A 72089-nucleotide genomic window follows, 5' to 3' on the forward strand; every position below is an offset into this window, starting at 1 on the left:
AACAAAAGGGTTTACCGAGTTACTATATGGGTTACCGAGGTATGCTATAATCAAGGTAATCATATTCTAAGCACATAGAATCTGCTATAACATTCCAGATGTAAAGTTGTAGATATTTGTAATGATTTTATTGTAATATTTTGAAGTTGTAAGAGAAACCTTTAACAGGGTAAAAGACTCTAATCAAGTCTATAAATTGTAAAGCCTCTAACCAGGTGCAGCATTTAGATTAAGTGTTGTAAAATCCTTTAGCAAGGTAGATCTAACAAATCTTGTTACTCCTAACAAGGTAAGCTATCAAAAATAGCTAAACATGTAGCTCTAACCAAGCACTCTTTATTATTGCAGTAGTGAAGTTGTGGGTGCCATCCCCACCGCAGTTTTTCTCTCTAACCAAGAATTTCTACATAACCAAAATATATATGTTATGGAGTGAATCATGTATGATTGTTATCTATTTGTTTTAGCTTTATATTATGTTACTGCACTATTCGGTTTATGCATAACAATAAAGTTGTTATTGAAGAAAAGTTTTGAAGTACTGATTCACCCCTCCCCTCTCAGTACATTAGCTTTCCATATTGGGCCTAACAACTATATTTGTTTTAAATAAGCAAGCAATGATAACAATATGCATGACATTGGAATGCAACCTGCTAATCGTGAAACACCGCCTGCACATGAAGGTCTGGATGTGCATCCCAGTAGTGGAGGTATTCATTTGTTGTTCAAATTTATTTATGTAATTATTAATACAATTAAACATCTTAATTTGTAATTAGAGTAGTAATTAATGTAACCTTTTTTGTTAATATTTTAGAGCATGTAGTCGGTGGTGACCAAGTGGAGCATGATATGAGTACACAACTTTAGGAACATGATGTTCCCCAATCAGGTAAAGAGGACCAGTGTTATTCCTTTAAACAAATTTCATTACAATTGGTGTTCAACATTAATGTAACCTTTAGTATTTCAACTCCAAAGGATCTAGAGGGTGTTTAGCATGTTGAGGTTGAGGGTAGACAAAATGATGTGGCCCCATTAGGTAAAGAGCACAACAATTATGTTGTCTAAATTAATGAAATACTTATAACAATAATAAAAAATATTTTGAATTTAACTCATTTCTTTGTTATTGCAGAGGACCCCCCTTCACTTCAGTGTCCTCGTCCTCAGTATAGGACTAGGCATACATCGAGATCATGAGCAGAGGGCAGAACAACTAAAGAGGGAGGAAATGATGAAGAAAATGATATTCCACTTAGTCTTTTCATAGCTTCAAAGAAAAAACAAAAAAAGAAATGATTTTAATCTACCTTATTTGATAATGACTGATTTTTATGTGTTAATGAATGTAATTATGTGCTAATGAATGGTTATGAATGATATGTGTTAATTAATATTGATGAATGTTGCATGTTAATTAATGTTAATCAATGTTATGTGTTAATGAACTCTATGTGATATTAATGAATGAATGTTATATTTTATTAATGGTAGAAAGAATGAATGAATGTTAGATGTTAACGGGGAATTTAGAGTGATGTTAGGGGGGGGAGGGGCCAAATGAGCTTCCACCTTCACGTGGTCGGCCCTGTTAAGTAGAGAATATTAAACTATTCTCAAAACCAAGTTAAGGTCAATAAGATAACACACTTTTCAATATTTCATTATGTTGCACAGTTAATCTTATTGAATAATGTATATTGAATCTTAATTGCAGGGTCCAACAGAGCCAACACAAACAACAACACCACAAGTTGTTGGGTATAATGAGTTCCCATATTGTCTTGTATGTACACTAACAGTATGAGTTGCTTCTAGTGTTGATATCCATGGCAGGACTGCAAAAGTTATGAATATGCCTCATCCTTGTAAGTTTTTTATTACTTGACATTTTCTTTAGCATTTTGTTACTTCATGAATGAGATGTTTTTATATGTCTATTCTATGAATACCTCTCTCTTGTATGCTTCATGATCGATGTGTCTTCAGCATATCCACTCCATGAGAACCTTTCTCATATATGCTTGTACCTTATGTGTATTTATGTATTACTTCATGGTTTACATGTATGATTCATGACTTGCATGTATTCATATGTATGGTTTGTGCTTTACATAGATCCTTCATGCCTTATGAGCATTACTTCATGCCTTGCAATCTTCTCAAAATATTACAAAATCATTCAACAAGAAAAAGAGTAGTAGAGGGTACATACCAAAATTCCCTCTTTATTTCCTCACTTTATTCCCTATTTTCTTCCTCCTTTCTTTATCACCTCCCTTTTTCTTTATTTTTCCTTGATATAACTAACCTTTTCTCCTTAATGTTCTTCATGAATCCAAAGACTCCTTTACACTCCCCACTTTACATCCATGGAAACTACCTCCATAACTTCACTTAGTGTGAAGTAAATATTCTCTTCTACCATGGCCTTCATATATCCTTTCAAATATTACCATCCATATATATATATATCGACCTCATTCTAAGACTTTGAATATGTTCTGCCCAGCTCTGCTTCACATTTCTCTTATGTGACAACAAAATGTGAGGATTTAAGAGAAGCTTCAAATCATAATAGCCCTTAGCATTGGTTTAGAAAGAGTCTCATATTATGCCTCCTATATTGGATAGCTCTAATCCTCATCACACTATTCAACTTTGTCCTCCTCACTGGATTGTTTGCACTCGTGATGATAGAATTGTAAAGATTATATTTCAACAATTTTTATTTTTTTCTCGCTTCTAATTCAATGAGAATCGGTTAAGATATCCTTTCAGTGAAATATTTTTTTCCACCTTTGGTCAACGAAAAGAAATGTATTGTCATGTATAAAAGAGAGGATGTATGGTGGGCATGTAGTCCCACAAAGATACATTTAATACAATATATATTAAGATGTACAATCTAAAAACTTCCATAATATATATTAAACTACCATATGAAATTGAAGAGTAGCAAGTCAATATTTCTTATCCCTAGCCTATTGTGCCTTGTTACACAATATGAATAGAACCTTAGCATCATTGATCATACTCACCACTTTTTATTTTAAAATTTAAAATCAACATCCGCCTCATTTCTAATGTTGGTAAGGTTCACTATTTTTAAAAGAGTATTAGATAAAAGATTTGATGGAACAAAATTGACAGAGGAAAAGAATAACAACATTATATTTTAGATGTTAAATGTTTTTAATATATATTTTCTATATGATATTTAATATTTTGGGAGTAGTTAAGGATAAGGAGATCATTCTTCTATTTGATAGTCTATCGCCATCCTTATGTTATATTGTACTTTTTTTCTAGGAAAGCTTTTGATCTTTTGCAATTAGTGTGGGTTTTTTAAGGTGACTCTTTATATGTCCTAAAATTGTATGAGCCTAATAGCTTCTACTCTTGTTGATAGTTTGGTGGTTCTGAACAATGGCTCCTTTGAAGAAGCGCGATCCTTGTAATTTTGGCCTTCCTTGTAATTTTGGTCTTCCATGATGTGAAAAGAGGTTATGTTATGAATAATAGTCCAGATGATTTAGTTATTTCTTATTATGTTGAGTATGAGTAAATTTGGGCTTCCTTGGCTATGGTCACTATTTTCTACTAACTATTGTGATTTAGTGTGATTTGAGCATGGACTTCAATTAATCAAGAGGGAGGAAACAATCTTCAAGTGTTAGGGGGGTACGCGGCCTTGACCAAGGGATGAAAGTATCAGGAAAGTACAAGTGATTCATGTGTAGATCAATGTATCATTCACCTATTAATTCCTAGCAACATTATCAAATAAACAAGAAAAGAGGTATATTGAGTGCATATATACATTTTATGTTAGAGTAATCTATTAGTAGCTAATAATTATTTATCTAATTATTAGTCTATTATACTCTATGCTTAAGCTAAACTTAGGAATCTTATAATTCTTTAGGGTTTTCTCCTTTAGGGTTTCTAGTGTCCTTTTATAAGGATTCTCTCTTTGTATTTTTCATAACAACTGTAATTATTGAATTGCATTCTTGTTGCACAATCAATATGACTCCTCTTTTCTGGATCTTTGAATTCTGGCCTCCATAGCTTTTTTGCTTCTCTCCTTTTGTGATAGGTTTGCATGCAAGTGATCTTTGGGAGCTGTAGAGTTGATTTTTCCTCAACTCCAATATGGTATCAAATCTCTAGATCTGCATGCCCATGTTCTCTTCATGAGAGTTTTTGGGCCTTGTTCTTCAGCTCTGTGTTTTCGAGGGTTTGTGTAGTTGTTTTTTCCATTTCTGGGGGTAGCTGATTTTTTGGTACATTTTGGTGCCAAAAGGACCTCATAGTTGGATTCAGAAGGCTAATTCCATGAATTTTGATATATATTTTGCCTATTTTTGGTGACAGAGGCATTTGGGGCATGTTTTTTTATTGGCACATTTTTCGAGGCACAAAAATCTATACGACTATACTTGCAAATGCATCAGAAAATTTTTGGCAAAAAAATAATAATAAATTTTTTTTTTCTTTTTAACTCTTTTTATGCCCTAAAAGAGGGGTTTTTTTTTGTCATACGAAGGCATTTTTCGACAAACCTTATATCATCGGAAAGCTCTTTTAGAGCTCTATCCAGATCTGGAGGTTTGAACTTTTGATTTTTCATTTTTGATGGCATTTTTTGTTGTCAAATCTAGAGGTTCCTTTTTGCACTCTGGAAGACATAACCTGAGCATGCGAACTCCATTATTGGAGTTGAGGAAAAATCAACTCTACATCTCCCAAAGATCACCTACATGCAAACCTGTCACAGAAGGAGAGAAGCAAAAATGCTATGGAGGCCAGAATTCAGAGATCCGGAAAAGAGGAGTCATGTTGATTGTGCAATAAGAATGCAATTCAATAATTACAGTTGTTATGAAAATACAAAGAGAGAATCCTTATAAGAGGATACTCGAAACCCTAAAGGTGAAAACCCTAAATAATTATAAGATTCCTAAGTTTAGCTTAAGCATAGAGTGTAATAGACTAATAATTAAATAAATAATTATTAGCTAATAAAAGATAACTCTAACACCCCCCCTTAAGATGAACTTAGGAATCTTATAACTCTTTAGAGTTTCAAGTATCCTCTTATAAGGATTCTCTATTTGTATTTTCATAGCAATTGTAATTATTGAATTGCATTCTTATTGCACAATCAATATGACTCCTCTTTTTTGGATCTATGAATTCTAGCCTCCATATCTTTTTTGCTTCTCTCCTTCTATGATAGGTTTGCATGTAGGTGATCTTCGGGAGTTGTAGAGTTGATTTTACGCTGCCATGATATAAGTAAGATATCAAACATGTAACATAGATTGATTTGCAATTTAATTCATAAATATTAGATCTTCCTTGTGGATTTTTGAATGCATAATGTCTCATTGATTTCAATATCTTTATTGCAAGTACTCTTTTCAGCATGAAACTCCACTCATTGAGGTCTCTTACTAAATGCAATTCAGTTATCCTATCAATGATGATACGTTTTGCATGCATTTTATGGGGAAATCTTATTAATAGTGATGGTTGGGTTGTTCATTGTTTTGTGAGAATATATACAACTAGATTGGGACATTAGAGTTATAATGATATTACATTATCTAGAAATTCAATAAATAGAGTAGTTTAAAGTTAGAAAACCATAAACATCTAACTCATGTGGCAAAGTTATGTAATAATCTCTTCTTACTATAAAAGACTTGGCATCAAAACTAGATAGGCTTTATAGCCTATAAGTCCTCACTAGATAATTATTAATTAGTGAGTATATTATTAGGACAACACGATATATGACAAATTAATAGAATGATCATGTAGTGATCTATCAAGTATAACACGATATATGACCTTGATTGTGCACTCAACTAATTGTTTCAATATTATAATTTATAAATGATTATATAGTATAAGTTATATTATTCTAACTCATATTTTTAGGGATATATAAGATATGACAAAATAAGAATACTATATATATATATATATAATGAGGCAGAGTAAATATTTAAAGATGATGAAGATGTACAGTTGGTCAAATTTAATGATGGGGCATAGAGCTATGACTCTTCTCAAGTCAAGACTTCATGGTTGTGTAAACATTACACCTTATCAGGTACAAGGGTGGAGCACACCAATGTGCCATTACATTTCAATTGCTCATGGTCTTAGATAGGCCATAAATTTATTACAGTCCAACGCCTACAGAGGTGATGGTCTTGTCAAAATAAGTAAAGACTAAATCCTTGCTACGCATAGGTTGTTATGTTGACACGTCATGGAGTAGATAAGGTTGAAATGAGGTTAATGTAAGAGCAATGGACAACTAAGAGAGAAGGAAATAAATAGGCATTTAAGGAAATCAATTTCCTTGATTCCACTGAGTGAATAGAAGGCATTTATGAGGCATGGAGTCCCACGATTGGGATAGGGGGAGTTTTCAGGCTAAGGACTAAGGAGACTGACAATGAGCATGTAGGGGATGGGCGCCCTATAACTTAGTATGGTTTGCTTAATTTGAGGGGATACGAACAGAGAAGCATAGGGGAAGGAGATTAATGGCTGATAGTGAATTGCAGGAGACGACTTTCCTCCAAGGGCATCGACTTAACAGATCACATTGCCCTACCTATGCTTCCACGTTTTGCATACATGTCTATCAAGACATAGGAATAGTACTGGCAAGGGTTGTTGAATCTGGTTTTATACTTGCCAATCACATTTTCTTGAAAGATTCTAAAGCCTTTTTAACAAACCCATCCTATCCTTATCTTGCAATCATAACGTTTCATGAGGTGACAACAGCTATAAGTTTTAGGGGTGGGTACGTTGAGAGTTTCGTCTAGTGTTGGTGTAGCATTCAGGTCCATATTCAAAGATTTCAAACAAAAGAGGACTTTGTCGTCATCAGGTGACCCCTTCAAATTTATGAGGTAGGCTTTGTCTGGAAAACCTTATTCTCTATCAATATCACAAGCTACTCATGTATAATTAAAAAATAAAATAAAAAACTAAGGTTTTAAGAAAATCAATTTATTAGTACCTGTAGTCACACAAATCTGTCCATTTTAATTAAATGAATATTTCGTATTTATTTGATTAAAAATTCACTAGCCATCAGTTAATTAAATTAATATTTAATTAATTCAGCCCCAAACATTCTTCTATTAATTAAATAAATTATTCAATTTATTTTAATTAATTCATTAAATCAAATTCCATTCAAATTAAATATATAAAATCTATTTATTTTTAAATTCCCTTTTCCTCTTTTAAATAAATTAAATAAAACATTTATTTAAATCATTATCCCCACCCCACTTGCATTTTCCTACAAATGCAACTCGCACACATTTATTGAAATAAATGAATTTTTATTTTTAATAAAATCCTATTTTCCCTCACCCACCAAATCCACTTGCAAAATCTAATCCCCTTCTAGATTCTTCTAACCCCTTCCTAATTAGCCTAATCCATCCTCTAAACTTTGTCACATCCCTAAGCAAAGGGAAGTCACTTCTCAAAACCTCAAAGTCTTTGATAACCATTAAAGGCTTCAAGCCTTCAACCACTTAATCCCCAAAGTCTCCAATAACCATTAATGGTTAACTCAAACCCTCCCACATGGTTAAAACATTTGTTTTGACTCAACCTCTACCCAACCCAAGGGTCTCATCAGGCTTTAATGCTTTGACCATGATTATCTCTTAATCATTTGCACAAAGGTTTATCCTTGGATTAACTCTTAATCCAATGGGTAATCTTAATTTAGACTTGACCCTTAGCCTTTAGATAACCATGAAGTCTTCTCAGGCATTCAATGCCTCCAACCCCTTTCTTTCAACCCAACCCTATGTTGACACTTGTCACCATTTCATTGGTACAAATTGTGCACATGGATCCCCAACTTTCAAGCTTGACCCTTGATTAAACCCTTCAATCCTGGCCATCCATTGCTCCATTTTTCCTATAAATAGAGCCCATTCCTTCATAATCCAGATCCTGAAAACTTGCATGCATCTAAGCTATAGACATTTTAGAGAGCATTCTTAGCATAATCATCTAATATCTTGTTATTTTGGTTAAATTATATCAGTTTAGCATCAATAGCATAGCATTAGCTTTTTATTTCACATTCAAAGCTCAATATTATAATCTCAATCCTCCATAAGCATCCATAGTGCAAAAAGCTGCTGAGAGCTACACTATTTTGGAACTTGGAGAGGAGAGGAACAAGGGAGAAGGAGCTAAAGCCATGCTAAGAGGTAGTTGGAGATGCCTCATAATCTTTGTTTCGTTTATTAGATACATTAGCATGCTTTTAGTGTCTCTCTTGGTATGCCCTTTGTAGATTAGTTTTTGATTGACTAACACTAACGGTTTTTGTGTCTTTGGTGTTGTTTATCATTTGCTAACCTTGTGCCATTTTGCAGGGCATCATTTGGTGAACCCGACGTGAATCGAACACGCAACCTTTTAGTATCAATAGCTTAATATTAGCTTCTTTATTTACATTTAGAGCAATATTTCAATCTCAAACCTCCATAAGCATCCATAGTGCAAAAAGCTGTTGAGAGCTACACTATTTTGGAACTTGGAGAGGAGAGGAACAAGGGAGAAGGAGCTAAGAGCATGCTAAGAGGCATTTGGAGATGCCTCATTATCTTTATTTCATTAGTTAGATATATTAGCATGATTTTAGTGTCTCTCTTGATATGCCTGTTTAGATTAGTTTTTGATTGAATAACACTAACGGTTTTTGTGTCTTTGGTGTTGTTTATCATTTGCTAACCTTGTGCCATTTTGCAGGGCATCAGTACCTATTCTGGTTATTAGTGGAAAGTGTGTTTATTACAACATTGGATCATATGGGTCTTGGCCCATAATTTATCAACAAAACGAGACTAAAATATTGTGTATTACTAGTTGGACATGACTGGAAGAATGTTTAAAATGGTCATGGTCAGAAAACAAATTATGTAGTGTGGAGTTAGACTAAATGTGTGGGTGAAACTAATTAATTCCCTAGTTGTCTGAAAAATATATAATGGACTCTAAGAATTAAGAAGCATATCACACTGCCATATATCTTGACATTGGTTAGTGCTGCTCAACGAGTATTTCTGGCAACCATTAAATATCAACTTGATCATAGACATCGTTGCTTAAGCACCCTCCCTGTGTTGTTAGTTAAGATGTTATAACAACTAGTGGCACTATTGCTATAGAACCTTCCATACTTCTGGTTAAAATTCTATTATCTACTGAGAATTGAAACCACATTTAATATGATCTCAAACAATGTTGATTTTGTATTTTGAGCAAGAAAGCTAAGTACACAATAGTTCACATTCGATTGGACTAATATTTAAAGTCATAGCAATTAATTCTTTTTAAATCCTGACACATTATCATTCTTTGTCTTTATTATAATAAGCTTTTATTCCAAGTTTGAGATCCTTAATAATTCTCATTCTTCTCGAGGTTCCTAAGTAGCAAATTCGTAATGTCATATGTTGATTTATTATGATGGTTTTAGGACCATTACTTCTTACTAGATTATTGAAATGATGTCAAATTTAGGTATATTATATTGATCTTGTTTTGATTATCAACATTATTATATGATGCCATGATGCAAATTGAGTGGGGTATTCATTAGGGGGTAACTAGTATTGGTTAATGATCATGTTTTATAGATATGAGCATAATCATGTACTTTATATCACTTGAAAATTGTATGATTTAAGATTCATTCTTATCATGAGAGTTGTAAGAATCAAAATTGTGTTTATAACTCTTGGGAGATCACATAAGTGTGGTAGAGATAATCCATTGATGAAGCATATAGACTGGTTTTACTTTTATCACTATTTTACAATCAACATTGGTTTATGGGTTATAGATGGACCTTTTGTTTTAGCTAGGTAATCGTCTCTGTTTCACCTAAGTGGGTGGCAGCCGACAAGAAAACTGTTTGGGGGTAAAGGGACCCTAGAAAGGGTTGCATACCCACTCCTTTATATACCATCATGTTAGATGGGTTTTAAAAAGTTTCAAGAACTACAAAGTCTCTGCACCTTCACATAGGCAAGGTCATCTGTGATGAGCCCCCGAGACACTAGGTCTGGCCCTTAGGTTTTTCAAGTCTAAGTTTGGTTTAGTCTCGCCACTCCTTCAAAATCTTATGTATTCTCTATTTATCTATTCCCTCTTGATTCAGTTGTGCTAGATTTTTGAAATGAATTTCTCCATCCTTTCTATTGAATCGCTTTATCAATGTCTCATTGAAATCTTCTAAGGTAGTGATTGAATCTTTCCCTTGGGCCATCATGCCATGATATCGCCATTTGTGAGTCATCCCCTCAAGATGCAAGTTGGCAAACTTGATGGCCTCTTCTTCAAACTTAAGATTCAAAAGGAAACATGCATCCAATTTTTGCAACCAAGCTCCTGCTGAAGATCTATCGGATACAGTAAAGGTGGGAATGGTGATCTTTCCAAAGCAGTGTTGAATGTCCTTTTGGGGCTGCTCATCACATCTTCTCCTCCTATGCCCATTCCTTGTCTTCATCTCATACTATTTTGTAAAGGAAGTGTCTCTTCATATGCCAACACTTAGGGCATTGTATTTATCATGAAGTCTTGTCATTTCATCTCCCTGATTGGGTTGCTCTTCTTCTATTGGTGTTGTCCCTTCCTTTTCCAGAAAAATGGCTTTAAAGGCACTTGTATTTGGGTTAGCTAATTCCCTATTAGCACCAGAGTTGCTCCCTTTGATCCCATTTTTAATAGGTTTACCAATACTCAGTGGTTCATACAGTCCTCTTAGGAGCTGGACCATCTCAACCATGGTGCCCCTCATATTAGCTTGAAACCAGTGCCCCTCATATGCGTATTTTTTTTTTTTTAAAAAAAATATCCATTGGAATTCTGATGGCAACTAAACTTTGCATCGACGGCCAAACCGTCGGACCAACAACATCCTCATCGGTGCAAAGTTTCTGGCAGTCATCGAAATTGTGACACCAACTGAAGAAACATCCGACGAGGATGTTGTATGTTCGACGACACTTTCTTGTCGGACGGTCGTCGATCCATATTCGTGGGGAGAGTCAGAATTCTGACGTCCATTTGACGATATTTTTGACCAGAGGAGTGATCATGGCCGTCGTCAGAAGAGTTCACGATGTCGTCGGAATTCCGACATTAAATGGCATCGTTGGAAAGTCCGAGGATGAGTTTTCGACAGCTTCATTTGTCGACAATCTGACGAAAAGTAGTTGAAATTTCGACGATAGGCCGTCAGAAATTAGCCCCGAATGTACTAGTGACTTGACACACATCATGAGGCTAATGTCATGGAAGGAACACTCACGTGACAAAGGTAGATGGTAAAAACAGGCAAACATCAAACCCCCCCCATGGCACTTTATAATGGAGTGCAAGTACAATAAGGCACAAGATGTGCAAGATCTCAAGCATGCAAAGCATAGTGGCACTTTATCTCAATGCGTTTGCAAAAAGGAAAATGTTTACAAAATGATGTATGAAATGCTCAAAGAAGACAAAAGGCTAGAAATACTTGAAGAACAACCAAAAAAGAGTCATCCCATGCAAACCTGAAGTTTCCACGAGCTCATATGTCCAAGTAATTCACTAGAGTGTGAAAACACAAAAAAATTGAATAAAACGTACCTAAAGTCTAGAAAAATTTAATGGATGGCTATGAGGATCTCTGAAACACTGTCCCAACACCGCTAGAATCGTGAAAAATGGAGAAACTGGTGAAAATATACGAGCTCGAGACTGAAAACAACACCTCTGACTTCAAATGGATATAGAATGTACTAATAGCAAAATCAAGTGATAAATCCCACAAATCTATAAAGTAGATGAAACCAGCTTTCTGATGATATCTCGTTTGCCAAAAAATGATATCGTATGCCCAAGTTATGGCTAAAACAAAAAAAAACCCTCTTTTAGGGCATAAAGAGGGTCACAGGGGCCATGCAAGTTGTCTATACTGCTGACATCAGCATGACATCATGCTGATGTTAGTAGAATATTCCAAAAATGATCCCCTTTGGCCCAAAAAATTCCCCCCTGCTTGAAAACTCATCGGAAAAAAATATGTTGTCGGAATAATTTGGCGGCGACTAGCAAAATGGATTACGGATCAGAAAAGTGGGTGGGGCTACAATAAACTGTTGGCGGTGACAAGTAGCCAGGTGGGAAGTGACAACAGAGGAGGAGGCAGCGGAGGCTCCAAGGTGGCGGTGGCAGAGACTCCAAGACAACGATGGAGACTCCAAGGCGGCAGTGGCGAGGCAAGGTCCATGACCTGCTGCAGGCCGTATGGACCTATAGAGGCTGCCGACCCCCCTTTGACTTTTTAAAAAAAAAAACTTTTTGTTTTAAAAAAGGTTTTTAACAGATTGTTTTCGGTTAACCCTTTTTTTGAAAAGAAAAAAAAATAAACCGAAAAATGAATTGATTTTTTTTTTAAATACAATTTTTTTTTTGAACTGCGTGCAGGTGGCCATATAGGCAAGGAGGGAAAACAAGGCCTAGATGCCTTTGTTACCAAAAATAGTTGAATTATATATCAAAATTCATGGAATCAACCACCTGAAGCCAACCGTATGTTAGTTTTTGCCCAAATTGCTCTGAAAAACAAGTGCCCCTCTAGATCACAAAAGAAAACTGATTTTTCAAACCCTCATAGATTTGGCCTCGTGAATCGAAAATTGACAAACAAAAGATCAATCTTGACTATTTCCCACATGTCGGATTCAATGGTGAGGTCCAAATCAACCCAAATTGTACAAAAGACAAGTTGTAGGTAGAATCTCCCAATCTGAAGAACAGGAAAGCCTCAGGTTTGAAACTCTAATACCATGAAAAAGTTGTAGAATACAACCTCACAGAACCCAGTGAATGCCTGTATGCAAATAATCTATCAAAACAATGGAAGATTCACAAAACATAGAGATTGCTTTGAAAACCTAGAGCAAAAGAATTCAATAATGATAATCAGATTAATGGATTACAAAAGGGATCAATCCTTATAAAAGGAGATCAAAACCTAAAAACATAAACCCTAAAAGCAATTAATAATTAATAATAAATTAATTATTAATATTTTAAGTTTAGCTTCCTAAATTTAGCTTAAGTGAAATAGAGAAAATGTGACTTAATTATTAAATCAATATGATTTAATTAATTAAGTAAACTAATACCTTTACTCTAACAAAAACAATTACACACTAAATTATAAATATAATATTTATATTATATAAATATACAATATATTTTAACATATAATAATAAAAATAATCAATAGATAATATTATTAAAAAATTATATGTATATATAAAATTATCAAAAAAAATAAAAATTAAATAATATATTTATTATATATTACAATATACAAAATTATTATATTATACAATTTGATTTTATAATATTACATTAAAATAGTTACAAAATAATATTTTATAATATAATTAATATCATAGACAAAAATATATTATACTTATCAATTTATATTTTTTATTAATAAAATATAATATATAATAATAAATATAAAATATATAATTAAATAACATAAATAAAATAAAAAACATATATTTAACTCATTTTAAATAAATAAATCCTAATAAACAATAAATTTTAAATAATTTACATATAACATAATTTGTTATAATATACTTAAACTATATAAATTATTATGGTGAGTTAATCATAATATGATGGTTGATATAACTTCTTTATTAGTAGAATAGTAGAAGGGTGAACGATTCAAATATTATGGTGAGGCAAAATCAACTCAATGATAAGCATTGTGGCATGGAGAGTGGCTCGATTAGCGTGGTATCTTTTTTCGTAAATGCAAGTATGTGTTGGCAACAAGGCAACAAACTGAGAGGGGGGTGAATTAGTTTGCTCACAAACTTGACACAACTCAAACTTAAATTCAGATTTGATTGTTAACAATTGAAGCACAAATTAACTCCACATCAATAACACATAACACCAAGATTTTTGACATGGAAAACTCGGTTAAGGGGAAAACCATAGTGGGAACCTACCCACAATGAGATAATACCCCGTTAGGAGTAAACGAAAATATTACAATGGGGAATGCACATGCATTCAAGCACACTGCCTAGATCTCACTGCTCAAATAACAAAACAAGAAGGGCTACAACCCTAGGGAAGACTTACTTTCTTACAAAAACATTCGGATTACATCCAGAGGATCATGAACTGATGAAATAACATCTTCTCATGCCTGGTTACAGTTTCGGTTAAGCACATATACTCAAACTCTACTCTTTCACACTTCTTCACACTTCTTCACACTTCTTCGCACTTCTCCTCTGCTACTGAAAGATCAAATCAATGTTCGTACATGCAGATACAAATCTCACATGAATATTATATATATTTATACAAATCATCAACCTATATCTCAAGGTTAGCTCAACCTTTAACACAAATAAAAAGAATATAACCTCACATGCTACAACAACACATGTGAACCAAAACAATGTCGGCTAAGACATAGTCTGAACCTAAAACAACACTGCATGCAAGAAACATCTCCAAGAATTACACCTCAAATATTTGCAACACACTACAATCACCATGAATGTCGCATAACATGAAGAATACCACCGGATCAAAAAAATGATCAATAACGTGCACAACGATCAATGCAAACCATCAACATGATCTAGAAACATCCACAAGCAACGTGAATCACCACAACAACTGCAACATCACCACATACTAGAATCTTCACCATCAATATATCGAACCTCAAGAACACCAACTAAACTAACTGTCAAACTGAAAGATTCACTTATGGACTTTCAAGTCATGAACCATCTGAATTAAGGACACATATGAATGTCCCAAACACTCTACCAAATCCACAAACCAAGATAATGCAATTCCAGAGCAATACAGAGCAAAAAGTAGAACACTAAACAACACAAATAGTTGAACAACCAACCGTAATACCAGACCTCATAACTTGATCAAATCATCATGCAGACCAATGAAACTTTAGCTGAATCAACAAGAGATAAGTATCTCTAAACCCAATAAATTGCAACACACTGGTCAAACCAACTCATGTAATCTGACTACAACACTGGAATACACAGAAGAATATGTTGACATCAATGACAACACATCATTCCAACAAACTTCTCAACAATATCCAACAATCTCCCCCTTTGGCATTGATGGCAACATATGAATGTGAAAAACAATCAATGCAAAGAAAGAAATCAACAACCAACAATCTCCTCATAACTCACAATAATCTCCCCCTGAGATCAGCACAAGATATAGAAGGTTTTTCACATGCTTCACTCCCCCTTTGACATCAATGCAAAAGGTACATACAAATCATTATTCTCTCACCCTTTACCAAATAATCTCTCCCCCTTAGGAAAAACTCACAAATATGAACATCTAAACCACACATTGACTACTCCCCCTGAGTAGTAGCCTCACTCATCAATCTAGATCACAAAATATCTCTGTGAAGTCCACCAGAATAATGCAACTCCATCCATCTTAGTTCTCATCAAGAGGGGAAATATCCCCTAGCTTCTCTCTGAGATACTCAAATATATCTTTAGGCAAAAGCTTTGTGAAGATAGCTGCAATTTGTTCCTTTGTAGATACATACTCCAATCTGACTTCCTTCCCATTCACCTTCTCTCTCAAGAAATGAAACTTGATAGATATATGCCTAGTCTTTGAATGTAACACCAAATTCTTATAAATGTTGATAGCACTTGAATTATCATAGTATATAATAGTAGGCTCATTGAAAATAACTCTGATATCCTTCAACATCTGCTTCATTCAAATTACTTGAGTATAGTTGATAGCAGCAACAATGTATTCAGCTTCTGGAGTAGACAAAGAGATAACATTCTACTTCTTATTCATCCATGAACCTAATCTCTTACCCAAGAAAAATGCACCACCACTAGTACTCTTTTCGTCATCAACATTATCTACCCAATTAGCATTAGTAAAAGCACTCAAAGTAAAATCATCATCTCTAGGATACCACAATCCAAAATCAATTGTCCCTTCTTCACAGCAACAATATGAGATTCCTTAGGATCAACTTAAAATATAGCAACAAGACAAACACCATTCATAATATTTGGTCTAGTCCGAGTCAAATACAACAATCCACCAATCATAGATTTGTATCTAGTCTGATTTGCTTTTGGAGAGTCATCATTTTTTGTCAACTTACATCCGGTCATCATAGGTGTACCAATAGGCTTTGAATCATCTAAACAAAACTTCTTCAACAATTCTTTCACATACTTAGATTGAGATATAAAAAATACCTTTATTCAATAGTAATTTGCAATCCCAAAAAGAATTTAATCTCACCTATCATAGACATCTCAAACTCATTCTACATATCATCAACAAACTTCTTGCACAAACTATCATTTCCACCAAAAATAATATCATCAACAAAAACTTCAACAATTAAGATGTTATTATTATCAATCTTGAAGTATAGATTATTGTCAATAGTACCTCTATTGAATTCAAGTTTCATCAAATACTTATCCAATCTGGCATACCAAGCTCTTGGGGTTTGCTTCAATCCATACATGTTTTCTTCAACTTTCAAACCATATCTTTTGATCTCTCAACTGAAAACCATCTGGTTGCTCAATATAGACTTCTTCTTCTAGCTCACCATTAAGAAAAGCTGACTTGACATCCATCTAATACACTTTGAAATCATTGTAAGCAACATAAGCAAGAAATAGTCTAACAACTTCAATTCTAGCTACCGGAGCAAATGTCTCCTCAAAATCAATACCTTTCATATGAGAATAACCCTTACAAACAAGTCTATCTTTATTCCTAACAACTTCACCTTTTTCATCCAACTTATTTCGAAACACCCTTTTAGTTCCAATTAAATTCTTATCCTTAGGTCTGGGAACAAGAATCCATGTATTATTATTTTCAATTTGATTCAACTCTTCTTCCATGGCTTTAACCCAATTTTCATCCTTACAAACTTCATCAACATCTTTGGGTTCAATCTTAGAAATCAAGCAATACTCTTCAACAATCCTTCTCCTAGTCATCACACCTCTATTCTTATCACCTATGATCTGATTCTTTGAATGATTTAAACTTACATACCTAGGAGTCTTAGGATTTTCATGATTCTCAAACTCTTGAACTCTTTCTTCTGCACTAACATTTGCACCTTCTTCATTCTCAAGCTTTTTCGGAACAATCTGAACTTGATTTTGGGTCTGCACTTTCTTTCCTTTATCTGTACTGACATCTTGATCATATGAATCGTATTTGCAAGATCTAATTTATCTCTCATTTCCTTCAACTTTCACATTAGCACTCTCAACTATCTTTTTCAATCTCTTATTATAACATTGATAGGCCTTTCTCTTAGTAGAATAACCAAGTAAGATTCCTTCATCACATCTAGTATCAAATTTCCCTAGATCTTCATCTCTTATGATATAGCATTTACTACCAAAAATTCTGAAATATTTAACTGTAGGAACATGACCAAACCATAACTCATAAGGAGTCTTACCGGTATCACCTTTGATATGCACCCAGTTAAAGGTATATACTACAATACTCACATCTTCTCTCCAATAGATATGTGAAATATTTCCTTCAATCATCATGGTTCTAGCAGCTTCCTGAATTGTCATGTTCCTCCTTTCCACAACACCATTTTGCTGAGGGGTCTGTGGAGTAGATAACTGTCTATTCACCCCATGCTCTTCACAAAAAGAGTTGAACTTGTCGGAAGTAAATTCCCAACCTTTGTCAGATCTCAGACACTTCAACTTTTAACTAGTCTCAGTCTCAACCATAGCTTTGAAAATATTGAACTTCTCCAATGCTTCAAACTTTTCCCTTAAGAAAGTAACCCACATCATTCTTGAATAGTCATCAATCAGTAACATAAAGTACCTATCACCCTACAAGATTCTCACTCTAGAGGGACCACACAAATCAGTATACACAAGATCTAATATTCCATTAGAAGTATACTATTTGCTTTTAAAAGAAACTCTTGTATGCTTCCCTAATTGACATTCCTTACATACCAGATTAGAAGGATTGAAAATCTTAGGTAGATCTCTCATGTCTTGAGTAGAACTTATCTTAACCATGCAGTGAAATTTACATGACACATCCTTCTATGCCATAACCAACTTTCATCAATATAAGCAATCAAACAACTTTTACCATCAGCATTCAAGTGAAAAATATTACCTTTAGTCTTTGTACTTGATGCAATCTCTATTCCAGAGCTACTTAAGATCTTACATTTTCCATTCTTGAATTGCAAATCATAACCCTTATCAACCATCTGTCCAACACTCAAAATATTATGCTTTAGACCTTCAACATGTAAAACATCATTAGTTTTATGCTTACCATCAAGAGAAATAGAACCTCTACCATGGATTATACCAGCTTTGTCATCTCCAAATATTACTATGCCACTATTATACTTTTCCATACTCACAAAATTACTCTTATCACATGTCATGTGATGAGAGCAACCATTTTCAATAACCCATTCATCTTTCTATTCAAGTTTAGCAGCCAAGGCTTTCTCTTCAATAATGCAGCTAGCAGAATCAGTAGTCACTGGATCATCTTCCTTGATAGCAATGAACACCCACTCATCTCCTAAATTTCCCTTATTAGACTCATCATCTATCACACCTTCATCAACAACAAAGTAACACTTCTTCTGATATTTAGGCTTATAGGGCTTAAATGGCTTCTTAGAAACTCTTTCCGGACACCTTGAGGCAAAATGTCCTATCTTATTGCATGAAACAAATTTAAGAGGCAACTTCCCTTCATACTTATCGACACCTTTAGGCAATCTTCTAGTAATCAAGGCTTCAAGCTCTCTCATCTCCTTCTCATATCCGGATTACCCTTGTAGAACTCTCTTGGACCATATTTCTACTTCCCAGATACAATAGCTTTGAATGCACATTTTGACTTAGGAGGGGCTTCAACAAAATCACTCAACTCAAAAGCATCAAGCTTACCAATCATCATGTCTCTAGTCACATCTGTCATAGTCTGGATCTCCTCAAGCAGGAGGCAAGGATATCAACACTTTAGCTCCAATCTCAGATTCTTCCAACACTCCATCGACACATCTGATGTTCAACACAAGCTCATTCACTTTCTGCATAAAGGAGGTAATGTTCTCATCTTCTCCCATCTTCAACATCTCATACTTTCCCTTCAAGCTTTGCAACTTAGCAACTTTCACATGGTTGTCACCTTCATACAAAGTTTCCAACTTCTTCCAAATCTCATGAGCAGACTGCAAATCCATCACATTAGTCATTTCAGAATCAGACAAGGAACTCAACAATGCTTTCTTAGCTCTAATATTGAATTTAGCTTCCTTTATCTCATCTAGAGTACTAGGACCATTAGCAGAAACATTATACACATTTCTTAGTTATCTTCCAATAGTCTTCACTGATGCATCTCAAATGACATTCCATTCGGTTCTTCTAGAGAGTGTAATTTGTTCCATCAAATCTCAAACTATCCTTCTTAAAAGCAAAGGTTGTCATCATAGATCTCCTCAAGCGATAAAGCTTCTTCCAAAGGATCTAGCTCTAATACCAATTGTTGGCAACAAGGCAACAAACTGAGAGGGGGGTTGAATCAGTTTGCTCACAAACTTAACACAACTCAAACTGAAATTCAGATCTGATTATTAACAATGAAAGCACAAATTAACTCCACATCAATAACACACATAACACCAAGATTTTTGACGTGGAAAACTCGGTTAAGAGAAAAACCACGGTGGGAACCTACCCACAATGAGATAATACCCTGTTAGGAGTAAATGAAATATTACAATGGGGAAAGCACATGGGTGAACTCACAATATTGGTTCCCACTTTTTGACCAACTTTGACACTTGGATGAATATTTTTAAAAAAACCTTCACTTTCCGACACCTATAACTTTTAAATCATTAAGAATTTGAAGATGATATAAAGTAGAGATTTTTAACATCTTGTTTGTAGATTCTAAATATATTTTTTTCCAATTTGTTTGAATAAAATTTTATTGATTTTTCCATCTCCCTCAAAAAGTAGTTTTTAGAGCAAACAATATTTTTTAACAGTGACGTGTATCCCGAAACGCATAATTTTTTTTTTCTATAAATGATAAAAACTTAATTCTTTTGAATTTTGGTTTGTAACATCAATACCCAGGGCATGCAGTTGGTTTGATAGTGATATGTTGAATATTTTTCATTTTATTAAATTTTGAAGTTTGACTAATTATAATTTAGATATAGGCGTATGTTTGAACACATAACTTGTTCTATATATATCAAAATTCAATTTTCTTTTTTTTTGTTAGAAAGAAAACATCAATACCTAGTGCATAGATATTTTTCAGAATTTTTTTGAATTAGTTTACTATTTTTCCAATGCATTGAACAAAGAAGTTCATGTTCCGTGAAAAACCTACATTCATAAGAAATAAAATAAAAATATATTAATGAAATTAAATATATTAAAAGTTATACTATTTGGAAAGCTTACAATAAGGACTAAATACTTAAAAAAAAAACTTTTAAATGAATTAATTTGACCTCCCAAAAGCTAATGTAAAACTGGTTTTTTTATCAGCATTTGATAGATGCAAAGGAGACTTCATTGCAAGTATGATTTAGAAGTAGAGAGGTTCTATCCAAGAAATTTTGATCTAAGATCCTTTGATTTAATTCTCTTCAATTAATTACTTAAAATGGGACCTCTTAAAGCTTAAATCATTATATTTTCTAAAAAATGTATGATTTCAACAAAAATCAGGACGTACTAAAAAGTGGGAACCAACTTTGTGAGCTCACCCACATGCATTCAAGCACACTAGCTAGAGCTCATTGCTCAAATCACAAAACAAGAAGGGCTACAAACCTGGGGAAGACTTACTGTCTTACAAAAACATTTGGATTACATCTGGAGGATCATGAACTGATGAAATAGCATCTTCTTATGCCTGGTTACAGTTCCGGTTAAGCACATATACTCAAACTCTTCTCTTTCACACTTCGTCACACTTCTTTGCACTTCTCCTCTGCCACTAAAAGATCAAAATCAATCTTCGCACACGTAGATACAACTCTCACATGAATATTACATATATTTATACAAATCATCAACCTATATTTCAAGGTTGGATCAACCCTTAACACAAATAAAAAGAATATAACCTCACACGCTACAACAACACATGCAAACCAAAACAATGTCTACTAAGACATAGTCTAGACCTAAAGCAATACCGCATGCAAGAAACATCTCCAAGAATTACGCCTCAAACATCTGCAACATGCTACAATCACCATGAATGTCACATAACACGAAGAATAGCACCAGATCAAGAAAATGATCAATAACACGCACAACAATCAATGCAAACCATCAACACAGATAGAACATGATCTAGAAACATCCACAAGCAACGTGAATCACCACAACAACAACTGCAACATTATCACATACTAGAATCTTCACCATCAATATACTGAACCTCAAGAACACCAACTAAACTAATTGTCAAACTGAAAGATTCACTTGTGGACTTTCAAATAACGAACCATCTGAATTGAGGGCACATATGAACATCCCAAACACTCTGCCAAATCCTCAAACCAAGATAATGCAATTCCAGAGCAATACAGAGCAAAAAGCAGAACACTGAACAACACAAATAGTTGAACAACCAACCGTAATTACTACCCACTTACAATATTAACCCACACATGTATCAATCTACTAAATTTAACAACTTGAATCTCACTAATTTAAAAGATAAAAAAAAAATGAACCCTAAAAATACCTTGCAAGTTCCATTTCAATGCCATTCTACTTGGCATAAGGCAAGTGACAATGCCACATATTTTGTTTTTTTGGTCATGTAAATGATTAAAACATTGGTAGGCCATTGCCACACAAATGCAAATTAACATGTTGATTGGTTTGAGTGAGTGTGTAGGAGTAGCCATTCATGTGGGGCCTCCACCTACTTGCATGCTTAAGTAGTAATGACTATGGGGTGCTTTAACTATCACAAATTTTATAACTTATAAAAACTTTATCAAGAATTGTAAAAATAACATAATGTAGAATAAGAACAACCCAATATGTCAAATTAGAAACAATGAGATAGACATCACAATCGACAACATGTACATAATAGTGTGTTTAAGTAGAAAAAAAATATAAACAAGTACTAGCAAAATTTTCCAAATCTAGTGATTGATTGTCCTCTTTCCAAAACATCATAAAGGAAAACACAATACAAAACAATTAACATTTTTAAAATACAACTCCATTATTTCTGCGTAAAATATGAAAAAAATCTTTAAAATGGAAACAAATAATTATTAGTAACAAACATTAAGTTTCCACAATCCATATGTTAGAAATCAGACATTAAGTTTCCACAATACAACTCCACTATTTCTTTGTAAAATATGAAAAAAAAAACTTGAAAATCGAAACAAATAATTATAGTGTTGTTCTAATATAAAATTAATAAGTTTAATTTTTTTTTCAAAGAGAATAAATAAATTATTATTTTTTTAGACTACTTTTACATGTAATATACATTGGATCCTTAACTTGAGAATATACTCGCTTGGCTTCGCCTTGGGTCACATCAAAAGCTAGGGATTAAGGTCACATGGGGAGCAAGGGCCTAAGGGGTATTTTAAATTTCATGGTGATTTGAGGGATTTGTTTTTATTTTTGGATTTGAGTGTTGTCCTTTTCGTGGGATCTAGTTAATGGTTGTTTGTGGTTAAAGTGTAATAAAAAATGAAGAAGTATTTTTTTAAAAATAATTTGTGTCATGTTCCAATAGGGAAAAATGTTGCCCATAGGGGTGTTTTTCTAGGGAACATGCCCTTGTTGGGATTGCTAATGGGGAATATGAAGATCAATGTTTTTTTTAATCATCTTGTGATTTTTCAATGCTGACTTGTGTGAAAGTAAATTTTAGGAGTTAATTCAAATTAGATAAATAATTTGCAAGTAATCTATCCAATGCCAACTGAGCATTGAGGATAAGTAGTTTGCATGTATCCAGACAACATTTATTTCAAAGTATCTAGCCAACATTGAACTTTACACACAACCATGTTCTATATATTTTTGAGCTCATTAAAGGTGGAAAGACTTTTTCGAAATGATAAAAAAAAAAATATTGCCCTCTAAACTCATTTCAAATGGAATATGAAGGAAGCATTAAAATATATATTAATAAATACCATCAAATAAAAGAATTACATTAACTAGATGAAATTTTACATTTTCATATCACCATATTCTATTTTCAACTTACCAACAATCTACTCAAAGTTCACATGTAACCATGTTGAGGCCCCAAGCTCCCATATCTATTAGGGCCCTCATAAGCGATGTTTTGGTACAAATTGATGAGAATAAACCAGTTTTAAACTAAAGAGGAATATATCTTAAGGTATTCCTCACATGGGGCACGTCCTATGTAGTGGTTTACCCAACTTATAATGTACATAGTCAACAAGCAAAAGCTAAGCAAATCTACCACCATGTGACTCCTATATTTTTAAAGCATTTATTTAAATCAAGTCCACACCACATGACAGTCAATCTTCTTTGTTTCCACATGGGGTCTATGGCTTAGGATTCTAAGCCATACATATTAAGTGATGTAACTAAACTCATTTCATAAGAGTATAATTGTTAAGATTAGATTACATTGGTTGGCGAGCTTGGGATTCTATGTTCTCCCATGATCAACCTCTAAGCATGTGACTTTAATGTATTGTCACTGCAGATTAATAGCGCATCCTAAATAATGGAGGAGAATCACTTCTATTGGTTTCAAAATGAATATGCACTTATTACCATATTGACTTCCCTAGGCTCTTTGGAACTGTAACTTACCATCCCCACTGTTGTCCATGTGAGTAGTTAATGGAGTAGTCTAATTATCTCCTATCCATGAATAGAAGATGATATATGTGTTAAGTGACGAATGTAGGAATGATTATACGATGTACCATAGCATTCAAGTGTTACGTAACTGATGGTATGAACAAGCTACAAATGATCTTCATTGATGAAAAACCAAAACTTTAGTTATGCAACATCTAACGATAGATGTCATTGTGCATCCTGATAATTAGATAGTAACAATCATAAATGCCATGATATATCGTGATGACTAAATAGTAACAAGCCCTTGGTATTATAACATACTTGTATGCATGGGTGATAAGACATAATAAACCACTATTAGGACATTGATTTTGACCAGAAAGAGATGAATTATAACGCAAAACAACATACCCATCTTTGTTTAAGAGAGAGCCCACCATTGAATCTGGATACAACCCAGACCCCATAATCTCTTCCTTAGTGTCTTGATGGTGGTATAATATGGTGTACCATCTTCCTTAATTCCTTCGTTGTGGGCTAGTGTGGTGTGGTCTACCATCTTTTTCATGTCAAATCCCCCCAATGCGGTGTTCTACAATGTGAAAAACAACTATACTTTACCACCTAAGCCCCACTAGCCCCTTCTTCTCTAGCCTGATGTGACCCTGCTGCCTTTAGTGTTAGGGCGCTGTGGGTGACACTAATAATTATGCACATCCGCATGCCTAGGCCCAGAGCAGGCTCACTATCATGATTATTACTCATTCTAGGCTTCTGCTTTGCATGACAGCAACAATGCCAAACAAAGCAAGTAATATATTTTGTTTAAAAAAAATAATGATAAGGCCACTTTACTCTCTTTAATTTCTAATAGCTGGGATCCTTTAAAGTGTCAAGAGCTCTCTGTTCTTCTGGTAACAGTATTATTGTTTGGTTGGTTGGGATATCCTGTCAAACAACAGAGGCAGTAGGAGCTCAAGTTAGATAGCAAGATATACACCGCTAGAGAACATATATATACAATGAGTATGTATGTTCTCTTGAGCTGTGGTGAAAAACAAGAATAACAATCCTGCTTCTGGATATTTAGGCTACATTGAGAATTTCTTGCCTCAATTCACCTAAAATTCTTCCTTTGGCAGCTCAAGGTGTATGTTTTGCTTGATTGAGTCTACATATTGCTGCAACAACAGATCTTGAGCTCTTTTACGGTTTCCTGATGAAGATGGTTACACAAAAACAGGCAGAAGAAGCCATTGTGGCTAATTACGGAGAGATGGAGGTGGAAGGGAAGGATTTACAGAATAAGAGTACTGATGAGGCGTCCATTAAAGGGACCATTAAGAGCTTCTTCTGGCATGGGGGTTCTGTTTATGATGCCTGGTTTAGCTGTGCATCAAACCAGGTGCACAGATCCATACCCCCAATCTGGGCAAATGTCATGTTGTGTGTTCGTTTTCAGTCTGTATCGTGTCATTTTTCATATAATTACATAGGACAGTCATTTGTATCAGTTAATATCTATGCATATTTAAACAGTATAATTCCTGCAGTGTGGTAATGCTAACATCATAGTTGGTTGTGGTATCAAAAGTTAAGTGATGTGGATGTCTTTGGTTGTGTCATTGAACGTTAAGGGATGTGGGTTTTGTTGGTTGAGTTCTTGAAAGTTTAGGCATGTGGGTGTTGTGGATTTTCTTGTGTCCAATGAGTTATGCTCTGTTCCGTTCGTTTGCCTCATTTTATGTCAATGGCATGTTGTGATAAGTTAGGGACTGTGGGATTTTGCAGGTGGCCCAAGTGCTCTTAACTCTGCCATACTCCTTCTCACAGCTTGGAATGGTGTCTGGGGTCCTGTTCCAGATATTCTATGGCCTCATGGGTAGCTGGACAGCTTATCTGATTAGTGTTCTTTATGTTGAGTACCGGAGCAGGAAGGAGAAGGAGAATGTTAACTTCAAGAACCATGTTATTCAGGTGATTATCTCAGTAAAGTCTAAACTTTTTAACCGTTGGGTTTGCTAGGGCTACTTCCTGGCCTGTTAAGGTAAGTTCTGCCAGTGGTGTGCCTTGTCGGCCAGGCACTCCATGGCCGGCAAATACTTGACAGAATTGCCCCAACGCTGTAGTTTAATCTGTGATTAAATGGAGATGAGGTTCTCGAACCCAAATCTTGTAAGGGCTATTTAGTGAATAGTTTTGTGATTGAGTTCCATGTGGCTTCGGGGTAGTTATGCGGGTATATACAAAGGTAATTTTGTGGAAAAATCTAACTTTGGGATATGATGTGGGGGCAAAAGTCAGTGGTCCTAAGGTCAATTCCAAAAAACTAGTGAAAACCTTGTTTTGCGCGGATAAAAATCCTAGCAGAAGAGTGGAATAATTTTCAAAACGGCTGCATATCCCTGACATTGTGCCAGGGAACATCCCCTGGCTAACTCTGTCTCTCTTTCTCTCTCTCACAACAATCTGGTGGGATTAGATTGGATGCTCCCAGTGCTTATGACATCCACAAATTGCACTGATACAGAGTACACTAACCACAAGCCAAAATAACCCATTTATAGTACACCATTCTGCAATCTTATGGCTTCGGAGGCCTCTGGTGTAATGAGCGTACAGCCCATATCTATTACCCACAACAACTAACCACGAAGTCAAAAGGAATCTGTTTGACATTTACAGAGCCTTAAAGTAAATCTTAGTACCAGAAAGAGATTACAAATAACTAGTTGACCACAAAGCCATAGGGATCTACTTAAAATGCAGAATCTTCAAACACTATTATTACCAGATGGATAGATATCTTGCCCAGGTTGTACGTCTCAGAAAAGCTTAAGGAATTTTACCTAGAGATTCAGCGAAAAATGCTAATATCAGAGTTACACTATGATGGCAGTATATGGCAGGAAACCTCTTGTGCTATGAGAGTTACATTATGATGTCAGTAGATGGCAGGGTACCTCTTGTGCTATGAGACTATAACATGCAGACGGTAGAACCCTTAAGTGATGCTGGTCCTGGAGAGATTGGATTTGAGTAATCTTGTAGAATCTCTCTTGAACTCTATAATAACAAGAGGACTGAGGGTTTCTCTGTTGACTGAACTCTAGGTATATAATGATCCAGATGTAGGCTAGTTTATAAACAAATTGTCTTGCCGAGTTGAACTCGAGTGTTCTGTGTCATGCGCTATGCAAACTTCATTGTTGCCAAATATCAAGGATAAGTCCATAGGACCTATTTATACAAAGCAAAAGTATAATAAGTCCATAGGACCTATTTATACAAAGTATCACATTTCATCAAAATATATAGGCAGAAATCATATTATTAATCGCCCAAAAATTTGCCTCAGTATAGCAGAGTGATACTTCATGCAATCAGGTACTCAACTGCTCGATCATTTTCTTCTGAGTCACTACGAGTTTTACTGTCCAGTTCTCCTTTGTGCAATAACATTGGGTATAGATGAAGACCGGACCAAGTAGAAACTGAAGGAGATTTCACACAAGTTCGCAATTTAATATTGTCACTGATATCAGCATAGCACACTTACAGGGGTTATTGTGTCCTTTGCAGTGGTTTGAGGTTCTAGATGGACTATTGGGAGCCTATTGGAAAGCCATTGGCCTTGCCTTTAACTGTACATTTCTTCTTTTCGGATCTGTCATACAGCTCATAGCTTGTGCCAGGTAAGCTTTACTTTTAGGGTTTTAATTTAAGTATTTTCTCTAGTCAATTTTTTTGGGGGGTTTTGCTTCACACCCAAAATGTTAACTGTCTAGTTCTTGTATTTGCTTTTTGCTTTTGTATTTACGGTGCTGAGGCCTGCTTTGTTTACAGTAACATATATTATATAAATGATAATCTGGACAAGAGAACCTGGACATACATCTTTGGAGCTTGTTGTGCAACCACAGTCTTTATTCCATCTTTCCATAATTATCGAATTTGGTCATTTATTGGACTTGGAATGACAACATACACAGCATGGTACATGACAATTGTATCACTTGTTCATGGACAGGTATAGATACTGAAAGTCTAGTGTAGTTCAAACTTCATTTGCCAAAGATTTTTTGGACATCCTGCACAGTAGTTTTTCTATACATGAAACTGATGAAAGTTTTAGTTACAGACTACATAAGAATATCTAACAGTGTTCCAATTTTATAGGTTGAAGGTGTGAAACACTCTGCACCAAACAGACTTGTGCTTTACTTTACTGGAGCCACAAACATTCTTTACACTTTTGGAGGTCATGCTGTTACAGTGTAAGTTGTTCATTACTTATCAGCCTTCTTCTGCTTCCTAGATATTGCTTTTGACTCACGTACTATTGACCTAATGAAACGTGCTATACTTCCAAGCTCCATTTACCTATTGTAGCTTCTGTATTCCTTGAGCCTTGTTGATCTACTTCAATAATTCATGGATATTAGGTAATTAGTTAATTTTTTTTTCCCCTATCACCTTAACTTTAGTTTGATGAACTAGTTGGACTAATATGTTGTAACATGATTTTAAATTTATTCCCTGCAGGGAAATAATGCATGCCATGTGGAAACCTCAGAAATTCAAATCAATTTACTTGTTGGCAAGTCTCTATGTATTGACATTGACTCTGCCATCTGCAATATCTGTCTACTGGGCATTTGGAGATGAGCTTTTGAATCATTCTAATGCTTTCTCTTTGCTACCCCAGTCAGCATTCCGTGATATTGCAGTCGTCCTCATGCTTATCCATCAGGTACTTGAAGCCCTGTTTGGCAGCTGCTGTATATATTCTATTTTTCCTTTTTTGGAGCTGGACTTAAATTTGCTGAGATGCATCGAATTTAAATTTATTAATTTGTTTCAGACTTAATGAAATCCAATTGTTTCCACTGACAAGAAATATATCTCGTGTATTCCTTTTGTACAGTTCATTACTTTTGGGTTTGCATGCACTCCTTTATATTTTGTTTGGGAGAAAGTAATTGGAATGCATGATACAAAGAGCATATTTCTCCGGGCGTTGGCCAGGCTGCCTGTTGTGATCCCAATCTGGTTCCTTGCAATTATTTTTCCTTTCTTCGGGCCTATCAATTCTGCAGTTGGTGCTCTTTTGGTCAGTTTCACTGTCTACATTATACCATCTATGGCACACATGTTCACCTACAGGACAGCTCTTGCCAGACAGGTAACAAGCTATGCCAATTCTCTCTCTTTAGCTTAATAATCCTATTGCAGAAGAACAGAGGTAAAACATTCATTTAACATTGCCTTCTGATTTCAGAATTGACAGTATAAATCTGTTATTCTTAATATTTTAGTTTATTAATTGGCATTCTTACTGACAAAAACAAAGGTAAACTTATGAGCATTTGATCCTGGAAACAATAGCATAAATTTGTTAATGAAGTCTATGAAATAATTTTGTGGAAATTCTCTTTGATTAAGCTGATTAAAAAGTGATTGATGAGTGTTTTTTGGGCAAGCTTTCATGTTTCTAGGTTCCTAACATCACTCTTCCATGTTCGTGTCAACAGAACTCTGTGGAAAAGCCTCCATTTTTCCTGCCAAGCTGGACAGCTATGTACATCTTGAACATATTCATTGTAGGTTGGGTATTAATAGTTGGCTTTGGCTTTGGTGGCTGGGCAAGCATGACTAATTTTGTCCAACAAGTGAACACATTTGGTCTGTTTGCAAAGTGCTACCAGTGCCCCCCAAGGGTGGCATCGTCAGCTACTGCTGCACCCCATCCTCCTCTCTCTCATCACAGGAGTTGATTTTGAGGTTGGTTTGTTAGATCGTCAATTATATGATGATACATGTGTGGAAATATACTTATTTTTCAGGTCATGTTAGCATTGTCTTACAAGGACAAGAAACTGTTTCAGTAGGTAGATTGGTGACAATGGCAATTATGGAAATGTTGATGGGTGACCACTGTTCCGCACTCACTAACAGCATACAGTTAGTTGAAAGTGCCCATTGTAAACGGGGATTTGTTTGTAATTTATACTCACTAATTTGTTATGGGGAACATAAGTTTGCTTCTGCTCTTCCATCTTACCAGGGGAATGTGCGGTGTAACAGTCGATACTTAGTCTCAATTTTATTTAAGGCTGGCGGCTCAACTAGGCAAGCAGTTGTGTTGTGCTGTTACTGGTGGTTGGGTCACAGCCTATTTTGTTTAAACATGTCTATTAGTTGTGGTATGGGGATGCAAGGGTCATCTAAGAGTCCTTGGCTTGTGAGTAAAATCTCGAAAGATGATGACTCTCTACAGTTGTCAGATCATTGTATGTGTCTTTTTTCTTCTTATATGGAAGTTTATGTAAAATTTCTCGCACTCTCTTTTATTCTCACATTCTCCATGAAGCTACCATTTATTCAGACATTGTGTCTTTTTTCTTTCTTATACTGAAGTTTATGTAACGATTCTCGCAGTCTCTTTCATTCCCACCACCTCGCTGAAGTTAACATACATTCAAACCCATCGATCTTGTATGTGTGTGATGAAATCCATTTTTCTTAGAGACTTAAATTAATGAGCGTTCGTTATACTTGACAATCTGCACTTTTCAGATATGGATTGTGGTATATAGGACTTTTTACTAACCCTCCCGGAGGCAGCTGAACTTTTTAATAACTGGTATCCACCTGTACGATGTTACAAATTCCATTTTATGGCCTGAGTGCCATAGACAATGGAAGCACTCAATTCAATTTTTATGCGATTTTTTGATATGCGGGAAAGTAAATATTCTAAAAATTAATTATATCAGATTTCTACAATCTATAGAGTTGTAAGTTGTTTCTGGATTCAATTGTGTATGAATTTTTCCATCAATGTTTCAGATGACATTCTTCAGATCACATTCTGTAATCCATCATCAGAATGTTCAATAACTAAGAAATAAAAATAAGTAAAATACCAAAAATGCCTTGTGTTCTGTTATTTCGGTTCAAATTTCCAACATTAGGAACTTAAATAGCAATATTACGAACAAGTAAAATGAACCACACGGGAAGTCCCTTAAACATGTTCCTTGGCAACCATTACATATCTGTGATCCAATATATGGAGCCAATTTAATAATGCAATCTCCAATGACATATTGGTTCATTTTTACTTTAAAAATTACCACTGAAATTCAATGGATGAACTATGAGACTCCATTACATAATGCATTTTCAATATGAAGTATACAGACTTTGAGCTCTTGAGAAATTTTAATTAGTTTGACCATCAATTTTTCACATTTAACTTTTTGGATGGATCGATACAAGCTTCTCCTCCTTGAAATTAAGGGGCTTTCAATCGGCTAAAGATTGAACTAGGGCCTTGTGCCCTGTCACACCATTTCTCAACAAATCAACCCAGACTGAACTAGGGCCTTGTGCCCTGTCACACCCTTTCTCAACAAGTCAATCCAGACTGAAGGATTTGAACATCATTTATTCTTGAGGACCATTTGTGGAACTCTGGTAGTGCAACTGAACTTTTCAAAACAGATTCATTAAATTTTCACAGTTCATAATAATCAATTTATGTTTTTCTGAATAAGATCATATAAATCTTTTATCATCAACATTTTGAATCAAACATTATGATCCATCATCAGATAAAAAAACAAGAGGAGAATAAGATGTTATTTTGACATTCGATATGCCACTAACCATTCTGTAGATGGTGAGACAACATGGTTATCTATTTGATAGTATATATGCACGGAGACCAGGCAAATTGATATAATTTCTTTTAATAAATGGCCATCATACTGCATTTAAAGAGTTGGCATTACAAGAAATCGTTCCTGAAGGCCATGAAATTCGCAGTCAAAACCAAGTAAGAAAATCTCAAGTGCCAAATAATAAAGCAACAGTCACAAAGAACTTAAGGAGTACAAGAGATGATGCCTAAAACCCATGAAAACCACTGTCAAAGCCAAGAAATAAATCTGAAGAGAACCTATTTTCAAAACAACACTTTGTGCGAAACAGATACAAGCACAAACCCAAAATCTATGAGCCAAAAAGCATTAGAATAGTCAGAGCTTTTTGAAAAAAAATTGTATCCAATTAGTAAATTAGTAATGTCTTTGAGATAAAATGGTTTCAAAAGGATCATAAACACTTAACAACAAATATAACAGCTCAAATCAAACATAACAAATTCTGGATGGGACTAACACAATACAACAGCAGCCAAGCTGTCAGAAAAGATCAAGTACAACGAAGCTATCAGTAACAAAATGGTATATTGAGGATTCAACCTAAACAATGCGAGTTCCAACCCTATTCAACCTCACCCCACCCAACCTAAACGATACGAGATCCAACCCTATTCAACCTCACCTCACCCAACCTAAACAATACGAGATCCAATCCTATTCAACTTCACATCTTTGATTTTGATGTTCGAAAACATATTTGAAAAAAATTCCCTCCAATAAAAACTTTTATTGTTTTTGATTAATAAAGCAGTAAGAACAAAGACACTGACCCTTTATATAATATAGCTATTAAAAACCCTTTTTATTTATTGGAAAGACATTAGTAAATTTATTGTTATTTGTCAATAATTTTTTCAAAATTTATTTACCCATCTTAAACAGTATCTTCAAGGATCACTCACAGACGACAAACACTTGTCCAAATTCTTCTGATGTAAGGAATCAATAATTAGCCGTAGTAAATTTTACACGCATATATAGATTATATTTATTGGGCTTCTGTCACTAGATTATGTATCTCCATATGTCAATCAAACGTTTTCTGCATCTCTGAGTTGATAAATTAATTAACCAAACCTTATCATTGACTTCCAGAAAAAATAATAATAGAAAGCTTTACTCAACTTGAATTTTGCAGAATAAGAAACATATGAGAATGACATTTACTTAACATGTTTACCTAACATGGATCTTTTAAAAGAGGCAATATATGAAAGAGACATATACTTAAATATACTTCTTACAGAAAGAAAAACAAAGATACCTCTAAAATTTTTAAAAAATCTACAAATGGCAAAAATTCAAGTTATTTGATAAATCAATAATTAATAAGAAAATTTCCATTTGTATCATGTTGGATTATAATATATATTGTGCAATTATCAATCCTAATTTATTTACTTTGCAATATCTAATAGTAATTTGCACCACTCATACCAATTTTATTTTTCTCCTTCAACCCTAAATCCTAATGATGGTTGATACAAAAAGAAAACTTATACAAGTGAATCAAGAAATCATTTGTGCAAAATATATTCATATGTAGTTATTAAGTCTTTGAAAGTAAGACAATGATTATTTTTTTGAATTAATAAATATGAATTAGAAATTATGTCAACATATTACAATGAGGACTGCTTAATTCGCCATCCCATTCGTAGTTATTCAAATTTTTAGGCTTTATATGTTGTGACAATGGATCAACATGTAATACCACTTTTGAAAATATTGAGTAAATTCTTCATGAAGAAGCTTAAATGATTTATATGGCATTATGTTTTTGGTAAGATTGAAACTTTTGAAGTGATTACATCGTGCACTAATTCAAATTACTAGTACTTGTACATGCTAGTTGATACTTTTGTGGAGACCATCCATATTGGTTAAGGGCATCAAACTATCAAGTAAGATTATAATATTCATAAACTTATTATTTTAAGTTTATTTGAGTTACATAATCCATGTTAAATTTTTTGAATTATATTGATAATATACAATATCCATGGGCTTTAGCCAATTGAATAGTTGTCATATGTGTAATGTCATAAATTGTACACCCTTGCTAGGGTGGTACAATTCTACGCTTAGTTTAGCACCCGCCTTAGTGTGTTTGCATCTTGCATTGTAATTTCCCTTTAAGCATTTAATTAATTAATTTAATTAAATCTAAAGTCATATTTCATTACTCCCCACATCATAAAATTGGGCCCTTTACCCTAAGTGTGCCCCTTTTTATTTTATTTCTCCAATAAATCATTAAATCATAAACCCTAATTATGTCTTATTTCGACCTTTAAGGCCTGATTTCACATACCAAAACATCTCAAAATTAGCTGTAACTTTGGGATTCACTCTAATATCATCATATCTAACGGCCCTAAAAATTTGGTGAAAAGTTGGTCAGACCGTGTGTAAGTTACACATGGTCCTCGACATTTTTCTCGAAATTTCGGGAGCATAATTTTATGATATTATAATGCTTAACTCCAAGAAATTGGCAAGAAATTCAAATCCTAGGTCGGCCTAAAGACGAAATTAAGATCTAGGGTTTCATACATATGAGCTCTCTTTTTTCATTTGAAGGCTAAGAAGTTTTTTGGCTAAGGAGCCTTCTATGCAATGAAAGAGCAGGTCTTTTGGAGTCTTCAACAACATTCAACAACATCTATCAAGCATTCATCAAGCATTCTTTCATTAATTGGGAGCTTTTGAAGATGTAGGAAAGCAATAGGAGATCATCGACTAAAGATTGGCTTGTACCCCTCCCTTGGGGTTGGGTATGATTTCATGTCTTTGTATGAGCTTCATTACATCAATTTGCAGATTTACATTTATGCTTTAGACCATTTAGCATCATTGATTTAGAGCATTTACTTTGTCAATCACAAGCATTTAGGGTTTACTCTTTAAAGCATAGGGATGCTCTAGATTGTTTGCATTCATCATTTTAGGGTCTTGCACACACACAAGATTCCTACACACACTATTTTACTATACAAATCGGCTATTTGTTGAGGTGGAAATCACCAAAATAGGGCTTTGACTAAGACAAAACCCCATATAGCCACCCAAAACCCTATTTTTTCAGTTGTAGGTGCAAGAATAGGTACTAGGAAGATTTTCAAGACTACTAAAAGGCACAAGGACTGTCTTAAGACCCCAAATCTGTCCCAAAATCATCAGGGGCAGGGGCGTGGCACCCTGGTCCCCCCACTTTCAGGTGAAATTTGGGAGGTTAAGATCTCAAGACCTCAAGTTTGTAGTCTCTCAGTTGCAGCTTCCTATTTGTAGAATTAGGACAGGGGCGTGGCACCCTTGTCTCGAGAAGTTTGGCTAATTTTTCAGCACCAAGTACACATTCAAAATCCTCCCCCTTCTCTGCTTTTAGTATCTCAGTTTCATTCCCCCAAGTTTTTGCAGTTTCATTTCATATATGCTTCATTGTTCATCTCCTAATCTAGTTGATCAATCACACCCTATTTTTCACATCTTCTCTTCATATACAACAAAAGGAATAGAAACCCTAAGAGATAATACTTGGCTCTCCCTTTCTCACAAGAAGTAGCCAAAGTGAGCTATCTCCCTAGGCTCTTTCGTATTCCCAATGTGTTGGCAAAAGTGGGATTAGGTCCTAGTCACCTGGTCTCGCTTTTTCCCCTCCACATTTTGTTGAACCCGACATGAATCCAGTCTTCTTTAATTCTGATTTATGTTATCAGATCTGAGTTTTTTTGCTAATTCAAATTCAAATTTACATTTACAAGTTTCAATTTCTTGCAAATTTAAAAAATTTAGAGGTTAATTTTTGCTAAGACCCTAATTTTTCAATTCAAAATTGAACTTGTGGATAGCTTAATTTGGATCATTAATTTCGGATATGATTTAGGAACACATTTCACTCTTAAATTTCATTTTCTAAATCAACATTTAGAGTGCTTGCATTGGTGAAAATTGAACATTTCCTTCTATTTTGCATATGTTATCATTTGAAATAGGAAAATTGTTGTCATGATGCATTCATTTCATAAATGTGATAATGGGTTAACTTCCCTTGCTTCAACATTTCCATCTCTTAAAGAACCTCCTCCTGTCTATGACAACATTTTAGTGCCTAAAAGAGTTGTTACCAATCCCTTCAAAACTCTCCCATGCTCTAAGGATGAAGATTTGAAGAGTGATCTTGACAATTCTCCTAAAATGTGCCCTTCCCATCTAGCTATCTTAGAGGAAGATGATGATATCATAAACACTTTTCTTAGTGTTACTTTACCTTCTTTACATGATGCCTCTCTAAGTGAAAAGGTATTGATGGACATTGACTTATCTTCTCCTAAATTTGGTCTTACCAATGGGGGCATGCTAGTGCAACAAGAGGTTACGAGCACTTCTTTCAAAGATCTCCTTCCTAAGCATGAATCTTTGGAGAAAGATGTTCATCTCCCTCCTAAAGAATACTCCCCTCATGAGGATCATTTTGTGCAAGAATATGGTATTGTCCCTACTTTTCCTAGTGATGGAATTTCCTTTTTTGACTTCAACAAAATTCCCACTAGAGATGATGCATTAAAGAGAAATGCTTCTCCTTGCCCCGAAGCTTGTCTTATCCATAAAGATGCCTTAGAAAAATAAGATGAAATCATAATCAATTTCCTTAATTCTCTCTCCCCTAAACATCTTATTGAACACATTTTGAGGCAAGAGGATGATTTAAACACATGTAGTGATGCTCTCCCTCCTAAGGATGAAGAGTTAATGAACAATGTTATCCCTTCTCCCAAAATTGGCAATAACAATAAGGACATCTTTGTGCAAGATATTTCTAATACTTTTCTCAAAGACCTCACTATTTGGGATGAACTATTAGAAGAAGGTGTTGATTATTCTCTACCCTATGAGAGTAACCCCCTTGATAGCATCTCACCTCTCATGAATCTCAATCATTCTCCCTCTGAAGGTAAGGCATCTCCTTCTCCCCAACTAGACTTTACTCATAAGGATACCTTAGTTCAAGAAGAGATTGTTAACATCTCTTTCAAAGGTCTGCCTCTCAAAGGTGAAACTTTATAGAGTAATGTTGATCCTTCTCCTAGAGAGTCTATTCCCCATGTAGATCCTTTGATGATAAATGATGATATGACCTTTTTTACTAATGCTCTTCCTTCCAAAATATCAATGCCTACTCCTAGTCTACCTCCTAAAATTGATCTTATCCATGATAACATTTTAGTGCAAGAAGAGACTATCAACAATTCTTCCAACAATCTTGTCTATTCTTCTTCTAAAATTTATAAGGACACCTTTGATATTCCTAAACCATCTTCAATCAATTTGATACATGTGAATGAAACACCTAATAAACCCCTCTTCATAGTGCAAGGTTCTTGTCCTTCTCAAAGTTCTCAACATAGGCCTATCTTAGTGGTTCAAGGTGGTTATGCTAATGATTCTTTTTATACTCCTAAGAAACCTATTATTACTATGCAAGGAGGTTATCCTACTACGAGCCCTCATGAGTATGCTAAGAAAATCACTAAAGAGAGTTATCATGTGGTTTCTCATGCCTACAACACAAGAAACAATAGGCAACCTAATCCTCTTCCAATTGCCCCAACTTCACTTCCTCCCTCTCAACCTACTCTTCCACAAGCACCTCGTATATCACAAACTCTTAGTAAGGAGTATGATCTCATTGAACAACTTAAGGCTACTCCTGCCAAGATTTCTATTTGGGATTTGGTTCAAACTTCACCTGCTTATCATGGGATGCTACAAGATGCTTTGAAAAACTTAGATGTCCCATCTACAGTGACACCTAATAACATGGCTTCTTTGATTGATCCTACAAACAACCCCAAAGCTCAAATTGCATTCACACAAGATGAGTTACCTTCTCATGAAATCCAACATCAATATGATCCTCTTATGATTGTGGTTATTATCAACAATAATGCTATAAGACGAACCCTTGTGGACAATGGATCTGGCCTTAATGTTTCCAGTGTGGACTTATTGGATAAGATTAATGTGGATCGCTCTCTCATCAAACCTGCTTCTATTTATATTCGAGGCATTGATAATGTTGCTAAACAATCTTTAGGTATCATAACCTTGCCTGTTAAGGTAGGTCATGTTACTTTATCTACACCTATTCATGTCATGACTGGTAATTTGACATATAACCTTTTATTAGGGAGGCCGTGGATTCATAGCATGCAAGTTGTCCCCTCAACTTTGCATAGGCAAGTCAAGTTCATTTATGGAAATAATACGTACACCTTGTTAGCTGATACCAATCTTCAAGATCCATTAAAAGCTAGTTCTTCTTGTTCAACTACTTCCCATTCTTCTCCCAATCCTCCTACTTCTTCAAATACATCTATTTCCTTTAATGATCTTGTTCCTTTTAGTACTCCTGATTCTTCTACTCAATCAAAATCTCCTCCCAAAGATATATTTTCTCTTGAAGGTGTGCTCTCAGATGATTATTGGGGATCTCTAGACTTTAACCCTACTTTTATAGGAGAGTATAGAGTATATTGGAAAGAATCTAAAACTGAGAAGGAGAAATCTAAGGAGGAACCTAAAGAGAAACCCACTTTGTCTAAACAACTAAGTAACAACTTTGTGGCTACTTCTAATTCAAATTATTCTTCAAATCCTTCCTCTAATTCATATAGAATTGAGACCTATGAGGCACAACCATCTCTTTCTGATTTGGCATCCCTTTATGGTCCTGGTTTTCACATATTAGCTAAGAGTGGCTATAATGGCAATGGTTGTGGCGCAAATGAACAAGGAATTAAAGTTCCTTTAGAACATAACACACATGAAGCTTCATTTGGACTTGGATATAATCCCTCTAAGCCCACCAAAGCATCTAAGAGACCATCTCTCAATATGAATGCTATATTTAGTAGTAATGATGATCTCACCTCAATCAAATCATCTTCTACTTCTTTCAACACTCACCCCCCTCATAAGGAAATCTTGGTGATGAACAAATCTCTTTATGAATCTCCTCAAGAGATTTATACTCCCACTTATGAGACTTTATCTTCTACTCATTCTAAAATCCCTTCTTCTAGGAATAAGGCTTTAATGACTTACACTTATCCCTCTCCTAAGATTTCTTGCGTGCAAGAAAAGTATGACTTAGTGGCCTATTCTTCTCTTATAAACTTCTCTCTTTCTAAAGAATTTTTAACATTCATCATCTTATACATGTTTTTAATCTCACTTATAGTAGAGCATTTAACATGTCATATTCAAATACCTCATTCAATATATCATGTCTTTAAATAACATTAATGGCTATTATGTTGCTCATCATTATGTGACATTGATAGCTTACTTACTGGGGGCTCATTGTCATTCATGATGGTACAATTTCACGTGCAATCATACTTTTGGAAATAATATAATAGCCTATTTATATCTCATCTCTTCTCCTTATATATATGGGGGGAAAGAGTGATATCAAACATCTCTCCTTCTTAAGATTAAAATTCCCCTTTGTGAAGTAGTGTCTTCTATAAGGATTTCTTATTGATTGTAGAGTTGTATTCATATTTGAATTCCTTCTCTCATATTGGAACACACATCCCTATTGGGGATCTTAAGTACATTGAGACCTCCTCCTTGGTGTTGGAACTCTTTGATCATTCATCAATTTCTTTTCTTCATTGAGTAGTATGTTTTATAATAAACCCTTCTATTTTGTGAACATGCATGTCCCTGATGAGGATCTCTTTCTTTCTTTTAGAAGAGTTTTTCTATAAATAATCTCTTTGATGTCATTTCAATCATCCATTCTTTTCCAAATTCCTTTATGGAGTTGCATTTTTGGATTATATCTCTTGCATTTGTTTCCATTTAAAATATTTCATCTTGTGTTAGAGAGCTCTCAAATCCTCACTCTTTGTTGTGTTGGTATCGAGGTTTAGATCTATTTCTTACCAAATGATTCTCCATTAGTTTTTGATCTTGTATCAAATCTTCTTGTGAGCATTTGTCATCAATCTTCCTTCACAATTCGATGTGGTAAACATGATACCCTATTTCAACTCACTAAATTAGCAAGCCAAAATAGGGGGGGCATATAGCTACCCTCGAATTTTCATCACCTTCCTTAGTAAGCATAAGGTGATTTTATGATCTAACATGTGGTTTTGTAGGGTGCGGTTCCTAACTGTGTACTGCAAATACCGCTGGGGGCTTCGTCCGAAAACTTATGAATATATCCTTTTTCATGAATGTTTACTTTTCTTTACTTTAGCTTGGATATGCACATAGTGTCATATGACCGATAAAGTGGGGGCTAAATGTAACGTCATAAATTGTACACCCTTGCTAGGGTAATACAATTCTACGCTTAGTTTAACACCCGCCTTAGTGTGTTTGCATCTTGAATTGTAATTTCCCTTTAAGCATTGAATTAATTAATTTAATTAAATCTAAATTCATATTTCATCACTCCCCTTTTTATTTTATTCCTCTAATAAATCATTAAATCATAAACCCTAATTATGTCTTATTTCGAACTTTAAGGCCCAATTTCGCATATCAAAACATCTCAAAATCAGCTGTAACTTTGGGATTCACTCTAATATCATCATATCTAACGGCCCTGAAAATTTGGTGAAAAGTTGGTTGAACCGTGTGTAAGTTACACACGGACCCCGAAATTTTTCCCAAAATTTCAGGAGCATAATTCTATGATATTATAACGCTTAACCCCAAAAAATTTGGTAGGAAATTCAGATCCTAGGTCGGCCTAAAGATGAAATTAAGATCTAGGGTTTTCTACATATGAGCTCTCTTTTTTCATTTGAAGGCTAAGAAGTTTTTTGGCTAAGGAGCCTTCTATGCAGTGAAAGAGAAGGTCTTTTGGAGTCTTCAACAACATTCAACAACATCTATCAAGCATTCATCAAGAATTCTTTCATCAATTGGGGGCTTTTGAATATGTAGGAAAGCAATAGGAGATCATCGACTGAAGATTGGCCTATACCCCTCCCTTGGGGTTGGGTATGATTTCATGTTTTCAAGTCTTTGTATGAGCTTCATTACATCAATTTTCAGATTTACATTTATGCTTTAGATCATTTAGCATCATTGATTTAGAGCATTTACTTTGTCAATTACAAACATTTAGGGTTTACTCTTTAAAGCATAGGGTTACTCTAGATTGTTTGCATTCATATTTTAGGGTCTTGTACACACACAAGATTCCTACACACACTATTTTACTATACAAATCGGCTATTTCTTGAGGTGGAAATCACCAAAACAGGGGTTTCACTAAGGCAAAACCCCATATAGCCACCCAAAACCCTATTCTCAGTTGTAGGCACATGAACAAATACTAGGAAGACTTTCAAGGTTACTAAAAGGCACAAGGACTGTCTTAAGGCCCCAAATGTGTCCCAAAATCATCAGGGATAGGGGTGTGGTACCCTGGTCCCCCACTTTTAGGTGAAATTTGGCAAGTTAAGAGCTCAGGACCTCAAGTTTGTAGTCTCTCAGTTGCAACTTCCTATTTGTAGAATTAGGACAAGGGTGTGACACCCCTGTCCCGGACAGTTTGGCTCATTTTTCAACACCAGGTACACATTAAAATTCCTCCCCCTTCTCTTCTTTCAATATCTCAGTTTCAGTCCTGCAAGTTTTTGCAATTTCAGTTCATATATGCTTCATTGTTCATCTCGTATTCTAGTTGACCAATCACACCCTATTTTTCACATCTTCTCTTCATATAAAACAAGAGGAGTAGAAACCCTAAGAGATAATACTTGGCTCTCTGTTTCTCACAAGAATTAGTCAAAGTGAGCTATCTCCCTAGGCTCTTTCGTATTCCCAATGTGTTGGCAAAAGTGGGATTAGGTCCTAGTCACCCAGTCTCGCTTTATCCCCTCCACAATATGATATGCTATATCCACATGGTTTACATGGCATATAATTTTGAAGGTCTAGTAGTTTATAAGTACAAGCCTTGCAAGCGATTCTTGTTTATTCCTTTATCCATTTTCTTCTTTCATCATGATACCAAATTGTTAATTAATTCTAAATATGAATAATATATAGTATTCGTCTCATTATATAGACTTAGAAACAATTTTTTTTTCACTCTTTTGTCTCTATTTTCTATATATTTGTAATAATGTTAAATTATAGTTACTTTTAATTCACAACTTCAATTCATGAAAGTAACCTACAACAAACCAACTTAGAAATATGGGATTGTACTTGCATGCCAAAAACAACATATGGAAAAGTGAGTCAAAAGAACTCTATATTTTGGGGGTTTATTATAATTAGTCTACTCAATCTATTTTGTATGGAAATAAACCAACATGAAAAGAAACCATCTAATGTGCAATGTAATTGATAATCAAAAGATGCTTAAAATGTGTATAAACTAGATTAAGATTTTAAGATATTTTTATTAAAATATTTGGATCAAAAGAACATCAAACAAATCTGATTGGATAAGGAAAAGACAAGAGAATTGTTAGTGCTAAAATATGTAAAAAGTTGTCAAGAAGCTACTAAGGTGTTTAAAATAGTCTTATCAAGTTGAAATGTGTCCAAAAATAACATTATTCCAATAGTTTATTTGTAAATCATGTAGTTTTGAGAAAAAAAAGGTGGCTTTGACAAGAAGTTGTAGGAAGAAAACAAATTTTACCAATTTAATTTTTGTAAGAAAGCAATTTTGGATAAAAAAATATAATTTTGATAGGAGAGAAATAATTTAATTTTTTATCAAGAAAATATGAATGACAACTTCACAAGAACATCAACTTTTTCAGAAGACAAATAGAAATAAGTGCAAGAAGAGTTCATGAACTTAACTCAAATTAGGTATGAATGTCTAGTTCAAGCATTAGGATGAGGTCGCATAAAGACCTCCCTAAACCATAAACCCCCACTATCTAGTTTTTCACAAACAACAATGCAAAGTTGCACAAATTCAATAAGAAAGAAAAATAATTGTTTAATTAAAAAGCTACATATAAGTATAGTTGTTTTGGAATTAATCGTGTAAGATTTTTTTAAGATAGATAAAACAAGTTGGAAAAATTATTATTGGAAATGTTGTCATTGATGTCAAAGATCGATGTTGTCTCTGATAGTTGAATATCTTGTCAAAGAACATTGATACATTGGTATCTTGAAGTCATAGGTTGTTTTGGTTTTAGCAAGAATGAGATTGTTGAAATTATGTCATAGATGTTAATCTGAAAGAGTGAATCAAGCTTTGGCCCTCAAGTGTTGAATGTTTAGTGTTTTGAGGGAAAAAGGTATGAGGTAAGGACAACCCCTAACCCTTGAAATGCACTACCTCCTCATCGACATTTGATTTGCATAATTTCATGAGTGGAAGGTGGTAGGATGCAAGTCTCAACCCCCCTGAAAAATTGTCTTGATACTCATTGTTGGTCAAAGTTCCTATTTAACACTTGTTGAACTCTATTTTTGGAAAGAGGGATGAGAGGATGTTTGACCCCAACCCCTGATGAGGATCGGTCATCGTTGTTTTATCTTTTGGTTTAACTTTTTTTAAGGTAGTTTGAAAGTGTTAAGGCTTATACCCAACCCTTTACCATTGTCAAGGTATTGAGCTTCGTTGATCGGGCATGTGCTCTAATGTGTTTTATGTGTGATGGAATGAGGTATCGTAAATGGTCAATCCTCATCCCCAACACAAGTTTTCCACTCTAAAATTTGATAACTCAATGATGAATGGATAGTACCAAACCAGTACTGAGTGGGGGGGGGGGGGGTGAATCAGTACAGACAAAAACACAATCCTAAACCGGTTTGTTAGCAGACACTGTGCTTTGGCAGACAAATAGTAACACCAGCCTTAAACAGAGTACAACCGACAAAACCCAAAATAACTGAGTCAAACATAAACTGGTTGACACTTATCTTTTCATAAAATCTAATGCTTCATTTCCATTTCACCCTAGTGCATGAACATGTAAACTATCATCAAAGATATATAAACAACTAGATCAACATGATTTACCTTCAGACACAAATCACTCAAACCATCACATGAATATCACCACACATGACACATAAATTTTTCACGTGGAAACCCAACTGGGAAAAACCACGATGGGGATGAATACCCACAAGCTGTTTTTGAACTCTTTAGAAGTCCGCTATGTTAGGAGCCTTGTTTGGTTAAAGACTGATACAATAGGTTCTGTTAGGAACCAATCCTGTTAGGGATCACTCGGTTAAGGGATGGCTAGAATACTTGGTTAAGGGTTAAACATGTTAAAGCTTACCTTGTTAGAGGATTTCAAGAAGTCAATGGTTTTGAGTCACCCTGATAAAGGATTTACAGTAAGCTGGTTAAAGCTACCCTATTAAGGGATTTCCCAACTGTTGAAGTGGTTAGAGATCAATAGGTATTACAATGATCTGGTAACAACACTCAATGCCAATGCAGATCCGCTTTAGCTCCTCTTCACCTTCTACACTTACACTCTGCAGGTATCACTTCTCTCTTTTGGTCTGGCAAGAATCACGTATCTCTTCACTTGGATACTCACACACAAATTTTTCCAACAACCTCAGAAAGAAACACAACATCGACCTTATAGGAAACAGATAGATCGGTAGCATAAACCCTAAACCTGTTAGGTTAAGCAATTCAAATGATTCAATCCTGACCGTTGAGAACATTGCATTAAATGTAATAGTCTTGAAACAATCTCAAGACGTTCTCCATCGTTCGTTTTCCACCGATTTCATGGCGGCTGATAACCCATCACGCGTTATCACCGTTTACAGACTTCGCACATTCCCGAGGTAGATAGGAACAATCTCCTTCATGCAAGATCCTCTACGCGCACAAGGCTGATGTGGAAACACGATCTGTTCTTTGTTACAATGCTAACTCATCACACAAAGTCACCGGTTGAGCCACACAGGCTTGAAGCACTTCAACCAGAAATCTTGAAGTTGAGAATACCAACCGGTAGTCATACAAAGCTTCCATGTGCTGGTTCCCATAACCACATGCCGGTTCACCTTAAAAAAACACACCGCTTCACTTTGGCACAAATGCCGGTTCACAGTGTTATACTGGTTCTCACATATACCGGTTCTTGGTAACATACTGGTTCTCACATATACCGGTTCTCTCCTCTTCAGCATATTGACATCAATGACAACATACAATGTCATCATGTCCTCATACCAGTTCACATAATGCCAACATAATTTTTGCTAAGGTAATTGGTCTTTGGTGATAAACCCTAAGGCTTACCTTGGTTGTCACTTTTTGGCATGAGGTATGAGAAAGCTCCAACCCTTGACATGCTAACCAAATATGGTTTAAGTTATAATTTTGAAGATGAAAAAAGAGTAACATGTTTGGTTGAGGGGTAACATTCACCTTTTTTTAAATTAGTTATTTGGTGGCCAACCTATGGATTTATTGAATTGATTTTTGGTGTCTAAAATTGGTATGTAAAAGAGAAGTATTTTTGCAAGTTATGTGTGTTTTGGAGTGTTGTGTGAAGCACCTATGTAAGTGTAATGCTTTATCATTCAAACACAAATAAGAGAATGTATTATAGATCATATTGAATGTATAGATATAATAAATGAATAAGGATGTGTATGTATGGTGAAGTGCTAAAATGTTCCATCATTTGAGAGAAAAACAAAATTAATTTTAAACAAAGCAAAGATAATGCAAAGTAGAGAAGAGAAAATATGAGTTAAAATAGAGCTATGAAGGAGATTTTGTTGTTCATCATTTGTTGAAGAAGAAAAACGCTAAAAGAGATTTTTTCATACAAAAAGAGGTTGATGTCTCTTAGAAGAAGAGATTGGCATCTCTTGTTGAGTTGGTGCTCAGGGGATTGGTGTCTCCAGGAGGTTGGTACCTACAAATTATCTAAGTGGGGATTGGTGTCTCCAATGAGTTGGTGCCTCCAAATACTGTAAGATAATTTTGCTATTTTTGTGAGGCTAGATTTGGATAGTAGATCCAAGTATTCTTTCACCATGGTTTTCTCCCAAAAGGCTTTCTATGTAAATTTATGCTCTCTCTTTTGGGTGCTTGTTGTTATTACAATTATTAATATTATTGTTGAACATGGTTGTTGAATTTTTGAATAAGTAAAAATTACCTTATATTGATTCACCCCCCCTTCTTACAATGAGTGTGTTCTCATCAATTTGTATCATAACATATTTACTTTAAAACATTATAATTGCTGGAAGGTAAACCTCGAAATCACACATGGAATGTCAAGAAGGTTTCTCCTAAAGTAGAGATCTATTGTCTAATGGATTGTATGATGATTTTTGGAGTATAAGGATGTAAACTTATTTGATGGCTTTAAGGTTCAACATCTAGAAATATGTTGTGATTGGTTATCAATATCCAACAACCCTTCCCGTAGATCTAGTTGGAAAGTGTTGGGATCCAATAACACTAAGAGGGGGAGGTGAATCAGTGTTCAGTCGATAACACAAGATTTTATGCTTTTATACCAAACACACATAAACTAGTAAATAAATAAACATATAACTAGAAGCAAATGAACCATCCACAAGAATGAACACCATAACACACATAATTTATACGTGGAAAACCTCAATAAGGAAAAACCACGGTGGGATTTGTGACCCACAATATCAATTCACTGGCCATATGAAAGATATTACATATAATTGGGACCTGCACTTGCAGGAAGGCACAATGCCTAGAGAACACTTCTCATCACTAAAGAGCCTCACTGACTACAAGCTTTTGCTAAAGAAAAACAATGAAAGTGAACTCACAAAATGCATCTGCTGTGCTAAAAAGAGTTCCGGTTATAGCTCTACTCTGTACCGGTTCATAAACCCTGAACACTACTACCAGTATCACCTTCCCTCCAAGAATATCTTACAAAACATTTACATGATACAAAATTCATATACAAATGATCTTCGCATTCACAATCCTTATCCACAAGTTCTATCCTCGCATCACTCTATCACATCTATTCATATCCCATATCATAATGTCCTAACATACTGACCTATATACCCATTACAAACTATATGCCTTATGTCGGCTTACAATGCATTACAAAAGATATACAATATCGACTTTATGCAATAATTACAAAATGATATTCAAAATAAATCTTCCTGATGTCGACTTCCTGAAGTGTTTGATGCCGGTGCCGGTGCCGGTGCCAGTGTAGCCTTGAATGCTCCAAAGCTAGTGTCTACTGGTGAATGCCTCATAATCCTGGTAAATTATTCCATCGAGTCTTGTTGCCATCAATGACAACATAATGAATCCAATGAGTGTCAATTGCCAACAGAAAGAAGGCTAGTGAAAAAAATGCAAAAGCCATGAATGTTATCTTGTGTGGCCTAAGTGAGTCTAAGTTTGTTAAGCTAATGCATTGTAACTCTGAAAATGAGATATGGGATAAAATTTGAAACATATATGAAGGTTAAATAAAATGAGATACAAACTCATAGAAGATAGCTTGATAGCTTGAAAATAAAAGATGAAGAAAATATTGCATCCTTCATGTGGATGAAGCTGTCAACTCCATTAAAGGGCTTGGTGAAATTTTTTATGAACTATTGATTGTGCATGAGGTGCTAAGATTTCTCCCTTACAGGTTTGATGCAAAAGTGAATGCCATTTAAGAGATGAATTATTTGAATACATTAACCATGAATGAACTACAAGAGACCCTAACTGCATATGAAATGAGGATAAAAATGAAATGACATCAAAGAAATTGAAGAATGAAGAGTTTGAAATAAGAAATGAATTAGATATAGGGGAAGCTCAATTTGTGGTGAAGGGTACTCCCCTTACAAACCCAAACACACAACAACGATAGATAAATAAACATAAATGCAAGAAAGAAACACTTGCTTTTTATTATCCCAAGGAAATGATAACTACAACATTCAAAAAATTACATGCTACAACCACACGAGCTCAAATCACTACTAAGAAAACCATATAATCTGGAGCCACAATCTGTATTTATGGATTCATTTCCATGTAAACCTTAATTTACCTCTTTATTAAGCACCAATAACCACCTTAGAATGTTCTAGAAAGTGTAACTTTTCTTCTTTTTGGCACCCAATGGTTCATTTTCCTACCCAAGTGGATTTTTCATTGAAACTTGAGTTTTGGTGGCACAACTAACTTTTGACTTGGGTGTCCAATTTTCTATTATAAAATATTGTTGGAAATCTCACAAAGAGATCTACAAAGCCGAATATATCGAAAGATCTATTTATACACATTTTTTTTATTTTAGGGGGGGCTTCTAATGTCCTCAATTTTGAGTTTGAAACTTCATTGGAGAATTTTCTCAAGATGAAAACTTTAATATCTTCCAAATGGTAAAGGACATTGAGATGATTATTTCACCAATTATTTTTTTTAAAAATTTTTCTCATTACATTTAATTTTCATGTCCATACAAACCCAAATAAGATGAGTTGCAAAAACTAGTAGGTGAATAATTTTGGTCATTTCAAGCTTTTGACTGTCCTACACCTCTTAAGTATCATCATGGGCTCCAAAACAACTAAACAAAACTACAAAACAAAAGGAAAACATAGTATTTTTAAGTGATGCAATATTGCCCTTACACCACTAGATGCTCCTACATCAGTTTGTGAGAAAGCTTAAGAAAGGATTAGGCAACTTACCATTTAAATGTTTTAGTTGTGGAAAGATAGGGAACTTTGTTGCTAAGTATCCATATGGAGAAAATTATGAAGATCATAACAAGAAGGAAGGGAGTAGATTTCATCTATTCAAAAAGAAGAACTTCAATAAACATAAGAAGAGCCATTATTCAAAATGGGGCAATAGTTCATCTAAGGATAGTGGTGGAAGTGTTTCAGACAGTGACAAAGAAGAAATTCTATTCATGGCAATAGAAATAAGGAGTGAATTCATGGCAAATGAAGATAACTCTGTGAGTGAAGGAAAATAAGAGATGGATTTAGAATTAGAAGAATATGACAAAAATGAAGGAGTAGATCTTGAAGAAGAACTCATTTGTGACTTAAGAAAGATTAAGAAGCTTAAGAAAAAAAATTAAAACAAAAGTTATAGCTACAACAATTTTAAGAATAAGAATGTAATTCAAATGAAAACATGTCACAAAGTTTTGAAGAATCAAAGAAGACCATTATTGACTCGAAGATCTAACTAGAAGAAGTGGTGGTGAGATCTCATCTAAAGAGAAAGGAAGAAGACTGTGAGAACTTGGGGTTTGAAATTGTTTCCTTCAAGAAGGAATGTGAGAAATCCAATGATTAGTTGAACATAAGCTTGAAGCTTGAGAAGAGTACTAAGATTCTAGATGATATTATTCAAATTCAAAGGTCATCATTCATCTAGACAAGTCTTGTCTATGAAGAAAGTAAAAAAAAACACCAAAGCAAATCATAATTTAATGGCTATTGAGCCTCTAAAGAAAAAAAATGTATATTCAATCAAAAAAAAATTAGGAATAAGGACATCAACAAGAAAGAAGATGATTTTACCAGATAACACACCTATTCTTTAAGAAGATCAATTCCTCCAAGACAATCTCATATGACCATGTTTCAATATTCTTTCTTTGTGTAGCATCATAAATTGTATTCCTACATAATCTTGTCCACACCTAGGCCCGACTTTTGAGTTTTGGTCTCATATAACCTGATTCTATTTTGATTCTACTCACACCTACCTAAAATCAACATCCTCTATACCCATGTGGGACCCTATTCAAATTTGAATTTTGATTGGCAGGACCAAGATGCCCTGGGTGCCATGGTCCTCCCAAAAAGGGCCCAAATTTGGATCCCACAACAGTTACATTTTGAGGGCAAGAAAACATTTTCCATATCATCCTGCCTCAAAATTTGAAACATATTCAGTGCAGCTAGGTATAAAAGTAAGCCAAGTCATCTTAACATATATGATCTCTATAAAAGTTTCCAATCACACTTTTGTAGGTTTGAGTGAGCAAGTAATCAAGCATTGTCAAGGTAGTGAAGGAGAGGTCAAAGTTTAGATTTCAAGCATTTATGATGTCATCCATGATCAAGACTTTATGAAGGCATCCTACATGACATCATCAACCTTTTCATGAAGACTTCAATGCAAGATTCATCAAGGTATCAAGTTCCAATTCAAGCATTTCAAATTTAGATCTAGCCTTGCCCACAAAAGGAAAGTTTGTCAATTCAATCAAAAGTTCAGTTTGAATTCAATTCAAGGGTTAATTCCAAACCCAGGGATTGAGCTAAGTCAAACCACTATCAACAACACTATTCTCCATCATTATATGTGCATGTGACAGATCCAAGAGCCATAAATAGATATTTCAGCAGAGGAGGCGACAACAATCAGTTCTAACTTTTGTAGAGGCAAAAATTAGAGGACTAGGTCACTAATTTCCACACAGTCCCAAGAATTTTTGATAATATTCTAGGAACAAATTCTAAAAAACATCCTAATTCCAAAATATTCTTCTTTGTGCACATATAACATCTGAGACCATGTCACTAATTGCAACATGGTCCCACACTTTCAGGCTAAACTTGCTATCACGTGTCCTCTTTTGTTTCTTCTGCTCGGACATATCTCTGTGTCTACATTATATGTTTATAAATTTTTGTTCCTACTCTTTCATGTCAATTCTCTATCATTTACCCTAGATCCAACTTTCGAATTACACTTTCTCAATTATATCTTCAACTAAACAAAATGGAATATATTAAGTTCATTCTCCTTTTAATGTTTAGTATGGAAATAAGTAGACTTCCTAATTTACATTGCTAAGCTTGTTAATGCCCCTACTCCATTTTCATCTGTTACATTTTGGTGAACATGACATTGTTCTTGCATTAATTCTTATTTTTATTTTCAGATCTAATCTATATGCATTTAATCAAATCATATTTGCACTCATATATCATGTATGCACTATAGTTTAATTTACATAAATTAAGAGGTTCAATTAAAAAAAACCTAATTTATTTTGATAAAATTGACTTGTGGGTTGCATAATTTCTTATTTATATGTTCAGATCTAATTTTTATTATATATCATTTTCAGATTTAGAGGAATTTCATAAATGAACTTGTTTTAGTAATTGGTTAATCGATCATTTTACAAGGAAATTGCAATTTTTAATCATGTGTATAGCTCTTTGTGCATGAGTTTTATTACCCTTTCACCCACATCCAATATTCCAATGAGAAAAGTTATAAACTAAGGGCTTCCCATAGTTTAAATACTAAGGATATGGACCTCGAGTTGACTCACCTATTCCATGTGAGTGTCGATACTTCTTCTAATCCCATACAAGACATGCCTAACATTATGGAGAATAATTTCCTTCATACTTCTCATGATGAGGATTTCTCACTAACTAGGGTTACTAGTCACCAATTGGGGATGCTTGACAATGAGTTGGATAATATTCAACAATGCATTGCTCAAGAACACCCAAATAGTGAGACAATCCCCTTGATTAAAGGGTTGAAAGTAATTTTTCAAAGTGATGAGATAGGTGTGGAAGTGTTATGTGGAATTTCTTATATTGCTGATAGCAATATTATGTCAATAAAAAGTTGTGCTGAAGCTCTAGGTTACTCTATTCCTACAAATCAAGTTGAGAATTCCATTCCTATTCCTACATTCTTTCCTAATTTTCCCACATATACATCTTCTATCATGACTACATCTACACAATGTGCTAATCCTACACATATTAGTTATGGGGGTAATCCTATTAATCAATACTCCTACATACCTCCTTCTAAGAGCCTTCCATTTGTTTCCCAACCATCTCCTATACCAACAAACTATAATATTCCACCTCCTTATTCTCAACCTCCACCTACCTATCACAATATTACACCTCTATCACAATCCAATATGTTCAATTTCAACCCATCCACTAAAGCCACTATCAATAACCTAGCTCAAAATGTCTCATCCTTACAACAAAAATTGGTTTCTTTAACTCAATCTAAGTTCAATGTCCCCACATATGATGTAGCTATCCCAATATTTGATGATTTGGTTCATGCAATTTCTCCTAAGAATGTAGAAATTCCCCAATTAGAGTTATATAATAGAAAAAGTGACCCCTTGACTCATGTGAAAACATTCCAACCTTATGCAGTGATATCTCTCATGATCATAGACTCATGACAAAAATATTTGCTTGCACTTTTAAAGATAAATATTTGCAATGGTATTTCTCTTTTCCTACTTATTGTATCACTTCTTTTCCACAATTGGATAATGCATTCATTCAAAATTTATAAAATAACATTGGTGCTCAAATTACTTTGACTGATTTGATTAATTGTAAGCAAGGAGTTAAAGAAAAATTGATTGATTTCATTTGTAGATATAAACATTTGCATTCACAAATTTCTTATCATGTTCTTTATGGTGATGTTCAAATAATTTTGATTTCCAATTCACAAAAGGATATTAGAGATAAGCTTCTATTTTCTGAATTTTCATCTTTCACACAATTATGTGTAGTGCTTCATAACTATCAACTTCAAGTGAGCTAGTTTGAATCCCCTTCTTCAATAGATCTAATTGATAAAGATGGGAGTGCTCAATAGTCATTCAACAAGTTTTAAAATAAAAAACAAAGGCTTCATCAAAATCAATGATACATCTTCCAATCATATTAACACAAGTGGCGGCTACAACACCATATGTGGCCCCTTTATCCAAATACTTTAGAAAAAAATTAACTCCTCTTTATGAATTATTGCATAGTATAATGCTTATATTGATGAATTCTAATATGTTGCAACTTCCTCCCATCAAACCTATAGGTACCTCTAAGCCTCTACCAACTTCTTTTGACCACTAAGGTTTTTACCAATACAATCGTCAAGTTGGTCATGATATGGAAAAGTGTTACAAACTAGAAATAAGATCCAAGACCTTATTGATAATAATGCCACATCCATGGAAGGTGTGAATGATAAAGGAAACAATTTTGTAGCACCTCCTAATCAATTTTTTTAGATCTTTATTGATCCTTTCCCTTCTCATTCTACTAATGTGGTTGACTCTAGAAAACTTACCTTTACTTCTAATGATTTTGGCATATAATCTAATAATATTGTGAACCTTATTGAAAAACCAAACCTAAACATGAACCATGCATCACCTTTGACTCTAGGGAGACTATTAAGGAACTCTATGTGTAGACACCTAAAATTAATTAAATCAATATTTAATTAATTTAAGCCTATCAACATAATTAATTAATTTAAGCCTATCAACATAATTAATTAATTTAATTGTGTTATCCTTATTCCTCTTAGAATCAATTAAATCTAATTTAATTAATCCTCTCACTATTGTCCAATATTTAATTTATCAAATAAATTAAGTATTCCCCTATTCTTCTAAAGTCCCCTCCAATGATTATTTCCTCTAAACCCACACAACTAATTAATTTTAATTAATTAACATATTCATGTGATTCCTACAAATCACTTCTCCTAATCCCACTCAACCTAATTAATCCTTCTAGAATCTCTCACAATCATGCTTATCATTATTCTCAATTTTTAATTCCCACTCATGTCACATCAACATTGAGTCTCTCAAAGAAATTCAAATTTCTTTCAATCCCTCAATGTATCCTTATTTTGGAAATTTTAATTCCTCATATTTGAAATTCAAATTTATCCCCCCTTTTTTCCGAAAGAATTTTATATTCCTATTTATTTTCCCAAGGCACCCTTGATCCATGCCTTCTATCTCAAATTAATCTCAACCCTTCATGATCAAATCAATCTTGGCCCTCCATTGGCCTCCTCCAATCTATAAATTGGAGCCTCTTCTCCTCACAAATCAATAATCTTCTTCATAGAATCCTCATTCTGCTTCTATCCTCTTCTATCTTCTATTGTCATGCCATCATAATGTCTTCATGATCCTCTATCCAATCCTCTTCTAATCCAAATCCTCATTCTATCCTCATTATGCTTCTATCCTCTTCTATCTTCTATTGTCATGCCATCATAATATCTTCATGATCCTCTATCCAATCCTCTTCTAATCCAAATCCTCATCTATCTATCACAATCCATTCCAAATATTAATCCATTAATCTTGTTGAGAAAAGGGGATCAATCCACATCCAAATCAAGCAAGCAACACATCAAGTGGAGCATCAAGGGCGCATCCTCATCATCCACTTCATCAAGCTCAATCCGAAGGAGAAGGTAAAATAGCAAGGTATAAATGGTTATTCTTTGTGTTTTATGTGTTTAAATGCTTCATTTGAATACTAACCATCTAATCTTACCTTGCTACGTTTTCCCTTCTTCATTTTGGCATGCCTGGTGGGACCCACGTCCCTGAAATTTAATATTTTTTGAGTTTTTTTTTTGTGATTTTTGATTGCAGGTATTAGAATAGCGTGAGCGCCTGCAAGTTAGCGTGATCGACTTGGGATCAACATGAGAGAAAGACATTTCAGCGCATACGCATGTGCATCAGTGCGAGCGCTCCAAATTTAAATTTCCTCTTCTTGGCAGGTCTGCACATTGGCGCGAGCGTTCCTGGAATAGCGCATCCAATTTAAAAAGTTTCCTTCCTAATCTAATAGTCTCTTTACTTTTCATTCTACTTTTGATCTTACTGTTAACAGTCATAATACCTAAAAAATAAAAAAAATAAAATAGTCATTTTACTTTTCAAACAAAAAAAAAATCTAACAGTCATTCTACTTTTTATCTTATTTTTTATTTGCTAACCTTTTTCAGCACGTTCACTTGCGTTTCAGTGCGTATGCCTGCGTTTCAGCATGGGAGAACCTGTATCAGTGCAATTGTTTTTCAGAATCCTGCCCACTTTTCAAATTGAAAAAAATTGAATTTTTCGCCTAATCGCTAACCTTTTTTCTTAGTTGTTGTGTTTTAGCTTGAGTACATGCATTTCAGTGTGTGTGAAGGTGCTCCAACATGACCAAATCAGAATAGCACGACAGTCAGCTTCTTTGATTTCCCAAGACTTAAAAAATACAAAAACTACTAATCAAATGGTTTTGCAGGTTGCCTAGGAGTATTAAACAAACATTGTGTCTTCTTTTTTTACTAGGCACCTAGATCTAATTAGGGGGTAAATAAATCATTTATTTCCATGCTTGTGTAAAGTGTAAAGGTAGGAGAGTATGCTCTCATCTATCTAGATGATCAGAAATCCAGACCCTCCAAGCTTTTCATGTTTGTCGCATGTTTACCCTTAGCGGGCCTGCCCTCCTGAGTTTCTCTTTGAGCTAGTGAGAGGGGAATGACCCAAGTGAGTACACCCGGACCTGGGGTTCCCAACTCACTATAATAAATGGGCCATTGAGATCGAAATAATCAATGGTTGGGACTATATGAAAGTTCATTCTCACATTGGGTTCTTAGTAGGATCCTAGAGATCTCAATCATGCTTGCGTGACTACTAAGTTCTTGGTGCTTCATTGGGCTATAGGCCTCAATTGCACTTGTGCAACTGTGAAGGGTAGTTCTTAACGGGAAGCCATACTAAACACCTTGTGCATAGTGGCCAAAAAACTTCTAGTCATTGGTACAGGAGGTCGGACCTCCGAAGTCGCCCATATTTTTACGACCCTTAGTAGAGACAGAAAGTTCACCATGAGGAGTTTTCATGGGAATTGATGCTTGGCTGCCCCAGAGAAGTGAGTACCATGGAGGGGAGGCAGTGGGGTCAAGCATCCAAGTGTCTGCTTTGGGTAAGCGTAGCTGGAAAACTAATCGGGATCCATTGACTATTGTCCTTACTTACCATAGGATATATTGTGAAGGAGCATGAGTGTTTTTTGAGTTTAACTTATTTTGACCATTGTGTTTTCTTTACTTGACATCTCTTGCCAAGTCAATCTTTCCTCCAACCAATCAATCCTCCCTCTTTCCAAATTCCATCTTGTCATCATCAAATCTTTAATCCATTTCCATATATCCAAGAAATTCTCCAATCCCCATTCCACTTTCATCCATTCAAACAATCATCCTCCCTCAATCAATATTTTTGTCCAAATCATTCATCTGGCTTTGGGTAGCCTCCCCCTTTATTCTTCCTATTATCTATCCGTTCTTCCATAATCATTCTCCCTCTAATCCAATAAAATCTCCAAAATTCCAATCAATCAAATCTATCCATCTTCCTAATTTGGTCATCCAATCCTTCATCAATAAATCATCCAATCCTTTACTCCAATCAAATCCAATTCATCATCCAATCCAATCAAGTCCTAATCAAAGGACTAATCCAATCAAATCAAGTCCTAATCAAAGGACTAATCCAATACAATCAAGTCCTAATCAAAGGACCAATCCAATCCAATCAAGTCCTAATCCAAGGACCAATCTAATCAAATCAAGTCCTAATCCAAGGACTAATCCAATTCCAATCCAAATCCAATCCAGTCCAAATATAATCAAATCTAATCCATCATCATTCTAAGCCAAGTACTAATCCTCATCTCCATATTCATAATCTTTTTCCTCCAAAACATATTTATCCAATTGCAATCTAATCTTTCACTCTCAACATGACTACCCAAAATTGTAAAGCTTGGTATGAGAAGATGCTCATGGAAGTTCATGAACCTGCCTATCAAGTCAATCCCATAATCTCCCACCCCCCTATCATACCTTCATTCATCCCATCTTAACACATTACATTCAATCCCAATCCATACCATATCTCTTATCCTTCCCCTACCTTCGACAAGGGAAATCCATCTTATTCCCCATCCATATCTCCATATTATCCCTCACCCACATACTCCTCTAATCCAATATGTATACCTTCATCTCCCCCCCAATGCATATCTCAATCCTCATCCTTTCACAACACATTCATTACCTCTACTCCCCATCCAAATCCTTTACTCCATATTCTTCCAATCATTAATCCTAATTCCCTAATCAATTATCCTAATCCTCCATCCAATCCTAATCCCCTATCTAATCCTCCATCTAATCCTAATCCTCCAAAATCCATATTATCCACATCCTCCAAATCTATTATCCATAATCTTATCCAAGACATGCTAGCAAAGGAGACAAAATCCTCACCTCAAAGCAAATTGGCTAAGTCTCCTCAAGTCCTCCATCCACCCCAATCACCTCCACCTCAAAACAAATCCCAATCTCCCGCACTTCATGATACCCCCATTTCCCCATCTACTCATATAAAAGCTTCCATATATGTTAGGATTCCCATAGATACTGAGAGTGGGGTGGGTGGGTGGGTGAATCAATATCTAATCAGTTGTAAGATTTTCTTAACTTAAAACATGTAGAACAAATCAATACTGTATACCGGTAAATAAGAAATAATGTAATAAACAGAGATAACAACAACCACATGAAAAACACACCATACCATAGTAGTTTAATGAGGAAACTCGGTGTGGGAAAAACCTCGGTGGGATTTGTGACCCACAATATTCACTTACTGGCTAATAAGAGAATATTACTACTACAGGAGGGGCCTGCACATGCAGGAAGGCCAAGTGTCTAGAGCTCACTGCTTAATTACAAAATGGGAAGTCTCACTGACTTACAAAATGGATTATATAAATCTAATGTCTTGTACTGCTTCAAAATAACATCTACTATGCCAGATCTAGTACCGGTTTATAGCTCTGCTTCATACATAAACCCTTAACCTATAATTCGCATAATAGGTCTGCCTTATTTCGCTATATATTTTCTTCCTTCTATTACAAAATGTTCTACAATGATCTCTTATATATATGAGTCATTTTACAACTTGTCAAGCCGGCTTACAATGATTTACAATAATTAACAAAATACATTACAAACAAAATTCTTGTCGGCTTCTGTGCCAGTATGCTTCCTTTTACTGCCGGTGGTCTTTTTGTCGGTGTAGAGTCTGTCTTTGCTAGTGTCGATAAATTGTCTTGCCGGTGTCATAGGATTGTAAGGTTGCCATCAATGAAAAAACCTTCAATAATCACGTATAATATCTCATTGGAGTGTGCATTTGCCAACAATCTCCCCCTTTGGCATTGATGGCAACACTCATGAGAAAAATCCAAAAATTGTTATGCAAAAGAGTTTGTCAGAATTGTCTTACCAAAAATTTGTGTACCAAAATAATATGTGCTCCCCCTGAGCTGATGAGTCATTTGCTGGTTATTTTTCTCATTCCACTACTCCCCCTTTGGCATCAATGACAAAGGTTGTCAAAGTGTCAATTGAGTGTGGTTTCCTGCTTCATCCTTTTAACCGGTTGGTTACAATCTGAAAAAGATCTGCCAAAACCAGATTCAGGCTCTTAATGAACTTTTTACTATGTTTTATTGCGGCCTCAGTCCTCTGAATTGTACCGGTGAGGTGTTGCATTTTCTCTGCCAGTGTTTCTTTTCTTAAGGAGGCAAGGTAGTCCAATTTTAGACTAAGTCTCCATTGTAGATCTTTAGCCTTTCCTTTTATTCTTTCCTTCTCTCTTTCCAACTTTAGTAGTTCTTCCTCAAAACCTGTTATTTTCTGCTAAAAAACTGATAATGAATTAATGAAATTATCAGCTAGTTGATTTATTTCCTCCTGTATCTTGCTAATTTTCTTGTCTATATCAACTGTTAAAAAGTTAGTTTTACATGTATCCCTGTACAAAGTTTTAAATTCCTTCAGTGTACTACACACTTCCAGTAAAAGTGTGTCAAATTTCCTTGTACACTTCTTTATTTCCTCCTCAAAGAATTTGTGTTTTTCTTTCTCTAGTCTCTCCTTGAATGCTTCCTCTTTTCTTTGTTCAATTGTCACAGTGTTGTCAGTAATATACTTAGACAAAGTGTCAAGTTGACTCAAGGAATCTTTATTAGCTACATTACATTTAGGTGCTATCATTTTGAAAATTGGAATGGTATCATCTATTGTCTTATATGCTTGTGAGCTACAATCTGTTATCTTCTTAATGGAATCCAAAAGAACTTCTGTTATATTTGTTGATTTGAATTCTACATTTGAAGAGCCAACACTCTGTATCTCGTCGGCGAGAGCAGTTTCCTTGCTTGTGGTGACCTCTGGTAGGTTAGTTTGTGTTTCCATTTCTTTAAGAAAAGGTTTGGATTGCTCAACTGATGCCGGTGGCACTATCTCTATATGAACCTTTTGTTGTGATGGAGCTTGTTGCTCTGTGTTGTCATCTGCTGATTTACCTTCTATACCATTTGTTACCGATGGCTCATTAGCCATATCTGTTTTCTTATTTGTATCCTTATCTACCACAATATTGACCTTTTGTGTGTCAATGTCCATTGTATATAACACCTCAGAATTGGGATTGGTGTCCTCTTGTGGTATGTCCATTCTCTCACTAGCCGGTTGTTTGTCAGTGGTAACTACTGGTGGAGTATCCAGAGGCGGCGGGGATAAGTTATCTTTTGTTTTTATGCTAGGTGGTCCACCAACCTTGCCTTTTCCCTTATCCTTATCCTTTTGATATACTTTGATGGGTTTAGGGTTTCTATATTCTTCCTGCTTTTCTTTCTCTACAAGGAATATGTCCCATGCATTAGCAGTTTCCTCTGTTACCTCATTCACTTTACCAACCATAAGTGCTACATGCCGGTGTGCAGTTGAAAATACTGACCGGTTAGCCTCTGAGATCAGATCATCTATCTCTTTTGGTGAGTTGACAGGATAAACAACAAGTAGTTTTTCAATTTTTATTTTCTTATCAAGCTCTACAACAGCTTGCCTTCTAGCTTCAAGTCTTTTAAATAGTTCTACCAGTAATTCATCTACAACTTGCATTAGAAATTTCTTGTAAATGTCCAAGTGTAGAATTACACTATTTTCAACTTTCTTCTTGTCATCAACTGATAATGAATCATATAATTTATTGATGTTTTTCAGCTTTCCATCCTCTGTAATTTCATTTAGAAGTTTGTCAATTGTAGTAATGGTTTGTTGAGTCCTCTTCTTGGGTGTTAACTTCTTCTTTGAAGTTACTTTTCTAGCTGGGGACCTTATTGCCTTTTGTTTCTGTCTGGTTCTTCTAGGAGAAGGTGTAGATACTGGTGAAGGTTCCCTTTTTCTCACAACTCTTTTAAATTCAGCTGACATATCACTTTCCGAAGAGGTTGCAACCGGTGAAAGGTGAGTTTCTGGCTGAAGTGTTTCTAACTCATCTTCAGTAATACCAGTTTGTTTGAGTACATCTTCTTTGATAGCTTTAGCTTGCCTAGATCCTCTTCTAACTGTTGCTTCCACCTTCTTTACCCTTTTCTTTGATTGGATTTGGTTTTCAATAGTCTCAGCACTGCCAAATACCTCTTCTTTAGGTTCCTTGAGTGCTTCTAGGAGGGCTTTTGCATATGTTTCAATTATGTGGTCATCAGTTTCATAACCCATTTCAGTAACCCAAATGGTTCTTGGGATAATTGCCTCCATCCAAATCTCATCCTTCTTAATAACAAAGCATATTTCATCCTTATACTTATTTATAATTGCTTGTGATAATCTGACTTTGGTATTCATTCGGGCCTTCAATGCTTGAAAGTACTCATTTATATTCTTTTTTCTATTTTCACCCATGTTATTTAGTAAATCAGACAATGGTTTGCCTACCGGTATATCAAAACCAAGACTTTTGTTACCGATACCAGGCACTTGTTTTGTTATGTGTAGCATTAAACAGACAAGTAGGTTTCCAAATCTAAATGTCCCCTTTTTGTCTTTCTTTATCTTTCTAAGATTGTCAATAAGTTCATCTTTCAACCATTCACACACATCTATTTTTGCATTATCTTTAATCATATCATAAGCACTCTTTATGCATAGACTAGAGACCAAGTTTAACCTATTTGCATGTGTTGTTTTGTAGCCTAAAATCATGCTAATGAATTTGACATTGATGTTGGTTACATCATTTACTCTTAAGGATCTCTTAACAGATATTGCACCTGTTAGGTTAATCACTAGGTCATTTGAGACCTTCTTTGTTTTATCAGGTCTGTTATCGGTGGAAGGTAACCCTGTCCCAGCCTTTACTGCCTCTTTTGTAATTTTGTGAACCGAGTCTAACCAGAAGAATGCACCATGTACCCTGCTTAAAACTATCCTTATAACATCCTTAGGGAAATCTAGAATACTGACAATTTCAGTAAAACCTAGGGTTTCTACTATCTTGTGTTCAGGTTTAACATTACCGGAATCGTCACAAATTACAGTCTTATACATGCTCTTGATTTCCTCATCACCTAATTCTTCTATGTGACAATGAATGTACATTCTATGGTCTTCTGCAAAAACTACTCCTTTGGGGATTTGAGAAAAAGCACCAACATTATCATCTTTCTTGGCAATCTCGGGAACTAACTGGAATATGGGTCTAGGGCATTTAATCACTTCGACTATAGTAGGGTTTGCTATGAATTCGGGAACAGATGAAGAAGTCATGATTATAAATACCTTTATTTGCCTTAGGAATGACTGCTTGCTAAATTGCTTTGCTTCTTTGTTTGAAATGCCTTTGCTCAGGAATTTTTGTGCTCTTCGAATGTTTGAATGCTCGGTGAAATGAAATTGGAGCCAAAACACTGATTTATAATGTTATTTTTGCCAACCACCACATTTAATGCTTGTTGGTTAAGTAATGACTTAACTTACCGGTATAGAAGTAATTACAACTTCTCATCATCAACCGAGGGAATAATAGCATGTTTCACATTTGATTGCTAAACCCTCAAGGGAATTTTTTTTAGTTAGATGAAGAGTCTCTTGCCGGTGGAGTGTTACTCTCTTCTGCTGGTGGAGTGTTACTCTATTCTGCTGGTGGAGGAGTGTTCCTATCACCATTTAGATTTGATTTCCTGATCCATTGTTTTGAGAATTCCTGCTTTACTTCTTCAACCTTTTCTTTACCTTTCAAACTAGGACCTTTGTTATTTACCGGTGAGGACTTGCTTCTACAAAATTTTGCAATATGTCCAATCTTGTTACAGGCATAACAAGTCACATTATTTTTCTGAATAGCTTTTCCATATCCTATGCTGGTTTGTGTTCTGCATTGATTAGATAAGTGTCCAAATCTTCCACAAACATAACATCTTACATTCATTCTGTAATTCTCTGAATTGTGACCAACTTTGTTGCATTTTGAACATTGACCGCTGGGAGTATTGGTATTCTGATAATTTCTAGATCTACATTGATTTTCTCTATGACCATACTTGTTACAGTTAAAACATTTGCCATTAAATTTATAAGTAGTAGGTTGTCTTACTGGTTTGCCTTGATCCTGTGTGTTTGCAGTACCGGAGCTTTCACCAGCTTCAAAGCCAAGACCATTAGTGTCACCATTAGGTTTCTGATTTTTCAAAAAGTTACCAAGTTCTTCTGAGCTTTTCTTGAATTTTTCTTTATGTTGATTTGCAGCAACCAGTTCTTCTTCCAAGATACTTTTTTGTCTCATGAGTTTATTTGAGTCATTCTGTGCATGCATCAGAGCTATTTTCAACATATCATTTTCATAACTAAGTCTTGTGTTTTCATTTGTAGCATCATTCAGTCTTCTAGTCAAGTCTTCTTCATTCTTCTACCTATCTTCAATTTATTTACAAAATCTCATAGTCATTGTAGCGTCGTAAATTGTACGCACTTTCTAAAGTGGTACAATTTCACACTTGGTTTAGCTCCCACCTTGGCGCATTTTTCATTTTGCATTGCATTTCCCCTTTAGCACTTAATTAATCAAATTAATTAGGTCTAAGGTTCTATTTTATCATCTCCCATATCATAAAATTGGGCCCTTTTCATTAAAGTGTGCCCCTTTCATTTTATTCTTCCAATACATCATTTAATCAAAAACCCTAATTAGGTCCTATTTTGAACTTGGGGGCTTGATTTCGGGGGTCAAAACATCTCAAAATCAGCTGTAACTTCGGGATTCTCTCTAAAATCATTATATCCGATGGCCCTGAAAATTTGGTGAAAAGTTGTCGGGACCATGGCGCCCGGAGTGCACATGGTCCCGGACATTTTTCCCAAAATTTTAGGAGCACGATCCAATCATAAAATAAAGCTCAACCCCAAGAAATTGGTGGGAGATTCAATCTCTAGGTCGGCCAAAAGTTGAAATTAAGACCTAGGGTTTCATATATAAGAGCTCTCTTTCTTCATTTGAAAGGATCCAGATTTTTGGTTTCAAGGGCCTTCTATGCAGTGAAAGAGAAGATCTTTGAAGACTTCAACAACATTCAACATCCATCCATCAAGCATTCATCAATTTCATTCATCCATTTAGGGCTTTGAAGACATTGAAGAGCAAAAGGGAATCACCGACTGAAGATTGGCTGTACCCCTCCCTTGGGGTTGGGTATGATTTCATGTTGTTTTCATGTCTTTGCATAAGCCTCATTATATCATTTGTATTCATGCTTTAGATCACTTTGCATCTTGATTTGGAGCACTTACATTATCATTTACAAGCAATTAGGGTTTACTTTCTAGGTTGCTCTAGTTTGCTTACTTGCATTTTAGGATCTTGCACACACACAAGGTCTGCACACACATTACTTTTACAATACAACTTGGCTATTCGTGGAGGTGGAAATCACCAAAGCGGGGGTTTGACTAAGGCAAAACCCTATATAGCCGCCCACAACACCCTTTTCAGATATAAGTGCAGGTTTCGGGACTCGGACGACGCCGCAGGTTACAGATCCGGGAAAAGCAGGTCGAGACAGCACTCCACACCAAATTGCAGAGAAAAAGACCAAGACAGGGGCGTGGGGCACCCTGGTCCTGCCAGGACAGGGGCGTGGGGCGCCCTGGTCCTACCAGGACAGGGGCGCTGGGCGCCCTGGTCCTTCTGTCAGACAGCAACTTTCAGCAACTTTCTGACAGCTTTTCAGGTTGCAAAAATAGCAGTTTCAGGAGCAGAATCAGGACAGTGGCGCCCGCGCCCCCATCCCGAACATTTTCACTCATATTTTAACACCAGGTACGCATTTACATTCTTGTTTTGTCCTTGTGTTTACAGCTTTCCATTATTTAAGTTCAATTCTGCAATGTTGTTATTAGTTCATACTTGCACTTTGGGGTTAGGGATTGAACTTGCATCATTCTATCTATCATTTGCAACAAAGGAATAGAAATCCTAATAGGTAGCCCGTGGCTCTCTCTTCCACAAAAAGAAGTAGCCAATTGTGTGATACCTCTAGGCTCTTTCGTATTCCACAAGTGTGTGATTGAAAGTGAGATTAGGGCATGTTTGCTTAGTGTCACTTTTTCCCCCACACATTTTGGTGAACCCGACGTGAACTCCAATCTTCTCTAATTCTGATTTATGTTTTCAGAATTGAGTATTTATGCTATTTCAAATTCAAATTTGTATTTACAAGTTTTAATTTCTTGCAAGATTCAAAAATCTAGAGGAAATTTTTGCTAAAACCCTAATTTGAACTTGTGGATAGCTTAATTGGGATCAATAATTTCAAATCTGATTTAGGAACTCATTTGAATCATAAATTTCATTTTCTAAATCTACATTCTAAGTGCTTGCATTGGTTAAAATTAAACTTTTCCTTCTATTTTGCATGTGTTATCATTTGAAAGAGGAAAATTGTTGTCATGATGCATTCATTTCATAGATGTGATAATGGGTTAGCTTCCCTTGTTTCAATTTTTCCTTCTCCTAAAGAACCTCCCCCCATCTATAACAACATTTTAGTGCCTAAAAGAGTTGCTACCAATCCCTTTGAGACTCTCCCATTCTCTAAGGATGAAGACTTTAAGAGTGATCTTGACAATTCTCCTAAAATGTGCCCTTCCTATTTAGCTATCCTAGAGGAAGAGAATGATATCATAAACACCTTTCTTAATGTTACTTCATCTTCCCTACATGATGCCTCTCTAAGTGAAAAGGTATTGATGGACATTGGATTATTTTCTCCTAAAGTTGGTCCTTCCAATGGGGGCATGTTAGTGCAACAAGATGTTATGAACACTTCTTTCAAAGATCTCCTTCCTAAGCATGAATCTTTGGAGAAATATGTTCATGTTCCTCCTAAAAAACACTCCCTTCATGAGGATCCTTTTGTGCAAGAAGATGACATTATCCCTACATTTCCTAGTGATGGCATTTCCTTTTCCAACAAAATTCCCACTAGAGATGATGAATTAATGATAAATGTTTACCCTTCTCCTAAAGTTTGTCTTACCCATAAGCATCCCTTAGAGAAAGAAGATGAAATAATAAGCAATTTCCTTAATTCTCTCTCCCCTAAAGATCATATTGAACATATTTTGAGGAAAGAGGATGAGTTTAACACATCTATTGATGCTCTCCCTCCTAAGGATGAGGAATTAATAAACAATGTTATCTCCTCTCCCAAAATTGACAATACTTCAAACATTCCTTTCAACAACCTCACTATTTGGGATGAACCATTAGAAGAAGGTGTAGACTATTCTATACCCCATGAGAGAGCCCTAGCCAAAGGGGATGAAATCAAGATTGAAAACTCCCTTGATAGTTTCTCACCTTCCTTGAATCTCAATTATTCTCCCTCTAAAAATAAAGCATCTCCCTCTCCTCAACTTGGTTCTACTCATAAGGATACCCTAGTTCAAAGCAAGATGGTTAACATCTCTTTCAAAGATCTCCCTCTCAAAAGTGAGACTTTAGAGAGTAATGTTGATCCTTCTCCTAGAGAGTTTATTCCCCATGTAGATCATTTGATGATAGAGGATGATATGACCTTTCCTCTTCCTACTAGAACATCAATGCCTACCCCTTGTCTCTCTCCTAAAAGTGATTTAATCCGTGATAAGATTTTAGTGCAAGAGAAGACTATCAATGATTCTTCCAACACTTTTGTTCATTCCTCTAAACCATCCTCAATCAATTTGATACATGTAAATGAAACACCTAACAAACCTCTCTTCACTATCCAAGGTGCTTGTCCTTCTCAAAATTCTCAACCTTTAAATAAGCCTATCTTAGTGGTTCAAGGTGGTTATGCTAATGATTCTTTTTGCACTCCTAAGAAACCTATTATTACTGTGCAAGGAGGTTATTCTACTAAGAGCCCTTATGAGTATGCTAAACAACTGACTAGAGAGAGTTATCATGCGGTTGCCCATACTTATAACACAAGAAACAATAGGCAACCTAATCCTCCTCCAGTTATCCCAACTTCACTTCCTCCTTCCCAACCTATTCTTCCGCAAGCTCCACGTATTTCACAAGTTCTTGGTAAGGAATATGATCTCATAGAACAACTTAAAACTACTCCTGCTAAGATATCCCTTTGGGATTTGATCCAAACTTCTTCTGCTCAACATGGTATGTTACAAGATGCCTTGAAAGATTTGAATGTTCCTCCACCTAATACATCTAGTAATATAGTGTCTTTGGTTAGCTCTGTGATGAATCCTAAAGCTCAAATTGTGTTTACTCAAGATGAGTTGCCTACTAGTGAAATTCAACATCAATATGATCCCTTGATGATTGTGGTTATCATAAATGACACTGCTGTAAGACGAACACTGGTAGATAATGGTTCTGGCCTTAATGTGTGTAGCATTAATCTATTGCATAAGATGAATGTGGATACATCCCTTATTGAGCCTGACTCTCATCCCATTCGAGGCTTTGATAATGTGGCTAAGTCTTCATTAGGTATTATCACCTTACCCATCACAGTGGGACCTGTTACTTTGCCTACTCCTATCCATGTTATGTCGGGAAATCTAACATACAACTTGTTATTAGGGAGACCTTGGATTCACAATATGCAAGCTATCCCCTCTACATTGCATAGACAAGTTAAATTTATTTATAATAATAAGACATATACCTTGATAGGTGATACTAATTTTCAATCTTGTTTGCAAACATCTACTTCCAAAGGGAGTTCTTCTAAGCCTTCCTCTTCTAGTGATGACTCGTTAAACAAGATACCTATGGATGAATCATCACCCTCTGATAATCAAAATTCTTTGGATGAGTCTGAAGTTCCTGAAGAAGATTCTTCTCAACTTGAATCTACACATGAAAAGGCTTTTGATCTTGAGAAGGTTCTTGCAGAAGATGATTGGGGATCTCTTGATTTCAATCCCACCTTTGTAGGTGAGTATAGGGTTCCTCCTAGAGAGCTTAAAGTTAAAAAGAAGGAAGAAACTAGAGATCAATCAGTCTTACCTGAACCTATGAGCAATAATTTTGTGGCCGCTTCTCAAACTTCTTCTCCTCACACCTCTAATTCTGAAAAATTTGATTCTTTGTCTTATGAAAAACCACCTTTTCTTTCTGAAATGGCTAATCGTTATGGTCGTGGTTTTCACATTTTGGCTAAGAGTGGCTATAGTGGAAATGGTTGTGGCACAAATGAACAAGGAATTAAAGTTCCTTTAGAACATAACATGCATGAATATTCATTTGGACTTGGATATAATCTTTCTAAGCCCACCAAAGCATCTAAAAGACCATCTCTCAATGTGAATGCTATATTTAGTAGTGATGATGATCTCACTTCAACTAAATCATCTTCTACTTCTATCAACTCTCATTCCCCTCATAAGGAAATCTTGGCGATGAACAAATCTCTTTATAAATCCCCTCAAATTTCTAAATCCACTTATGAATCTTTATCTCCTATTCATCATAAAGTCCTTTCCTCCAGGGACAAGGCTCTAATAGATTACACTCATTCCTCTTCTAAGATTTCTTGTGACTTTTGTTCTTCAATTTTTATCATTTTATACATGTTTTTGATCTCACTTATAGTTGAGCATTTAGCATGTCATATTCAAATACCTCATTCAATCCATCATGTCTTTAAATAACATTAATGGCTATTATGTTGCTCATCATTATGTGACATTGGTAGCTCATTTACTGGGGGCTCATTGTCATTCATGATGGTACAATTTCAAGTGCAATCATATTTTTGAAGCAACATAATAGCCTAATTTTTCTATGTTATCTCTTGTTCCTATGGGGTAATAATGTGGAAATATTGATCGTCTTTTCTTTAGAATCCTCTTTTCCTAGATATGGGAGAAGATGTGTATTCTCTTTCTTATCCTACCCACTTCTTGTGAGGAGCATTTTACATACACTAATGTCTTGCTTGCATGAACTCATGTGAGTATGTAGTACATTTTGCTTATGTCTAAATCTCTCCCTGGAAGATTGTGTAAGTCCTTCTCATCCTTCGGAGGCAATGATCTTTCCTTATTTTTTTTCTAAGGATCCACTTTTTCCTATTTCGTGGATGGTTTGAACTTTATTACTTGATGTTATTCCTTGTATGCATTTGTTGTTGTTTGTTCAAGGATTCTCTCTTACAAGGGGTGTAAGTCCTTGACTACAACCTCTTTTTCACTTGGTAAAATACATCCATAATGAATTCACCCTCCCAATTGGGTTAAAAAGAGCGTCATCCTTCATTAAGAATCACTTTCACCTCGCAAAAGAAGGAAGTATTGCATTCTTATTCTCTTCTTTGTCTTATTCTAGAAGATGTTATATTTGTCAAACACAATTCCTCTTGGGGATAGGTGTCTTTTGTACAAAGATCTCTTCTCCTCTAAGGATCTCCTTTACACATACTACAAGATATCCCTTTTCAACTATCTTATCCTTGCTTAAAGAGTAAAAAACTCTCTTGCTTGGATCTATGACATTGTTGCATTTTTGGGGTATCTTCTTTTGTGATGAAGGTAGGTATCCTTGTTCTACTTTGCTTATGACATAAACATGACACTTTTTGAGCAATGGGTCATTCTCGGAACCAGAGCACAGACTCTTAGAGCGAGATGTCTCCATTTTTCTTTTATGCAAGGTGATTATTCTTGGAACCAGAGCACAGACTCTTAGAGCGAGATGTCACACTTTTGTACTATACATATACAGGTTGTAGCATACTCGGGCATAGACTCCTATGAGGTGCTTCTAACCTCTCTTACACACACATGCACGAGGTTGAGTGGAACTAGCGGCATAAGGCTAGACTTTCTCACTCTCCTCCCTTACATGGATCACCTATATAGACTCTAGGGGCTAGTTTTCCATGTCCTTTTTCCCATGGATCACCTAGACAAGATCTAGGGGCGAGAAGTCCATGTTTTCTCTCTCACTATTCTTCTCATGGATCACCAATGTGTGTATTCATGCTTTTTTCCATTCTTTTCTTCTCCTTGCATTTTGTTTCCTTTTACATCCTTCATCTTGTGTTAGAGAACTCTCAAATCCTCACACTCTTTGTTGTGTTGGAATTGAGATTTAGTCCTCTTTCTTACCAAATGATTCTCCATTGGTTTTTGATCTCATATCAAATCTTCTTGTGAGCATTTGTTATCAATATTCTTTAACAATTCGAAGTGGTAAACATGATACCCTGTTTCAACTCACTAAAATTAGCAAGCCGAAACAGGGGGGGGCATATAGCTACCCTTGAATTTTCATCACCTTCCTTAGTAAGCATTAGGTGATTTTGTGATCTAACGTGTGTTTTGTAGGGTGTGGTTCCTAACTGTGTACTGTAGATACCGCTGGGGGCTTCGTCCGACAACTTATGGATATATCCTTTTTCAGATAATGTTTACTTTTCTGTACTTTAGCTTGCATATGCACGTAGTGTTCATATGACCGCTAAAGTGGGGGCTAAATGTAGCGTCGTAAATTGTACGCACTTGCTAAAGTGGTACAATTTCACACTTGGTTTAGCTCCTGCCTTGGCGCATTTTGCATTGCATTTCCCCTTTAGCACTTAATTAATCAAATTAATTAGGTCTAAGGTTATATTTTATCATCTCCCATATCATAAACTTGGGCCCTTTTCATTAAAGTGTGCCCCTTTCATTTTACTCTTCCAATACATCATTTAATCAAAAACCCTAATTAGGTCCTATTTTGAACTTGGGGGCTTGATTTCGGGGGTCAAAACATCTCAAAATCAGCTGTAACTTCGGGATTCACTCTAAAATCATCATATCCGATGGCCCTGAAAATTTGGTGAAAAGTTGTCGTGACCATGGCGCCCGGAGTGCACATGGTCCCGGACATTTTTCCCAAAATTTTAGGAGCGCGATCCAATCATAAAATAAAGCTTAACCCCAAGAAATTGGCGGGAGATTCAATCTCTAGGTCGGCCAAAAGTTGAAATTAAGACCTAGGGTTTCATATATAAGAGCTCTCTTTCTTCATTTGAAAGGATCCAGATTTTTGGTTTCAAGGGCCTTCTATGCAGTGAAAGAGCAGATCTTTGAAGACTTCAACAACATTCAACATCCATCCATCAAGCATTCATCAATTTCATTCATCCATTTAGGGCTTTGAAGACATTGAAGAGCAAAAGGGAATCACCGACTGAAGATTGGCTTGTACCCCTCCCTTGGGGTTGGGTATGATTTCATGTTGTTTTCATGTCTTTGCATAAGCCTCATTATATCATTTGTATTCATGCTTTAGATCACTTTGCATCTTGATTTGGAGCACTTACATTATCATTTACAAGCAATTAGGGTTTACTTTCTAGGTTGCTCTAGTTTGCTTACTTGCATTTTAGGATCTTGCACACACACAAGGTCTGCACACACATTACTTTTACAATACAACTTGGCTATTCATGGAGGTGGAAATCACCAAAGCGGGGGTTTGACTAAGGCAAAACCCTATATAGCCACCCACAACACCCTTTTCAGATATAAGTGCAGGTTTCGGGACTCGGACGAAGCCGCAGGTTACAGATCCGGGAAAAGCAGGTCGAGACAACACTCCACACCAAATTGCAGAGCAAAAGACCAGGACAGGGGTGTGGGGCACCCTGGTCCTGCCAGGACAGGGGTGCTGGGCACCCTGGTCCCTGGGACAGGGGCGCTGGGCACCCTGGTCCTTCTGTCAGACAGCAACTTTCAGCAACTTTCTGACAGCTTTTCAGGTTGCAAAAACAACAGTTTCAGGAGCAGAATCAGGACAGTGGTGCCCGCGCCCCCATCCCGAACATTTTCACTCATATTTTAACACCGGGTATGCATTTACATTCTTGTTTTGTCCTTGTGTTTACAGCTTTCCATTATTTAAGTTCAATTCTGCAATGTTGTTATTAGTTCATACTTGCACTTTGGGGTTAGGGATTGAACTTGCATCATTCTATCTATCATTTGTAACAAAGGAATAGAAATCCTAATAGGTAGCCCATGGCTCTCTCTTCCACAAAAAGAAGTAGCCAATTGTGTGATACCTCTAGGCTCTTTTGTATTCCACAAGTGTGTGATTGAAAGTGAGATTAGGGCATGTTTGCTTAGTGTCACTTTTTCCCCCACACAGTCATATCCTGCATCTCATTCTTTGTTGTCATGTTTTCTTGTTTCAGCTTATTCATCAGATCACTAAGAGTTTCCTTTTCATCATTCTCATTTTTCATCTTTTCACAAAGTTCTCTTCTCTTGTTTCTTGTAATGGTAAGATTTTCTTGAAGTGCTTGAATAATATCCTGTGCAACTTTTAGATCATCTTCAAGTTTTATATTTTTCAATTTTTCTGCATCATAGTCTGAGAGAGCTGCTTCTAATTGCTTCATCAAGTTTTCCATCTCTACCGGTGTCAAGATCTTCCTCAAGCTGTTAGGCTTTTAAAAATAGAGGACCAAGCTCTGATAGCAATTGTTAGGATTCCCATAGATACTGAGAGGGGGGGGGGGGTGAATCAGTATCTAACCAGTTGTAAGATTTTCTTAACTTAAAACATGTAGAGCAAAGAAATACTGTATACCAGTAAATAAGAAATAATGCAATAAACAGAGATAACAACAACCACATGAAAAACACACCATAACACAACAGTTTAATGAGGAAACCCGGTGTGGGAAAAACCTTGGTGGGATTTGTGACCCACAATATTCACTTATTGGCCAATAAGAGAATATTACTACTACAAGAGGGGCCTGCACATGTAGGAAGGCCAAGTGCCTAGAGCTCACTGCTCAATTACAAAATGGGAAGTCTCACTGACTTACAAAATGGATTATATAAATCCAATGTCTTGTACTGCTTTAAAATAGCATCTACTATGCTAGATCCAGTACCGGTTTATAGATCTGCTTCATACATAAACCCTTAACCTATAATTCACCTAATAGGTCTGCCTTATTTCACCTATATATTTTCTTCCTTCTATTACAAAATATTCTACAATGATCTCTTATATATATGAGTCATTTTACAACTTGCCAAGTC

General features: G+C 35.3%; 1 protein-coding gene across 1 annotated transcript; it reads left to right on the forward strand.

Moving 5' to 3' along the window:
* The first annotated feature begins 24671 nt into the window (after positions 1–24671).
* Positions 24672–30408, forward strand: LOC131064727 (auxin transporter-like protein 4). The gene is made up of 8 exons (XM_057998990.2): positions 24672–25470; positions 25857–26042; positions 27648–27760; positions 27912–28095; positions 28245–28342; positions 28611–28818; positions 28993–29250; positions 29600–30408. The coding sequence occupies exons 1-8, from the start codon at positions 25285–25287 to the stop codon at positions 29840–29842; spliced, it is 1476 nt and encodes a 491-aa protein (XP_057854973.1). The 5' UTR covers positions 24672–25284; the 3' UTR covers positions 29843–30408.
* The last annotated feature ends 41681 nt before the right edge of the window (positions 30409–72089 follow it).

The sequence above is a fragment of the Cryptomeria japonica genome, chromosome 8, assembly GCF_030272615.1.
Source record: "Cryptomeria japonica chromosome 8, Sugi_1.0, whole genome shotgun sequence".
In the NCBI taxonomy this organism is placed as follows: Eukaryota; Viridiplantae; Streptophyta; class Pinopsida; order Cupressales; family Cupressaceae; genus Cryptomeria; species Cryptomeria japonica.

What these genes read in the sequence shown, in the direction of transcription:
- LOC131064727 (XM_057998990.2), top strand. Translation starts at nt 25,285, where the DNA reads ATGAAGATGGTTACACAAAAACAGGCAGAAGAAGCCATTGTGGCTAAT. An exon ending in TTAGCTGTGCATCAAACCAG is followed by an intron (nt 25,471 to 25,856) that starts GTGCACAGATCC and finishes GGGATTTTGCAG; the next exon opens with GTGGCCCAAGTGCTCTTAAC. An exon ending in TCAAGAACCATGTTATTCAG is followed by an intron (nt 26,043 to 27,647) that starts GTGATTATCTCA and finishes TGTCCTTTGCAG; the next exon opens with TGGTTTGAGGTTCTAGATGG.